Below are 66,010 nucleotides of genomic sequence, written 5' to 3'. Positions count from 1 at the left end.
CAAGTGGTATCAAAAAGGGAAATTTTTCAGCATCTACATGATGCTTATTGATGATATTTTATGGGACAGCACTATAGAACTTGAGAAATTTTGACATCTTTAAGAATCCCTCCATCATAAGATCAGAAACGGGGGTATTCACCAATGATTGCACAATGTTCAATTCCATTTGAGACTCGTCAGATTCTGAAGCAACCTATGTTCAAATGTGACAGGGCCCAGAGAATATCCAGATTTTCCCTGACAAGTGACAAGTAACATTCACACCATGCAAATGACAAACAATGGACCACTGCCAACGAGAGACAAGCTAACCACCATGCCCTTATATTCAACTGTGTTACCATCACTGACTCCCTCACTATCACTATCCTGTGGATTACTGTTGACCAGAAACTGAAGTAAACTTGACATTATAAATAAAATGGCTACAAAAGCAGGTCAGTATCTTGGAAAATGGTGAGTAACTCACCTCCTGACTCCCCAGAACCTGTCCACCATCTACAAGCCACAAGTCAGGAGTGTGATGGAATACTCCCCATTTTCCTGGGTGAGTGCAGCCCAATAACACTCAAGAAGCTTGGCACCATCCAGGACAAACCAGCCTACTTGACTGGCACCACTGCTCAGTAGCAGCAGTGTGTACTATCTATAAGAGGCACTGCAGAAATTCACCAAATACCATCAGACAGCACCTTCCAAACCCACATCCAGTTCCAGCTAGAAGGACAAGGGGAGCAGATACACAAGAACACCATAACCCGCAAGTTCCCCTCCAAGCCACTCACCATCCTGACTTGGAACTGTATCTCCATTCCTTCACTGTCGCTGGGTCAAAATCCTGGAAATCCCCTCCCCATGGGATATTGTGGGTTAAGCTAGAGCCAGGGGCTACAGAGGTTCAAGAAGTCAGCTCAGCACCACATTTTCAAGGGTAACTAGGGATGAACAATAAATACTGACCCAGCTAGTAATGCCTATGTCTCATAAGTGAATAATAAAAATGATTTTGTTTCAACATTAAGCAGAATTTAGTTGAGAATCACCGTATTGTAGAATAATCTTCTCAACATTTACACTGTTAAGCCCTATCACAATCTTGTATGTTTCATAAGCTCACTCACCCCCAATCTTCTAAACACCAACAAATAAAGACAAAGCTATTTTGCTGTTCTTGATAATCAACCTTTTCATTCCAGAAATCAGCCTAGTGAATCTCTTTTAAATTGCCTCCTATGCCAGTATATCCTTGTTTAAATACAAAGACTGAAACAGTATACAGCCTCCAGGAATAGCCTCACTAACACCCTGTACAGTTGTAACAAGACTTCGCTGTTTTTAAACTCCAACCTTCCAGCAATAAATTACAAAATTCAATTTGCCCTCTCAATTACTTGCTGCACCCACATTATAACTTTTCGTGTTTCCTGCACAAGAACATCTAGATCCCGCTGTGCTACAGATTTTTGGAGTTCCTCTCCATTTTACTAATAGTCAGCCTTTTGATTCTTCTAATCAAAGTCCATAACCTCACACTTTCTGACCCAAAACTCTGTTTCCTGGACTTTTGCCCAATCACACCCTATCTACATCCTCTTGCAGTTTTCTTATGTCCTCAGCACAACAAGCAAGCCCACCAATTTTTGTATCCTCAGCAAATGTGGAAATATTACACTCTGTCCCCAACTCCAAGTCATTAATATAGTTGGCAAATAATTGAGGCACTAGACTGATTCTAAAAAAGAACTGAAGATTGTAAAACAAAAATTGCTAGGGAAATTCAGCAGGTTGGGCAGCATCTGTAGAGAGAGCAGAGTCAGCATTTCAGGTCCAATGACTCTTCATGTGGCAGTCTACTAGTTATATCTTTCCAAAATGAAAAAGACCAATTAAATCCTGACTTTATCTTCTCCAATCCTTAATCCATGCTAATACGTTTCGCCTAGTACAGCAGGCTCCAAATCTATGCAATAACCTTTAAATGGCACTTTTCGAATGCTTTTTGAACATCTGAATACACCTCAAGAGCGATTTCCTTTTGTCAACTCTGTTGGTTATATCCTCAAAGAACTCTAGAAAATCTGTCAAACATGCTTTCCCTTTCACAAAGCCTGCTGATTTTCTTTGATTGTATTAAGAATTTCCAAATGCCCTGCTAATTCGTCCTTAATTATAGACTCTAGCATTTCCCAACAACAGATGTTAGGCTAGCTGGCTGATAGTTTCTTGTTTACTAATTTTGTCCCTTTTGAATGTTTTAGCAGTATTCCAATCCATTGGACTTGCCCTGGAATCCAGTGACTTCTTGAATATTTTGACCAAACCCTCCAATACCTCTGCAGCCATTTCCTTTAAAAATTCCTATGTGCATGCTCCTTCCAGTTGCTTTACAGCAATGCTGATTTACTGCATACTCCTCCAATCCTATATTGGAGTGGACATATAGGTAGCAGATGAACCTCAAAGGGAGAAGCATGAGCTGATACAAGGAACAGCATAAAATAAAGGGTAAAATTCAAAATAGTGTACAGGAGCAGAAAAACCTGGATTTCTACGTGCATATGTCATGAAAGCTTTAAGGACAGTTAGAGAGAGAGTTTAAAGAAAACACACAGTATTCTAGGCATCATTAATAGAGACATAGAGTACAAAAGCAAAGAGATAAAAGCAAAGTACTGCAAACACTGGAGATCTCAAATAAGACCAGAAAGTACTGCAGAAACTCAGGAGTCTTGGTAGCATCTGTGGATAAAGAAATAGAGTTAACATTTCCAATCTGATATGACTTCTTCAGAACTGTTTGGAGGAAGTCATATTGAACTCAAAATGTTGATTCTGTTTCTCTCTGCACAGGTGCTGCTAGACCTACTTGGCTTCTCTAAGGTTTTGGAGTAGATTTGTAGCTCGGGTCATGGGTATTGTGGTTGGTTGGCTCACCGAGATGGTTTGTTGTTCCGCAGACGTTTCATTCCCCTGTTGGGTAACATCATCACAGCAGCCTCCGATGAAGCTTTTCTAACACTTCATATGTTTTATTACAAGAGTAAAAATTTATGGTATGAGATATCAGTTAGACCTCAATTGAAGTATTGTACATAGTTAGGAAGAATGTGAATGACTTGAGAGAGTACAGAAGAGGTTTATGAGAATGTTAAGGGCTGTTAAGAAGGCATACAGTGTTTTAGCTTTTATTAATAGAGGGATCAAGTTGCGGAACCAAGAGGTTATGCTGCAGCTGTACAAAACTCTGATGCGGCCGCACTTGGAGTATTGCGTACAGTTCTGGTCACCACATTATAAGAAGGATGTGGAAGCTTTGGAAAGGGTGCAGAGGAGATTTACTAGGATGTTGCCTGGTATGGAGGGAAGGTCTTACGAGGAAAGGCTAAGAGACTTGAAGCTGTTTTCATTAGAGAGAAAGTTGAGAGGTGACTTAATTGAGACATATAAAATAATCGGAGGATTAGATAGGTTGGATAGGGAGAGCCTTTTTCCTAGGATGGTGACAGCGAGCACGAGGGGGCATAGCTTTAAATTGAGGAGTGAAAGATATAGGACAGATGTCAGAGGTAGTTTCTTTACTCAGAGAGTAGTAAGGGAATGGAGCGCTTTGCCTGCAACGGTAGTAGATTCGCCAACTTTAGGTACATTTAAGTCGTCATTGGACAAGCATATGGACGTACATGGAATAGTGTAGGTTAGATGGGCTTGAGATCGGTATGACAGGTCGGCACAACATCGAGGGCCGAAGGGCCTGTACTGTGCTGTAATGTTCTATGTTCTATGTTTTCAGGGATGAGAAACTTCAGTTATGAAGACAGATTGAAGATACTGGGTCTGTTTCATTGGACAGAAGAAGGCTAAGCAGAGATTTGACAGAAGCTCTAAAAATCATAATAGGTCTTGACAAGATAGATTGAGAGAAATGGCTTACAAAAGGGTCAAGAAAGAGATGACATAGATTAAACTGTTTTGCTAAAGAAGCACGCATACACAGGTGACTTGGTTGTGGTACAAAAACGATTCAGTGTTGTGCTAAAGAGTAGAGTAAATATTTTTCCGAAGCAGGGTCCCCACCCAAAATGTCAACTTTCCTGTTTCTCTGATGCTGCCTGACCTGCTGTGTTCCTCCATCTCCACACTGTGTTATCTTTGACTCCAGCATCTGCAGAGATGAGTAAAACCATTTCTGATAGAAAAAAAAAGGAATGTGAGGTCAGAAACAATTTTTTCATATAGGGTGTATTTAGGGGGATGCAATGCCCTAAGTGTGATGAAGGCAGATTCATTGAGGCATTCAAGAGGGTATTAGATGGTTGTTTCTATTTAAATAATGTGCACGGTCAGGGGGAAATGGCAGGAGATTGGCACTAAATCAAAATGCTCGGAGTGCCATTGCACATACACTGGGCCAAATGGCCTTCTTCTTAACTGTACAAATTCTGTGATTCATCAATGAGAAAGCAATTTAGGCAATTTTATAACACCGTTTATGACATACATAGACTAAATGCTACAGTACATAATATTTAGAGATGTAGTAGGTTCTAATGGCATGGCACCATGGCAGATGGTAAAATTTTAATCCAAATCAAAACCTAGAGTGACAAGGTGGCTCAGTGGTTAGCACTAATGCCTCAGAGCGCCAGGGACCTGGCTGTGATTTCACCCTTGGGTGACTGTCTGTGTGGAGTTTACATGTTCTCCTTGTGTCTGCATGTGTTTCCTCCACAATCCAGGTTAAGTGGATTGGCCATGCTAAATTGCCTATGATGCACAGGCTCCATAGATTAACTATGGGAAATGCAGGGTTACAGGGATGGGGTAGGGGGCTGGTTCTGGGTGGGATGCTGTTTGGAGGGTCAGTGTGGACTTGATGGGCCAGATGGCTTATGACTTATTTGTAACCATATGAGAACAGTGGATTGTTGCAAAAGTCTGGGTCATTAATGTCCTTGAGGATAGGAAATCTGCTGTCCAGACCTAAACTGGCCCATATGTGACTCCAGGCCAATAGCAATGAGGTTGACTCTTTGCTTTCTGAGCATTTACTGCTGGCCTAGCCATTAATGCCCACTCCCACAAATGAAATCTTACACTGTCATGTTATTGAAAGATTATTCCATAAACAGTTGCCTAAAACCAATTATTCACCTGTGCTTATTTCTCTCTCCTTCTCCAATCTGACTCCACCCACACTACGTGATAGTAAGAACTGCAGTTGCTGGAGTCAGAGATAACACAGTGTGGAGCTGGAGGGACACAGCAGGCCAGGCAGCATGAGAGGAGCAGGTAAGTTGACATTTTAGGTCGGAACCCCTCTTCAGAAACTTCAACTGTCCTGTTCGTCTGATGCTGCTTGGCCTGCCGCGTTCCTCCAGCTCCACACTGTTATCTCCACCCACACTGTTCTATTTATGCCACATTGAGGTGTAGCAGTTGCTCCAGGGTCCTTAGAAACAATGATGCGGTCCAATTATTTTCAACTCCACACAGGCGGCCCTAGGAAACGCCTCGTTCCAAAGTTAGTCCATACTTGCAGCAACACACACTCTTGCTCCTTTCGCTGTTGGGTGCTTCAGTGGGAAGCCGGTTGCACGTGTCCAAATGTCAAGTAGCTTGCAGCGGGGAGAAAGGCGGGGTCGTGGCGGAGCGCATGCGCAGAAAAGGCGGCCGGAGCTCAGACGCTAAGAGCAGCTATCAGAGGGGAGAGTACCGGACGGTGAGGCAGCTTTGATCGCAGAGGTATCGAGTGCATGGTCTTGCAGTAGCTGTAACGGTTTTTGAGGAGGGTGTGTTTGCGGTGTCTTTCGTTCAGGGTCAGCCCTAAAAGGGAACGAACCGTTAAGCTGAAGAGAGCGGCTCTCTGCTGTTTTGGGGGAGGGAGAAGCTCATCGTGATTTTTTTTGCCCGCGGTGCCCTCTGGGAGTTGTAGTCCCCCCAACCCCGGCTTGAGCCCTCACTTTCTGTAGGCTCTGCAGGGCCGCTTGGACCACAAGCCCCAGAGGGCCCTGCGGCCCCGGCCTCTTCCCTCGACCCTCCTGCCGACCCTGCTGTGTGTTTTCTTCCCTAGACCGAGGGGAGGGGAGCAAAGCAGCGTTTTTCGGAGCAGGAGGTAAATAATACCCGTTGTCCCGTGTCTTCAACCGGGTTTCCTTTATCGGGAGCAGTGTAGTTGTATTTAATGGCGCAAGAGCCCTGCTGATCAATCGATTTTGTTTTTCTTGCTGGAGGAACGGTGAAAATTTTAAGAGGTGAATCTGGAGTCGAAAAGCTGCTTTGGACGAATTCTCTCCAGCTGGAACAGCTAGATGTCACAATTATAATATGGTGTGAGGTCAATACTAGAGCAACGCAAAACTGGTCATTTGGAGACGTTACTTAGAAATCAGTCTGCCCAGTACTTTTTCAAGAGGGCAGTGTCCCTTTAACTTCATACAGTTCTTCTTCCTTTATTTTTCTGGCTCTGAATTTGTTTGAGTGCAGTAGTTTGGAGTATTGTCTGGTTCTGGTCGCCCAGCTATAGGAAGGATGTTGTTATGCAGGAGATGGTTCAAAAGACACTTACCAGTATGTTGCCGGGTATAGAAGGTTTGAGTTGTAAATGAAAAGGCTGGAGGGGACTTGTTTCACTGGAGCGTAGGAGGTTGAGAGGTGACCTAATAGAAGTTTATAAAATCATGAGGGGTACAGATCAGGTTAGTAGTAGTTGTCTTTTCACTAGGATGGGGAAATTTCAAGATTGGAGTGCACTTTAAGGTGGGAGACAATCCTTTTTTTTAAAAAAAGAATTTTTTTTACATGGGTGGTGTGTGTCTGAAGTGAACTTCCTGAGTAAGTGGATGTGGGCGTAAGTAGAACGTTTAAAAGATGTTTTTGATAAGTACATGAACAAGTGATGTTTGGAGGGATATGGACCAAGTGCAGGCAGGATTATCTTAATTTTGGATTATGTTTGGCATGGGCTAGTTGGACTGAAGGGTCTGTTTCTGTGCTATAGGACTGTATATCTTTTTATAAAATTTTGGAATCTTAAATATTTAAAAGAGAAAAATCCTTACAATCATGTGATGAGGTCAGTCACATCCTCACCAAATTTGGAGGAGTATGCTGAATTGCAACATGTAAAATGTTTTTTTGTGAATATTGCAATTGAATTTGAAAGTTTTTTTGTTCTGTTTTAAAGTAGCTGCATTTTGTGGGACTCTTTAATTAATACCTAATTTGAATAATTGCTGCTTTTCTCTACCACTAAAATGTTTGTTTCAGTCATTTAAGATTGTTAAAGATCTGTGGCATAAACAATGGCCTATTTGATTCATAAAATTGTTTTACACATTGGGTACTAGTAATTTGCTACTCTTTAAATATCTCTCTCTCTCTCTCTCTCTCTCTCTCTCTCTCTCTCTCTCTCTCTCTCTCTCTCTCTCTCTCTCTCTCTCTCTCTCTCTCTCTCTCTCTCTCTCTCTCTCTCTCTCTCTCTCTCTCTCTCTCTAGCCACCTTGCCCACAACCCACCATGAGCAATTGTGCATTCTTTTTGACAATGTTAATTGTTCAATGAATAGTGCTTGTGTTTTACTTCACTGAAAATCTCTGCCCCTCTTTTCTCCCTTCTAAAGACACTTAGAACCTATGACTAGGATCTGCTTTGTATGCGTTGGTGGCTGATTTTGTTTGATAAAAGTACATCTTTCTAAAAAGATTTGATACCATGTTGAGAGGGCTATCTAAGTGGATTTTAATGTTGAACTTTTTAAAAAGTGCATTTATCTAATGCTTTTTTGAGCTTGGGATGTTTCAAAATGCTTTACAACCAATTTCAGCTTTTCCATGTTTAATATTTCCTATTGTGAACTTGCACTTCAAAAGTACTTAATTAGTTTCAAAATTCTTTGGGACACTTCCAAGATTCTCATCAGTGATTAGTTAAAAGCAGCACTTTTCTGTGTTCCCTTTAATGTATATTCCAAAATCACAATTACTTAGTGACTGCTAATCAAAAGTACTTAACATGTAGGTAAATGCAGCAACCAACTTGTTCAGTGTAGCTAAAATAAATGAGTGAATAAAGTATTCGTCTATGTCTGAGAAAAATTTGCTATGCAAGTCTCTTAAAACCTTCTCCTACTATCTGAAGTGCAAGACAGGGCGTAGCAGAATAGGGATGCTGTTGCCCTAGACAGAATCCATTTGATAGTGTTGAAAAGCAAAAAAGGAACAATTGTACACTTGGGCATGCTACAGATCTCCAAAACAAGAGGGTCAGTTGGCTGGACAGCTGCTTTGCAACAGTGATGCCAACGGCATAGTTTATTCCTTGCACTGGCTGAGGTTACCATGAAGGATTCTCTTTCTGAACCTCTCCTATTGCTAGAGGCATGGGGACCCTCTGGTTAAACAACCACCAGTCATGTCTGCGCCTAATGACCCCTGTAATCTGGTAGGATATTTTATATTGAGAAGGATAAATGAGCAAACTTGCAGGGAAATCAAAAAGGTGCAAGAACAAGAGTAGTGATGATCCAGCCACCTGAGTTAGTGCTGACATGAGGATAGTCAAGCTAGGGTTACCTGTATGCAGATGTGCTTAAATATAATAACACACTCCTGTTAGACGATGCCTAGTATTGGTGGGGGAGGAAACTGTTTAGTGACTTGAGAGTTGTCTTTGCCTTGCTGCTGGTAAGGACAGTAATAAGAACATGAGCCTGGTGCTCATTGAGCTTTGTAGCCTAGGTTAATTTGCTGCTGGTCCACAACATTGTCTTGACACCTGTAGTCTTGGTAATTCTGGTGCTGATTTCAGCTTCAGGGGACAGGTTGCTGCTAATTGTTGATCCAAGATATGTGAAGCTGAAGTGGCCTCCACGGTGAGATTGTTGATGGACTTTCTACATTCCAATCCAAAATTTTAGACTTCCTGATGCTATTTTTCATTACACACTATTCAGCTTGAGGATCAATCTACAAATAGCTGCAAGTGAACTTCTTTGCAGCATTTTGGTGTAGCTAGGATGTCACATGTTTGGCCTTGACACCCCTTTTGCTAAGAACTAGGAGCAGTGTTAGGCCATTTGGCCCATTGAGTCTGCTCTGTCAATCAATCATAGATGATGTTTCTCAACCTCATTTTTCTGCTACCATTGTCAGGCTTTTTCATGATCCTCCAAGAATTGTAACAGATTTGTCAGGTATGACCTCCCCGTAATGAAGTTGTGCTGACTCAGCCCTATTTTATTATGCATTTCCCAGTACTCCAGTCTCATCCTTAATGGACTCTTTAAAATCTTATCAGTGATCACAGTCATGCTAACTGTCCTGTAATTTCCTTCTTTTGCCTCCCTTAAACAGGGGTCTTACATTATCAGGCTGAATAGCTTGTCATCACCTCTGATATATAGGTAGATGCTCTCATTTGAGTTGTTGGACATTAACAGTAGCAGCATCACAAATAATATGCCCAAGATAATGTGCTGGGGCTGTAGCGATTCAAGTAGGTACTTTACGACAGCTTTCTTGAGCATCTAGGGATGGGGAATAAATATTTGCCCAATCTGTGAGGCCCAAAACCCATGAATTAATTGAAATAAAAGATACTGCTGATCTTAAACATAAGTTGCTCCATCATAACTGGTCCATCTGGAATTATGAATGTTTGCATGCAAGGAAGCCGTGGTGTCTAGGAGGCTAATTATTTTTCTGTACCAGACAGAAGTGCCTGATTCTATTAATAGGTCAGAGGCCTTGGTGTTTCCTGCTTTATTGATGGCAGTTTGACACTGGCAAAGTGACAAAATCAGATTTGCAGTTGCTGTACCAGCTTTGAAATCACAGTGACACTGTGTGATACCAGGGTCTGCTAACTTTTAGGCACTAATTAAGTATTTTGGTAAGGTATTTGCAAAGAGATGCTTGGTATTGTTAGTGTTGGCAATTCTGCCCCCACAGAATCCATCTGTAGAATCCCTACAGTGTGGAAACGGGCCCCCACTTGGTCCATCAAGTCCACATTTGCTCACCAAAGAGCATTCCACTCATGTGATATGGGGCCACATATGTGGGAATGTCAAATTTTAAAAACCTTTGGTTAGCCAGCAAAACAGTATTGCACCCTTTTCCAGCTTAACACTTTAGAGAGGATATGATTCCAGTCGTGGAAAGATAGCTGCAAGACTAGAATGGTGAAGCTAGGATTATTCTTAACAAGGAAAATAGATTTGATAGAAGTGTACAAAATTATGACACTTAGATAATGTAAACAAAGGAAACTTTGTATTAGCTGCTGTTGCAAGGACTACATTCTCATTTTTGAGATTGCGTACAAGATATGCATGGAGATTGAGGAAGAGACTTCTTAAGCAGCCAGTAGAAATGAACTGAAAGCATTGCCCACAAGGGCAGTGGAAGTTGAAGAAAAAGTTTGGGGAAAAAAAAAACTGCCAGTGGTTTGAAAGGAAATTAGACAGTTGTTCAAAAGAAATAGTTTCAGGTCAAGGTCAGAGAGAGCAGCAGTACTGGATTAACTGGGTTGCCTAAAGCAAGCCACGAATGGCTTCCTACTATGTAAATCACGCTATGCCTCTCTTTGCTAGGATATGGGCAATTATAGCAACACTTAGTCTTGATGTCAGTCAGAACAAGGTGTTCTTGGTATCCATTCCACCAGATTACTCATTAATTGGGAGAATGCAGCCATTTCCCAGTGTAATTTTTGGAAAATGTGTATCATTGTGCTGTAGGAAGTATACATTGTAAAAAAGGCTTCAAATCACCGTTCAAAATCTAGATGTTGGAACTAAATTGGTAAAATTGGTATTTTGTGCTGCTGGAGTTGATCTCCTGATGCAGTGATAGTTTGAAAATATATTCAACAAACAAATTTTATTAAATGTGTCTATAATACCTGCATGTTTTAATCATCTTTGGCAATGTAAATTAGTTTGGATTTTGCTTCTAATATTAATGTGTTTTAGTTGTGGAAGTCATGCTATAAATAGATCTGCGTTATTTGCAACTTTTTAAATAACCAAATGTACTGGGAGGAAAAACTAAAATGTAAAAACAGCTTACTGTATGAGGTAATGACACATGCATGGTTATAGAAAACAAATATATTGTTACATGCTAATTAACTAACTGAACCCTGTTAAATGGACAGTTAGAAGCATCCCTGTGGCCTAATGTTGCAAGTCTTAATCTGTGGGATCTTGTGCCGTCAGTGTTCCTACCTGCAGGCCACAAAGTCCAACTTCAAGTCTTGCTTACCCCGGAGGTGTATGAGCAAATTGTTTGTTTTTTTTAAAATGATAACCAGGAGTTTTACTGAGCTGCATTGTTAAAAGGGGCCAAGCATAACCAGTCTCAATTGTTACAATTCACTTCAACTGTAGAAATATAAGTGCTTTTTCATAATGTGGAGCCAAAAGCTTTAAACACAATTTAAATTTCTCTGTGGGACAGCAAAGTGGCTCAGTGCTTAGCCCTGCTGCGCCTCAGCGCTGGGAACCCAAGTTTAATTCTAGCTGTGAGCGTGTGTGGAGTTTGCACATTCTCCCCACGTCTGCATGGGGTTTTCTCCAAGTTCTCTCCCGACAGTCTGAAGATTACGTGGATTGGCCATGCTAAATTGCATATTGTGTCCAGGGATGTGCACGCTAGGTGGATTAACCATGTGAAATGCAGAGTACAGCGTGGAATACTCTTCAGAGGTCTTGATGGCCTGCTTCCACACTGTAGGGATTCTATGAATAGCAGATTTAACTAACTAAATTTTAATGTATGAGATCTGATATAAGATTTATTCCTTTCACTAAGGATGGTTAAATATAGGCTGCCAGATATTCATATAGGAACTTGGGGGATTAAAGGAACACTTGTCACAACTTTTAGAATGAAAAAAAGTCCTGATTAAAAGTCCTGTTTTGAAGAGATTTTTAATGGGCAGATTTAGGAATAAATGAGAGTATGATTGGAAAAGGTGTGCACATTTAACCATAGTTAAAGGAGCAGAAGTTGCTAGCTGGTACATAGATTTTGTTAATGATTTGTGTAGCAAGATGTTATGGAATTTAACTGAGCCAAAGGTTCTGAAATCAAAGTACTGTGGGGCAGGAAAGCGGTACAAGTATTCAAACTTAAAGATGGCTTGTTGATAAGGACAAGAAAGATAAAAGCCCCTCACTTGTTGACTGTTCACATGGCGTTCTGGAGAAGTTTTTTTAGAAAGTAGAAATTCTCAAAGCAGCTGATAGATGAGTTTGCAAGGAAATTTACTTGGTTGTTTGAATTGGGATGGGCTGGAGGGCTTCCCTCTCATGTATGTCTATGTTGTGATTTTCATTACATTAGAACAGACAATGCTCTCGCGCTCCTTTTCCCCCCCCCCCCCCCTCCACCCCCACCCTTCCTCAACATATCCTCTTAAATGAATAGATTGAAAACATAGGGAAAAGACTGTCGATCCTCTGTAAGCTAATACTTCCCCATTCAAATTCCTTCAAACCATTTTCTTGTAGCCACCAATCTAATCTTGAATGTTGACAATAGTTTCAACCTCGACCACTGACCTTGGAAATAAATTCCACAAGAGTGAGAAACAATGTTTCCACCCACTCTGTCCCATACCTATTTAAATCCAATGAGGCTTTAGTAAATGACATTGATTTTATGTGAGCTAACGAGCTTTTCTGCATTAATAGCATGACCAGAAAGAAAGTCTGTGTGCTCCATGTGCTGACAAGTAGATCGACTAATGGGAACTTCAATCTATTCCTCAGTTGAGGTGATTCTCAGCATGGAATGTGTAGTAACTACAGAAAATGTTCCTCTTTAAGCACTTCAACGGGCAATGACTGAGGTTCAAAAAAGTTATCAGTTTTGGAGGTTGCTGTGTTGTCTTGGTCACGTAGTGCTTTACACTCCTTGATAGCATTGTTGTGTCATAGGTACAGGTCCTCACTATACATTTTATGCTTATTATTTAGTAATTCCTATGTGGTTTCAGACTACACCTTCATTTCAGGTATTTTTGTTAGGTTATTGTTTCACAAATGAGTTTTTCCCAATTTTTGTTTTGGCAGCTAACAGCAATATTACATTTTCTAAGGTCTATTCCCATATTTGAACAATATTATTCAAGTCATATCGATCGTCTCTATTACAAATGTCTGTGTCCATCTGTGGAAAGAAGCTATAATGATACCAAATAAAAACAGTGCTGAAATTAACTCTTAAATTTAGATCTGTGCTGTCGTACTGATGAAGAGGTCACCCTCTGTACTAGAGCTTCTCAAATTGGGTGTCATAATCCCAAGTGTGGTCGCAAGCTGCAGTTTGAGGTTATGAAGTCCACAGCAGCGATGACTAACTGACTGACTGACTGACTAATTTCTGTCAGTTCTGCTCCTAACTCCTCTCTACCTGAGCCCCCAATCCAAGGTCATCAAGGAGTCACAACTTTCAAGCCTTGCAATGGGGTCATAGTGGCAAGGACATTGGGAAGCACTGTATGTAAATGCTGCCTGACCTGAAATCTTCTCCATTATTTTCCCACTTCTGTTCACAGCATCCATGGTATTTTGCTGTTTGATTAGCGTGATTAATGTCATCCTTTTTCCCATTCATAATAGAGAATGATAAGAGATTACTTATGTCTATGCTTGTAGACAAAATTTATATGGGGAAAATACTGGGGAGTCTAAATCATTGTAATCTTTTGCAACAGTGCAGCCAAGTGGTCGATAGCAGATGAGTACAGTACAGGAAGCTGATGTTTCAGACCTAGACCCCCCAGAAGAAGGGTCTAGGCCCGAAAAGTCAGCTTTCCTGCTTCTGTGATGCAGCTTGGCCTGCTGTGTTCATCCAGCTCTAAACCTTGTTATCTGAGATTCTCCAGCATCTACAGGTCCTACTGAGTACAGTACAGTCAGGTTGGACAATGACAAGCAAGAGACCAGGTAGGGTGAAATCCCCTTTTTTAGGCTAAGGGGAGGAAAGAGTCTGAATGGAGGAGAAGCAGGAAATTGTGGATTTGACTTGAATACATAATTTAAATTCATATTTCAAAGTACCAAGAGATTACTCTCTAATCTGAGGTGTATTGGGTTAAGATGTCTACTGTCATCAGCAATGGAACAAAAGGAATGAGGAGGTGACAGCGTGGAGAACGTTGTTGAGACAGCTGGCAAGCAAGAGACACTGAAAAATTTGAGCCCAAGAATGAGAACTTTAACACTATCACCATAAGAGCAAAAGTAGGCTGTTCAGCTCATCGTGTCTGCTCCACCATTCAGTCAAATTTGTTCAACCTCAACTCCATTTTCCTGCCTTTTCTCAGTAACTCCTCATTCCCTTTCTGATTTAGAAGTTTATCTGTCTCATCCATGAATATTCATAGCCCAGCCTTTATAGTACATTCTGAGAAGGAATTCCCCTTCATTTCTATGTTAAATCTGAAACCCCTTAGTTTCTATATCTACCCTGTCAAGTCCCGTTTAAAAACCTTGCATGTTTAAATAAGGTTGCCTGCCATTCCTCTGAATTCCAGTAAGCACAGGCCCCACATAGTCAACCTCACCTGACACAACAGTCCCTGTACATGTCACATCAGCCGAATGAACCTTCTTTGGACTGTTTCCAATGCCACTATGTCTTTCCTGAGTTAAGGTGCCCAACCTGGTTTACAATATTCCTGCTTTGGTCTTAGAAGTGCCTTGTATAGTTTTAGCACAACCTTGCTGCTTCTATACTCCATTTCTTCTGTAATAAAGTCCAGCATTCAATTTGCTTTTCTTATTACCTGTTGAACGTGGCTGCTAGCTTTGATTCAGGGATTAAAAAATCCCAAATCCCTCTGTTCTGTAGCTTTTAAAAAAATAATATTCAGCTCCCCTATTCTTGCTGCCAAAATGCATAACCTCACATCTTCCTATAATAAAACACAACCGCAGATGTGGGAAATCTGTAACAAGCACCGAGTGCTGGAGCAACTCAGGTCAGGCAACATCTGGAGAGAGAACAATAGTTAAGATTTCAAATTTGGGACCCTCTGTCAGAACACTGACACCTGAAGAGACTGGAGAAGCTGTCATTGTTGTTGTTAGAGCAGAAATATTGTGGGGAGATTTAACAGGAGTGACCATAATGGAAGGATTTTGGTAGTAAAAGCCTTGTTTACTTATATAGGTTTGAGCAACCTTGTTAATCGAGTTTATAAGACTTTGGTTTCTTTGACGTTTTTATTTTTTTAAATCAATAGTGGTGAACAATGTCAGAAGAACCACCACCTCCATATCCTGGGGGGCCTTCTGCTCCATTACTTGAAGAGAAACCAGGACAGCCACCATCAACAGGTACAAACAATATATTTGGCTAAAAAAAATTTCATGGAATACTTGAAATTACAAGTATATAGTCTAAAATCAGGTTGTCTGAAACCTAAATTTAAAGAATTAAGAGCATAGATGAAATGTCTTGACAGTTTCAGTTGAGTCGTGTACTTCATTCACCATTGTGATGGCAAATCAAAAAGTAGCAATAAGTCCAAGACACAATTGTTGTGGAGGATAGGGTGATGTTTTATGTCAAATGCAAAAAGAAGTATTCTTTTTAAAAAACAAAGTTCTTTTCTTTTGTGCAAATGAAGTAAATCAGTGTGACTCTGAAAGTGCATGATTAAAATCCAGGAAGACCCAGATTCAACCTGCTTTCTGACCTAAAGACGCTGGATTTTGGGCTTCGTACCTGTAAATAACTGAGGAAAGAATCTACTGCCTTCATGCTGAGCACCATTTATGGAAAATATTTGAATCAAAATTTTTAAGACTTAAGCTCTTTGATCTGAATTACTGTGAACATTGCTTACTGTTTTAAAATTTCTTCTATATTGAAAAGGAACAGAAGTTGAGACCATGTTTTATAGATTAGATTTTACAGTGCAATTTGAAATACATCAAATTATTTTGATATGGCAACTTGCTACAGCTTGCAAACAAATATTTAATATATTTAAGAGTTTTGAGGTATGTTGAATAGTGATCCATCTATAAATTTGATATTAAACATTTTGCATCTAGGATATCCTTGTTTATCAGCATGTTGAGCTGTAACGTGTAGCAATACAATGTAAAACAATGGCAAATCAGTAAAGGCCAAAAAAGTAAGAATTAAAATAACAAGAAAGCTTCCACTTTAAAAAAAATCTGATACTAGAAATATATCAATTCTGAGACACATTTACACAGGGTCATTAAATAATTTGACAAATTAAGGAAAATATTTATTTATGATTAATGAAGAAACTTGCAAATTGATTTTTAGATTTTTGGTCCTTTTTAAAAATTAGACTTAAAGCTATTTGATTTTGGCCAATTTAAATTTATTGTCGTCTTAATATCTTGATTTTCATCAGTTTCACCAGAACAATGAATGCTAACCTGCACATTTTACTTTGTATGCTGTTGTGTACCTCAAGTTTAATCCTGTGTTTTTTTTGAGGCCAGAAACAACCTTTCAAAGGTGTAGGCAGTTGAACATCATTCACAAATACAACAGTTTCTGGATGTTTTATTAACTAAGTTAGACTTCTCAGCAGGAATAAACTCTTGTATGTACAGGTGTTACATTAAAGTCATAATTCACACTGTCGTTTGAGCCGGTTGTACTTCTATTACAATGTGGAAAATATTTCTGTCTGTCTGTCTCTTCAGTGCATATGCCACCTACTACTCAAACCCATGGATATTCCATCCCACCAGATGGTGGACCACCACCTTATGAGCCAATGGCACAACCAGGATTTGTACCCCTCCACACACCAGCAGAAGGTGGTATGCCCACGCCACCGCATGGTAACTAAACATCAAAAACTTTTGCATGATAGACTGTTGATGCAATTACCCTACAAAAATATGAAACATTACTGGGTGTTAAATAATTGTTTGGAGTTAATGTGTGAAAGATTCAGCTTTGCATTTCAATGGAAGTTTTATCAGAAATATTTCTATATAATGATTTCAACTAATTTGGGGGAATCCAAAGTTGGGTTGATGAGAAATAGAACTAGCGAAGAGCAAAACATTACAAATGCTGGATATTTAAAATAAAAACAGAGAATGCTGGAAATAGTCAGCTGGCCTAGCAGTATCAGTGGCAACGGAGCCAGAATTTTGATGAAGGATCACCAGCGTGAAATGCTAACACTATTTCTGGACAGAGCCTGCCAGTCTTGCTCATACAGCAGTTTTTGCTCATAAGGTTTTAAAAAAAATTGGTTTCAAGAAGTACCTCATTCCCATGTCTTTTTTTAAAAATTTATGGCAGTAATTACAGTGCCAGTTCAAATCTAGCCTTCTGTGGTCAATTAATAGTCACATATAACTTTTACATTTCTTCTTCATGAAGTGGACAGTATTGGTTCTGGTGTTTTGACCATAAGAAATAGGAGTGGAAGTAGGCCGTTCAGCCGTTTGGGTCTGCTCCTCCATTCAATGAGGTAAAAGTTGATCTGATAACTTACAACTCCACTTTCCTGCCTCTTCCCCAGAACCCTTGATTCACTTCCTGATTCGAAGCTGAGACAGATTTTCAATATACTTGATTACCCAACCATTACAGCCCTCTGGAATTCCACAGATTCACTACTGTTGGACATGTAATTTCTCTTCATCTGTCTTAAATTTGTGATATCTTATTCTGAGGTTATGCCCTCTGGTCCAAGGCTCTTCCAAAAGGGGAAACAACCTTTCTGCATCTACCTTGTCAAGTTTTGTTAAGATTGTTAAGTTTTAATAAGGGAACCTCTCATTCTTCTAAATTCCAACAAGTACAGGCGCAACCTATTCAACCTATCAGAAGATAGCCCCTCTGTACCTGCTATCCACTGAATGAATCTTCTCTAGACTGCCTCCAACATGAGTAATCTTAGATAAGGGGCTCAAAACAGTTCATGTTATTTCAGCTGTGATTGTGATAGAATTGTACCTAAACCAATGGAATGTAACTTGTAGAGTTCCATGTAAACTGAATCCAAAAAATCTCAAGCCAGTTCTATCTGGTGACTAATCAGTAGAACTGAATTAGTGTTAAGGACATCTTGATACTAAATATTCCAGTTTGCTCCAAGATGAGCTGTTATATACTCCTTACAGGATTGTACAATGCAGCCATTTATCACTGAAGTTGCACCAGAAAAGTATTCCTGTTTGTCTCACTCCTCATTCATGTTTTTTCCTGCTGCAAATTTTTTTCTGCAAATACTTATGACTTTTAAAAAGTCTAGTATGGAATTGATATCTAAGACCCTAATGGTGATTTTTATTTTAAAAACCCAAGCGGTGTGTTTGGTAATTTTTCTTGCTCATACTGTCTGTGTTTCTTCACAGATTTAATGTCCGTCAGTTCCAACTTTTAAGCTGCTGGATGTAATTTCTCCTTATTTCATCTAACTAAACCCTTCTTCATTTTTAATTACCTGTGATGCATCCACACTTCTCTCCTTGAAGGAAATTCCAAGTACTTTCATCTTCCATCCCTGGAACTGTTCTAGTAAATCTCTTCCATACTGTTTTCCAAGATATCTCAACCTTCCTAAAGTTTGGTGACCAAAATAATTTTAAAAATTTAGGTGGAATTGCAGTTGAGAATTTTGTTCCTTCGTACTTTTTGCTGAATAAAGCTGCTGTTCTGTGCTGTGCAATCTGTGTTCTGGGTTCCCATCATAAATTTAGAACCAGATGTAAACCAAGCATCCTAGCAAAAAAGCTACACAATTCCTCAGAATTGTGGAAAAATTTAATTCAGATAGGCAATAGACTATCCATATGTGTTGTCATTATAAGCAGTAGTGTATGAGTGAAACAGCATAAGAATGACTAGTGCTCTCTGAAAACTATTGAATATCAAACTTAAACAAAATATGAATTTTAATGTTTTGTCCACTGTTCTATATAGTAATTTAAAAGACTATTGTGGTGTATGCATGTTTAAACTACCATTTGTTATCTACATACTAAGTATGAATGTGATGTGGAATTGTGACACATGGGTTTCAAAGATTTATATGAGCTTATGCGAAACTCCTTAAGCTTTAATTCAGCAAAGTACAAGGAAAGATGATAAAAATTGAACAGTCTTTTAACACATTGATAATGTTATGGTATTGATTGGGGTTTTTTTTTGGACAGGTTTCTACCCAACAGCTGGACATTACCCACCGCCAGGCCATTATGTACCCCCAGGTCACTATCCTCCCCCTCCTGGACACTATGTTCCTCAAAGTGGACAAACAGCAACTGTTATAGTCCCCCCAGGTGCTGCAACAACAGTGACGGTGCTGCAAGGGGAGATGTTTCAAGCTGCACCAGTGCAGACCATGTGCCCTCACTGTCAGCAGACTATCACAACTAAGATCACTTATGAAGTCGGCTTACTGAATACCTTGTTCTGCCTCTTCTGCTGTTTTGTGGGGTAAGTACCTACCATAGAAAGATGTTAGAAATGAAAGCTGATGGAAATGCCTTGAGGTTTATTTGGTTACAAAGAACTACACACAAATTAGAACTCTGCAATGAAACAAGTTGAGTTTTGCAAGCAAACCTGTGACCTATTCTTCTTCTGAACTATCAATGTGTATCCTTTGGTCCTCCAATTTTATTTACTAATCCACCTACTTCTATATTACCTGAAAACCTGGAAAGTATATCTCCATCCTAATTATTGATGGATGCAGTGACCAGAATTGATCACTGAACAATATGTTGTGGAGTGCAACTAGTCACTTCCAGAGAGCATCTACTGCTTCTTCCCATTAAACTAATTTTTGGCCTTTTGGCTTCCTACTAATTCTGTACCAGTTAATGACCACCAGTGGTTCCTGTCAGATTTAATAACTAAATTTAAAGTTGCATCAGCAGTCATGGAGTCTCCAGATTACAAGTCTAGCTGAACTACAATCTTTCTCCCTTTTTGGCTGCGTTACTCAATAGCATTGGAATGTTAACCAAACAACTAATGGGAATTAGGCTGCACAAATATCCCCAGCATTATTGATGGGGAGCCCAGAAAATCATTACAAAAGACAGGGCTGAGGCATTTGCATCCAGTACTGAAGACTTCAGCTCCAAAACGAGTCTTTCCCCTAGCCAAACTGTTCCAATTCAGGCGATTAACCAACAATGTAGAAAATTGCAAGGGTATGTCCTGTATGCGCACAGCAAGGCAAATCCATACCAGCTATTCTTCTCTTTCTCTTCCCCCCCCCCCCCCCCCCCCCAACCCTATAACTCTTTCACTGATTGACCAAGTGATGGAAATGGTCATCAACTGTACTTTCAATGGCACATATTCAGCAGCATCCACTCAGTGGGTCACTCAGCTTCTGACCCCATTACAGCGTTGTTACAAATGTGGCTGAAAGAACTTTTCTCCAAAGGTGAGAGCAATCAATTACCCTTGACTTGCAGCATTTTGATGGAGTGTGCCACATTGTAGCTCGAGTAAAACTAGTGAGTGGGAATTGAGGGCAAAATTCTCCCTCCACCTGTTAGTCATGCTGAGTACAAAGGAATGAGTTGTGATTGTTGCAGGTCAATCATCTCCTCAGTCCTAGGTCATCTCTGCAGGGCTTCCTCAGTGTAGTGTTTTTGGGGTCTGCCATGTTCAACCTTTTGGTCAACTTAACAATGACCTCCTTCGTCAGGAAAGTCCTGAAATGGGGATGCTTGATTGTTCAATGTGCAGTACTATTTTGCTATTCTTCCATACTGAGGTAGTCTAAGCATATAAAGCAAGAGCTGACAACATCCAGGCTTGGACTGACAGGTAGCAAGTGCCATGCTGGAGCTCAGGCCCTATTTTCCCAGCCTATCCCTATCCTGCTGCAGTCTCAGTAATGTACCTTGCCTGTATCTAATCTGTACTACCCTTTAAATTCAGTATGTTGTTCAGTTAGTTTTTACACTTTTTGATCCCTTCATTACCTCTGAAATTTGAGTATTTTTACTCTGCATCAAATTCAAATAATTAACATTTCCTGGAGTGCTGTCTTTCCTCTACTGTTTTCCCTGAATTGTCTGCAGATATACTGCTCTGTTTTCTTCCTTCAATTTGGAAAGCATTAATGCTTTGTAAATGATAACATCTCATTTGTACCTGGACTGTGGAGTGTTACTGGCTAAGTCAGCACTTGTTGCAGATCCCTTATTTCCCTTGAGAAGATGGTGGTGACCTCTCTGTCTGTATGAAATAGTTTCACCCACAGCTGTTTGGAAGAGCATTCCTGGATTTTGATGCAATGACAATGAAGGAACAGAGATATATTTCCAAGTCAGGATGGTGAGTGGCCCAGAAGAAAACTTGCAGGTGGTGGTGTTTCCCATATCTGCATCTTTGCCCTTGAGGTCACTGTTGGGAAGGGCTACTGCAGGTCTGTTGGTGCACTTGATGCTTCAGTAAACTGGTGATGAAGTGAGTGAATACTGGAACTGGTGAATGGAGTTAATATTGAAAATAGCCGAAGGTGTTGGGCAAGACAAGAGCATCTGGAATTGAGGTTGTTGGCTCGCTGAGCTGGTTTGTTGTTCTGCAGATGTTTCATTACCATACGTGGTAACATCTGGGATATTTGATCTAGATTTTGAAATAGTGTTGCGTCCTCTGAATTGAATCTTCCAATGTCACTTTCTTTTAATGGAATTGATAATTATAATCATCTGATGTATGTTAGTGTTATTTTAATTCATTTGATGGGCCTGCCTAGAACTGTCTTCCTTCCCATACAAAGCCAGTGCTGCAAATAGGACAATGAGGATAATTTACGCTTGAACATTCCTGTTTATTCTTCCACTCCATTATGGTCACCACAGCTTTCTCCAAAAGTGCATCAACTCTGGGATGACTGCCCACAAACTGTTGCTTTTTGAGGATGGAGTTGGTCGTTTAGTATTACCGTCACTAGAGTAGCAATCCAGAATCTCAGACTAATGTTCAAGTCCCATCATCATGGCAAGTGGTGAAATGTGGAATCTTTTTTAAAAGAAACACAATCTGGAATTAAGAGATTTGCTCGGTGGTGACCACGTAACCACAGTTAGTTGTCATTTAAAACCATCTAGTTCACTTGTGTCCATTAGGGAAAGAAAGCTCTCATCCTTACTTTGGTTTGGCCCATACATAACTCCAGACCCACAATGTGGTTGAATCTTAATTTCCCTCCAGGCAGTTTTAGAAATGAGTGATAAATGCTGGCCTAGCCAGTGACATCCACATCCCGTGAACGAATAATCTAACTTTGGCACTTGATGTTGGATTATCTCCAGTCTACGTCAAGGTATGAGTTCTTGCAGTTATGATCAATTGGAGATATTTCCAACTGATAACTTTGACAAGTGCTGCTGGTCGATTATTTTCTCATTCTGCAGGAGCCATGTGGGTGCTGATTTCCTATGCTGCCATCTGTACTGTCACCAATAGCTAAGTTCTTTCGTTTGACTCCCTGCTCCCCTTGCTGGTGCAGTCCTGACCCCCACCTCCATCTATATTTGTACTCTAATTAGATCCTCATTTTTTCATTTGGTTGTGATCCCATCAGTTAGCAAGGTATAACTCAAACAAAAATAACTGGACCTCATGATAGCTCACTGCAGATTTCAACAAAGAACAGGTACGGCACATGAACAGGCCCTTTGGCCCTACAAGCCTGTGCCACCACATTCTGCCCTTCCATACTAAAACTGTCTTCACTTACACTATCCTGCTATTCCCTTCCTATGCATATATTCATCCAGGTGTTTCTTGAATGCTGCTATTGTGATAACAACAGCTAGGCTTGCTAGACGACTACAGCTTCAGCATAGAGTTCAATCCCCATTCCAGACCAGGTCTATTTCCATGCCCTACCCATTTTTAAAAAGGGGGGAAAAGGAAGCACCCTAAAAATTTACAATGCATTATTTATAATCACCGTGGACCTGCAGAAAACTGGGGTGGGGGAGGAGAGAGAGAAATCATTCTTATGACAGTTTGGCTTGTGTGCTTGTTCATAGCCATCAGAGATGGCTATAGGTCAACTGTATAAGTAGGCAGAAAATTAGTTTTGTATTGAATACAAAACTATGCAACAAAATAGAAAGGAGTATTGTTTCATTTTGCATAAAATTAATCTTAACATTTTTTAAAGTGTAATGTTTAAGCTGAAAGTACTAGAGAAATTTGGCAGGTCGGACAGCATTTATAGAGGCGGGCAGAGGGGAAAACATCCAGTCACATTTTGACAAAGGATTGCTGCACTCACTGGCCTCAACATCTTAACTCTGTCTCTCTGCAGATGCTGCTAGACCTGAGTTTCTCCAACATTTCAGATCTCCTGCATCTTTGTTTAATTTTAAATCAATTACTTGACTGGCTTACAGATTTAAGCAGAGGGGCAAGTAAAGATTATCACGTATCAGGATCACTTAAGTTGTAACCACTTTTGGAGACAAAGTACAGCAAACTGTTTTAGTTGGCACCCTATTGAATGATACAAATTATATACCTGAAATACAGTGAAGTCCCAGTTATGTGCTGTAAATAAAGTGTAACGGTCATATTACACTTCTGTTGCTTACTGTGTACTTTTTTTAGGTGTTTTGATGTTTTTTGCACCTTTTTTTTGGAGAGATGTTGATGTCTTGAATCTTTGCTTGGTCAAGGCTTGCTGCGGTTGCGCATACCTCTTGATTATCAGAATATTTGATTAACTGGTGCCATAGGTGTCGGTTAATTTAAAAAGTCTGCTGTATTTGAAACTGACTCCAAAGAATACATTTGTTTTTAACAAAGTACAAGAACAAATGAATAAGCTTAAGAGAATTAGGAAAATACAGATTAGGTGAATAAACTTAAAATATTATTTTAAAAGTCAAGCTGACCCATGGGTCCAAAGGATGCAGGTTCTTTTCTCATTTTTGCAAGAAGAATTTGAGTTTATTTTTATCTGGAAGGTTGACAACAGAGAATGATTTTCTGGAGAATTTAGTCGAGGAAGGATCTTTCAGGAAATAAATGCTTGAATGGAGGAAATACCATTCTGGGTGGATGAGTTTGCACTTGTCACTTTTTAAAATATAATTCCTGCACTGATCGGAACAGTATTTCTAATGCTAGAGCAGTTTAGGATTAAAATGTTGTGACCTTGCAAGCAGGCTCTGATTCTGTAGTCACTGCTAATGCACTGATTCTTTGGTTGTCATCCAAAAGCTTGCTGATAAATGTTCATGGTATTGCATAAAAACAGTTTAGTTCAGATTCTCATATCTCAGTGTAATGGAGAAGTACCCAGGTATTAGTTTTGTAGAAGGAAAATGGCTGGGTGTTGCTTAAATTTAAGATGTTTTCCTCAATGTTTACTTTCCTCACTGCTGTAATGTGTGTAAAAATATATATTTTCATCTTTTTAAGTAAAACAACTTAAAGAAATATAACTGAAATTTTAATATCAATTTTATCAAATGTTTTATGGCTTGGATGAATAGTTTTGTTGTGTTATTGAATAAATTTGCCTTAACTTCAAGTACCACAGCAGACTCATGAATTGAACTGCATTTACCAACAATGATTCTGTAATTTAGATGCTAATCAACCAGTATTTTTTGGTTTTTTTTTTAGATTTAGCATCCAGTACCCAGAATCTGGAACATATGGTTATTGTGAAATGGAGGCCAAACTTCACACCCTGCCTCCTCCTCCTCCTCCTCCCCCCCCCCCCCCCGTCCCCAACAAAAACTGAAACATCCAAAGAGCAATACCTTGCTCGATAGTTTGTAAAAGGAGTTAAAAAGCAGGTTACGTGACTTTTCATACTTGTGGCTATATAAAATAAATCCCTGACACTCCTTGAAATCAATAAGTAACAATTTATTTATCTAACTTCTATCCATGAACAAATTAATTAAACTATTAACAAACCAGATAAATCCCTTTGTAACTACTAACTGTTCCTGATTAAAGCAAGATTCTAATGGTATGCTGTTCGAATAAATAAAGTCCACTTTGTGTGGAGAAAATTTGTCTCAATTGCAGGTAATGTCTCTTCTAAAACATTGTGTCTTCTCCGTCAACTTCTACCAGTATTAACTAGTTGTGCCATTAGTATTTAGGTGGTGTTTTCTGCAAGGCATAGAGGCTGAGAGCCAACAATTCTCTCCTGAGAGCTGAGGATGGTGAGCTTTGTTGGATAGTGACTAGCTCTGTGGCTTTATCCAACTGCCCCTTTCTTTTACACCCTTGATGACGTGTCAATTTTCTAATAATGGATTGTCCTAGATTATCAAAACCGTCACATTTAAACTTAATTGGTGTTTGGTATGTAAGTACCTGGCTCAAATTGAGAGCTAAATTCAAAAGCCTTTTGTCTTGGTTTAAAAACTGCTACTTGGCCTGCTAACTGTATGGCGTCTTGATACAATTGTTTCTATTTTGGGTGCTCAATGTGTACTTGCAAACTTTCAAGCTGCTACTCACGGACATCCATTTTAAATCTCTAGGCACAGAAAAACATCTTTTAAAGAGACCATGCAAAGCCTCCCCTCCCTAGCATTTTACAGACACCAGATTCTAACTTCCTGTTTCCCAATCCACAAGTACTCTACTCTATCCAACTTTGCAACACTACCTTCAGAATAAAGCACTTGGTGACTACCAGGCTAACATCTCTCTTGGGCTTGCTGCAGCCCTCCAGTGAAGCTCAGCAGAAGCTGGAGAAACAGCACCTCACTTTCCACTTGGGGACCTTTGCAGCCTTCAGGACTTTATCAACATTGATAATATTGAAGGCCTGAGCACCTTCTCCCAACCCAGCACACCAGGGCTGCTACTATAACCAGCTCAGTCAGTCAGTGACTGTCCCCATTTGGACCAATTAATTTTCCCAGGCTGACAATTATGCATTCCTTTGTCTGCCCAGTTGTTATTTCCCCTCCATGCCCATCTCCACCTATTGTTGACTTCCTCCCATTCCCACCACCCCATCTTTAGCATTTATATCATCCCTTTCCTAGTTACAATCTCTTCTGAAGAAGGCCCACTGGACCTAAAATGTTAACTCTGCTTTCTGTCTACAGATGTTGCCAGACCTGCTGAGTTTTCCCAGCAACTTACTTTTGGTTGACACTGATTTTTACTTGGTAATTAAACTGTACAAAAGGAAATGGATTTGTTTTTGAATTCGGGCATTTTGGTCTACAGTTCTAACAAGTGTGGGAGCTTTATTAGTGCACCAGATAAAATGTCTTTGCTACATTTTCCAATCTGTCTTTTTTTTTTGAAGGTACTCTTATTTGATCTGAGATAGTAGGAACTGCTGATGCTGGAGAATCTGAGATAACAAGGTGTAGAGCTGGATGAACACAGGACAAGCAGCATCAGAGGAACAGAAAAACTGATGTTTTGGGCCTGGACCCTTTTTCAGAAGGCTTCTCTGCTGCTTGGCCTGCTCTCTTCATCCAGCTGTACACCTTGTTATCTCTTATTTGATCCATAACTGGTTAAGTTGTAGAAGTGTGGTTACAAAGTTTTTGTTAACAGATTCTTTTGTTTTAATCTAGGTGTGATTTGGGCTGCTGCTTAATCCCCTGCTTGATAGATGATCTGAAGGATGTGATTCACACTTGTCCAAATTGTAAAGCTTACATATACACATATAAGCGGGTATGCTAACAAACATCCTGATCCTGTCTGAGAAGCCTTGGAATAAGTTTAAAATGGCCAACTCAAATTGTTCACTCTTTAGTTCAATTTAAATGTTACAATCTAAATGATTGTGATATTACAGCACATACTGTGCTGTATTTACAAGCAAACTGTGAATGCCTTACTTGCAGAACATATTATTTTGAAAAATTTTACGTATGTATAATTTTGTGTAAACAGTATAAATGTCACACCCAACTTAAAATATCTTTCCAACTTTTGAAGTTCTCTATACAGCAAAACCTGTGCATAGTTATCTTTAAGATGGTGATTGGTTTTGAATCATTAGTATTTTATATATGCATATTTGGTCAATTGTGCTGATGGTGTTAAGAACTAGGGGAAAATAACTAACTGGTTCCATCCCAAAATGTTGCACCAATGATATTTTTGTGATGCATTGTTTATTTTTCAATATGCAATTTGATAAATCATTAATATGTTGTGTAGAAATTATCACAGGCTTATGGCTGTATACTTGAAACCCCAGGGAAAATATAACTTTATCTTGTTCCTAAAGCCTCTTGATGGCATCATATGCATGAACCTGTTTCGTAATATTATTTGCATTTGCATCCTAATGAAAATTTTAGTTTTATTTAGAAACCCATCCTGGTACAGATCTCTTAAAAACAACACTTTGAAGTTGGTATGTAGATTATTGAGAAGGGTACCGTAGGAACAATGAAGGTGTGATTTAGAAGGCAGTATTTAATTTTGAAGTAAAATATTTTGCTAAAATGTGAATTTAATACTTGTCAGTTGATAACTTGCAATCTGGCAACTATGAACTATTGTTTAAGAGTCTAAACTGTGACAAGTGACTTTGACTGTAATGTTGCAAAGATAGTCGTCATTTTTAGCCCAAATGGTGGCGCTTGTACAGCAGCCTTTCTAAAAATTGTTTGAAAGACTAATTATGCAGATTTTGTGGATCAATAAAGACTTTGAGGTTTTGTCTGTTACAGTACAGAACTGTACCAGGATTTCATGTTATTTATAGTAACATTTTGAATCATTGTACAGTGCAGAAATCTTGGCTATATATTCAGAATGTAAATGTAATATTATACTGCTTGTGTAATTTTTGGCAGCTTGCAAATGCCTTTGCTGAGAACTTAAATGCAGCATATGTGAATCTCCCACTTTGCTCCAGTATAATTGCAGAGAATTGTTACAAAATGTATTCTGCTTTTGAAAGCACATGAAGGCAATGCAAGAATTTAATAGAAAATGTATTTATCTTTAAATAGTAGTTATTAGAGCCCATGTGTGGCCAGTCTTTCTTCCAGTACTTTGTTTTAATGTGCCTGTTATTTATCCATAACCTTAGCATTAAAGGTAATCAGTATTATGTGGCTCTTTTTGACAGTTAAAGAAACAAATTATTTTAGATATCAGCAATGTTTCAACCAGTCCTGGTGTCTCAATTTAGATTACTAACACACACACTCACTCACACTCTCTCTCCCTCTCTCTCTCTTCCTCCTTAGAAGGTTGGACATTTTAAGAAACCTTATTACCTTTATAATGACCAGTGGCAATGACTAGATATGTAAACCTTACCTTTTTTTTCCAAGTCATCAAATGAAACTTCATGTAGTTGTTCTCCAATTCTGTTTGGTCAATTGAAGTGCATCACTCTGAAAGGATGCCATACAGGTTATCTACTAGAGGTGGGGAAGCAGTACTTTTTTGTTAGGCCACTTTTCATTTGTGAATGCACTTATGAAATCTTTTGGTTGTGATGAGACAAAACATCTGTCTATTTAACCCAAATGTTAGTCCTCCTGATATCACTGATTTGTTGGAGACTACACAGATTTTAATTAATTATCCATACTGTATTATATTTTAAATCTTTCACAAAGATGCTGCCTAGATAACTAAAACATTCCTTAAAGGTTAATTTAATCATGTATCTTATTTTTTGTTTTGAGTTTAAGAATTCCACTTAACTATTACTTTCCTTTTGCATTTAAAATACACCTAGTAATACAATTAAATCCACAAACACATGGTAATTTGCCTTGCACGAATTCCTGTCTTTTTAAAGACATTCAAAGCTAATGTGAATAATTTACTTGCCTTCATTGCCTTTCACATAGCACAAGCTGGGAAAAATGATTGGTTATATAATAAATTACCTGATTGGAGTTGAAATCTTAAACCTCTTTTTGTATCTGATCTCCTTTTTAGTGTTTTAAGTGATTATATGGACATGTTTGCAAATCTGTTCCAGAGGCATTCTTTGTGAAATTGCCACTTTTTTCAATTAAAACAAAGTTCTTGCTGGAAATATCTTGATGGCTATTTTCTGTAACTCTAACCACTATTGGTTGAGACAGCTTGTGTGCAACCTGATTAAACATTCCTACAATGTACATGCATTATCTTGTGTCAAAATGGCTATATACAAGTTGGAGATTAATAAATGCTAATGGCACATTTTTGATGTGAAGCTCTGATCTTTATCTTGGCTAAAGGGGATCAAAGGCTATGAATAGCATAGGAAGCTTGCTGAGTTGAATGCTTTACTCTTGCTCCATGTTGTGGTTATTCAAATAACTATCCAATTCCATAGGAATGTCAAAACAAATTACAGACCAAGCTACACAAGGACATCTATTTATTCCCACAGATGTCTGTGTAATCAAATAGCTGAAAAGAAAACAGGTGGTATGGTGGCACAGTAGTTAGCACTGCAGCCTCACAGCACCAAGGACCTAAGTTTTTGATTCCAGCCTTGGGTAACTGTCTGGGGGAATTTGCTCTGGGTGCTCCAGTTTCCTCCCACAGGCCAAAGATGTGCAGGCTAGGTCAGCTATTCTAAATTGCCTGTAGTGTTCAGGGGTGTGTGAGTTTATAGAGGGATGGGTTAAAGGGCCTGTTTCCACACTGTGTAGAGAATCTAATCTTTTTTTAAAAAAACCTTGAAGCTAAGTTCTCTTTGTCAAACTTAACATTATTTTCCATTACTCTCCTACCTTGGCATCAATGTCCACTTTTAACATCTTCAATCAGGCATTTTGCCAAAAGGCAATATTGGGCAAGCAACCAATAGTCACCTTAAATATGCAGTAACTTACAGCCGATCATTGACTGACTTGTTCTGATTTTTTTTATAGCAATATCTCAACTTTGCTAAGGGACTAGATGCATGACAGCAAATGGTTTCAGTGCACTTCAAGCCTAGATAGATTTCACTTGTCTCAATTTCACTTTTAAAATGTCATTCTAGACAGAGTTAATTTTCCTATCCCTCAATTTTTATCCCCTTTAATTGTAAAATCCCACTAATTCTTTTCTGCACCCCTTGCAAACGCTGTTGTCCAACATGCAGTTCTGAAATCTATTGTCTCCCCAACTTAAAACTGACTGCTTCTGTGGTATTGTTAGAAATTAATTTTAATATACAAAATATCAAGAATTAGTACTAATCTCCTACAATTAGTTGACAAATCTCACGGTAACTGAATTAAAACTTCACTAGTGAGAAAAGCAAATGAAATACAGCTTTTAATGACAATTACAAATCTAGCAATCTCATGTACAATATACATCATTTCTTTAGGTCACAGATTCAGCGTATAAACTTAGTCCCTCCAGCGATGCCCACAGTCTGGATTGCAGCACTTGTAAAATGTAGTCATGGGTTCATCTGCAGATCTGGTTTGTATTTGCATGAAATATGCTCGAGGATGTTCACACTTGGGACAGGCTTCTGCATAAATAAGAAAGTGGATACTGTAAGAGCTGAGGGCAATACTATCCTCTTGTTACAGATACATTGCACATCATTTATGTGCAAGAATTAGTGTACAGTGAAAACTTCTTGATCTTGGGATTCACGGGGTGAAAGATTAACAACTTGCATTCATGTAGCACTTACAGATGTATTATGGTACAAACGAAAGACCTGGCCATATACTATAGGACAGATGAATACAAGCATCCTACAGGATGTTGATTAGGTAACAGGTGAGGTCGTGCATAAGCTGGCTGGAGAATAACAACCTTGTAACCAATGTTATTTGATCAGTTGCTGGAGATAGTCATGGAGTTTAGGAATAGGAGTGAGACCACAGTTTGTCTTCCCAGTGTTTTAATAGGAAATTTCTGCTTATCCATTACAGAATATTGGCTATAAGTAGTCTGAAATGAGATGGTAGAACTGGGCATCAGCACATGTGAAAGACTGCTGTGCCAACGTGGATGTTGGGGACAGGACTGAATGTACCATTGGGTGTCACTCAACTGACAACCAAAATATCATTTGCAATGGCTTGTTTTCTTGCTGTGACTGGACAGGAGTAATGAAACTAGGCAGTTGGACAGAGGTAAGGCTTCAGACGATGGTGTCATTGAGCTTCAATCTCAACCTTAAACTTACTCAGATGGCTTTCTCGTACAGAATTCCAAAGGTTCACAACTCTTGAAAATAAGGCAGATACCATTTAGACCTAAATTGTGTCCCTGGCTCTAAACTCTGCATCTACCCTATCTATCCCTTTTAGTATTTTGTAAGTTTTTCAAGTGAGATCGTCTCATTCTTTGCAACTCTCTCCAGTTGACAGTCCTGCCGTCCAGGAACAAGTCTTGTGAACCTCTGCTGCAGTCTATGCCAATATTATTCCTGAGCTAAAGACTGCAAAACTATGCAGTTCTCCAAATGCAGTCTAACCAAGCTCCTATACATCCAAGACAGACTTTACTGGATGTAAGTTTGCTTGCTGAGCTGGAAGGTTCGTTTTTCAGCTGTTTTGTCACCATTTTAGGTAACATCATCAGTGAGCCTCCCGGTGAAGTGCTTGTTATATCCCACTTTCTATCTGTTTAGGTTTCCTTGGGTTGGTGATGTCATTTCCTGTTCTTCACCATAGAAATGTTACCCTGACTAGTCACTGCCTGCCACTACTACAAAGACTCATTTATCCCTATTAGTCAAGCAATTAAGTTATGCCAGCACACTACCTCCTATTTCTCACGTTTTAACTTCTCTAACCAGTCTCTTGTGGGGTACTGTTGTACTACCCATTAGCAACAATGCTTCCTTCCAATTTGTGTTAACCCCTCAAGTTCCCATCCCCTGACAAGCTTGTTTAAACCCATCCTGCAATAGCACGAGCAAACCTTGATGGCAATCTTAGTCCATTAAGGAGCAAAACATTCGGATTGTACAGGTGCTGGCTGCCACAGAACTGAGCTCAATTTATCAGAAATCTAATGTTTCCCCCACCCAGTCACGCACACACATCATGTATTCAATCCTCCTGTCCTTACATGTGCTACTACACGGCATTGAGGTTATTTCAAGATTATGCTCAAAGTTCTGTCTTAAATTTAGTCATTCCTTGAAATCTGCTTTCAGGATCTCATTCGTTTTCCTACCTATTACTGTTGGTGCAATGTAGACCATCATGTCTGGCTGATCCACCAATGTCAGAAGGATGACCTGAGCGGGACTATGCCACCCACTGTAACTGGTAACAGGCAAGCATCACACCATGCTGGAGTCATGTTCCATGCCACAGAAATGCCTGTGTGCTTCTCCATGACAATGGAATTCCCTATTATTATTGATCTTCCATTCTTATTCCTCTTCCCCCATATAGCTAAGTCACTTAGGGTCCCTTGGGCTTGGTAGTCTGCACTTCCTCTAGGAACCATGTCCCTACCAGTTTTCAGAATGGAATACCAATTAACAAGCAGAACAGATTCAGGGGACATCTGCACTTACTGCCTAGTTTTCTTAGACTGTGGGATGGTGATTGACCATTCCATCTCTGCCAGTACGCTTCTAAAATCTGTGTGCCCCCTGTGCGTGGTATCCTCATAATCCTCTTTTTCACAAACGCACAAGTGACTCCAGCCACTGCTCAAGTTCCAAAACCCGGAGTACAAACTCGTACAGCAGATGCTTTCTGCAGTATTTTTGTCTGGGACACATGGTATATCTCTGGCTTCATAGCTACAGCAGAATGCATACTCCACTTGGACCTTCTAACCTGTCATCTCATAACTCAAAGCTATTTGTCACCTTTAGAATAAGTACAGATGGACTACAAAAAATTGACAAGCTTTGTCTCTAAGACAGAAATAAGAAGCCTAGACACTTAAACACAAACTAAACACCAGACCTTCACTTTAAAAAGATTGGAAATATTGACCAAACCTACTCACCAATCAACTGCACTCTCAATAGCTTGGTCTGGAGACTATTTCTCTGAGCAAACCTTAATTAAAGCACCTCTTCTCTTCCTCTGGTCTGAAATCCCACTTTGAATCAAGTTCCCAGTTACTTCCCTATCTCTGTCTCACTCTGGTGAAGGCTCCCTAACTTCTACCATATGCTCTGAATAAATCCTTCTTAACGCAGAGCACAGTGTCTAGTTTCTCTTAATTTCTTACTCCAGTAATCAACACGTGGTGGCCAGTGGGTGATTTTTTATTCCGTACTTTTATTCAAATTTTATAATCAGCCATGGTAGGTCTCAGACCCACTCACTGGGGTGCTGGATTACTAATCCAGGCTGCACTAATTGTAACCTCAAGTCCACCTAACTGCAATAACCTATCACCCCATCTTACCTACAAAAATCTATCCCTTTTCAGGAACACTTTCAAAGACTCATGACCCTCTGTGAATACACAGTACTCAAATGCAGTTCCACTACCAGTGCATTGTATAACCGAAGCAGAAACCCCCTCCTTTTGTATTACATTCCCCCTTATAATAAATGATAACCTACTATTAGTTTGTCTTTGAGCTAAGACCAAAAAGACATAGGCACAGAATTATGCCATTTGGCCAAGTTGTCTCCAGTAGTCAATCATGGCTGATATGTTTCTCAACCCCATTCTCCTGCCTTCTTTCTCCCTTGATTCCATTACTAATCAAGAACCCATCTCTCTCCGTCTGGAATACACTCAATGACTTGGCCTCTACAGCAATGAGTTCCACAAATTCACCAATTTCTGGCTGAAGACGTTCCTCCTCATCTTAATTCGAAACAGTCATCTCTTCACTTTGGGGCTGAGCCATCGGGACTTAGTCTCTTCTACGAATGGAAACATCTCCATATTCTACAAGTTTCAATGAGAACAGCCCTCATCCTGCTAAACTCCATCATGTACAAACCCAGCGCACTCAACCACTCCTCATATGACAAGCCTTTCAACCCCAGGATCATTCTTGTAAACTTCCAGCAGACCCCCCTCCAAGGCTAGCACAGCCTTCCTTAGATACAATGCCAAAAAATATCCACGCTCTTCCAAAAGTGATCTGACCAGAGCCTTATACAGCCTCAGCAGTACATCACTGCTGTTGGATTCTAGCCGTCTTGAAATGAATGCTAAAAATGCACTTGCCTTCCTAACTGCTGACTGAACCTGCATGCTAACCTTCTGAGAATCCTGATTCAGGACTCCCAAGTCTCTTGGGCTTTATATTTCTGAAAATGTTCTCCATTTAGAAAATAGTCTACACTTCTATTCTTTCTACCATAGTGCATACCCTTGCACTTTCCCACATTGTATTCTATTTATCATTTCTTTGCCTACTCTCCAGTCCTTCTGTACACTCCTACAACGTCAGCACTACCTGTCCCTCCACCTATCTTTGTGTTACCTGCAAACTGAGCAACAATGACCTCTTTCTTTATCCAGATCATTAATGTGAATAGTTATGGTCCCAACACTGATGCCTGTGGAACTCCACTAGTCGCCATCATGTAAAAGACCCCTGTATACCCATTCTCCACCTTCTGCCAGTCAGCCAAACCTCTATCCATGTGTATGCCTTGTCCTTAGCACCATGGGATCTTATCTAATTGAGCACCCTTCTGTGCAACTCCTTGGCAAAAGCCTTTCGGAAATCCAAGAGATCACATCACACAATAACAGGTCCAGCATTGCCTCCCTGTTCTGAAACCAACCAGAGATGTTCAAACAGTCTATCCTGAAAATACGCTACGAATCCCTCATCTACACTACCTTGCTCATCTGTCCTTTCCATGCTCTATGTAGATTTAAATCTTCCATGACTATCACAATGATTTTCTGACAAGTTCCCATTATTCCTTCTTTGATGCTCCACTTCATCATAACTGTTAGGGGTCTGTGTGCCATTCACAAAAACAGCCTCTTCTTACTTTTATTAGTTTTCATCTCTACCCAATCATTTCCATCTGCTACCTTCCTGAACTTAGGTCATCTCTCTGTTGTGTTGATGCAGGAGTCAGAGATAACTGTGGAGCTGGAGGAACACAGAAGGCCAGGCAGTACCTTCCCCAGCCCGATTACTCCTCTCTCTATTTATTTTAGAGCTCCCTTCTCCCTCGCCCATTTCTGAAGAAGGGCCCTGAAATGAAACATCAGCTTTCCGGCTCCTATAATGCTGCCTGGCCTGCTGTGTTCCTCTAGCTCCACTGTGTTATCAACTTTACTTTTCTGCCTCTTTCCCCCCCCCGACCCCCTAACAATATCCCTCAATTCCCTTGCTGATTAAAATATTCTCAAACTTCAGTATACTTAACGATACAACCTTCTGCAGAAAAGAATTCCATAGACTTCAGAAAAATATCCTCACTTGTCTTAATTGTGTGACCCCTCATTTCAAGATGATGCCCTCTGGTCCCAGGCTTTCCCCACAGGGGGAAACAATGTTTCCGCATCTACCTTAACAAGCCCCCTAAGAATCTTACATGTTTCAATAAGGTCACCACTCATTCCTCCAAATTCAAATAAGCACAGGCCTAACCTATTCAACCTGTCCCAGGCAACGTGGTCTCAGAAGGAGAGATTGAATTATCTAAATGTGATGAATTTTGAAACACAGTCTGTCAAGAGTAGCTTTGAGAGCGATTCAGAGTTATTTCTCTCTGCAGAGAGCAAAATTTTAAATGAGATTTTGTGCCCACAGTGTCACGAACATCTGGCTGGGCTGCTGGGAAATCCTTGGGATCTCTCGACCTGCTTGATCTGATATTGGATATGCTCTATGTGATGTTCAACCAATATTTGGCTGTAAACCTAAATATACTTCACATTAATTATGGCTGTCAAAGCTGCATGCACGTTATAGACTGTATTACTTTCCTAACCTTGTAAAGTCAAGTTTATTTTATTTGTTTAAAAACAGAATCCTACAGCATTAATCTTAGTGAGTTCTTGCAACTTTAAACTTCATGTACTTAGTGTTTAAAGTTACTGGTCCCTAACCTGGTAACATAAATTTGACAGTCTTGCCAAGGATCTATGACAGCTCTTAAGATAACTTAGAGAAGGAAGCTGCTATAGCGAGATCCGCACTTGTGTCTTTAGGTTAAAGTTGCCCCCTGCTACAAATATGAGTTTGGCGATAGCAAGAACTGCAGATGCCGGAGTCAGAGTCATCTGGAGGAACACAGCGGTTTGATCAAGGGTGTGAACCCGAAATGTCGACTTTCCTGCTCCACAGATGATATCTGACCTGGTGTGTTCCTCCAGCTCCACACTGTATTGACTACAAATATGAGTTTGTTTTGTTTAGGACTGTGTCTTTAATGCAAGGTAGAACAAAGCTGTTCTGACATCTCGATCCAAGATTGAGGGAGCAGCTAGTAAGCAAAAAGTCTGAAAGTGCTGGAACCATACTGGAATCATGCTTGGATGGAAAAGATCAAACTCACAGGGAGACAACATGAGGCTGGGGAACCACTTAGGGCTACAGAAAGCGTGTCTCCAGAAAAATTTAAAAAAAATTATTTCTCAGGGCTAAGAATAGAAACAAAATGTTGAAGAAATTCAAGTCTGACAGCCTCTGTGGGGAGCAAAATGGGAATATTTCAACTCTGTGAGACTTCTCTTCAGAAGTAGGCTGGAAAAAATGATTCAGAGATAGTAGATGCTGTAGAATCTGAGATAACAAGGTGTAGAGCTGGATGAACACAGCAGGCCAAGCAGCAGAGGAAAGGGAAGGCTGACGTTTCAGACCTAGACCCTTCAGAAAAAAAATGAAGACGGGTCTCGGCCCAAAACGTCAGCCTTCCTGCTCCTCTGCTGCTGCTTGGTCTGCTGTGTTCATCCAGCTCTACACCTTGTTATGTCTGGAAAAAATGATAGTTGTTATGTTGTTGGAAATGGAACAGGAAGAGCAAGCTGGGAATGCACACCAGAATAAAAGATGAAGAGAATGTGCATGGAGGGAGAGAAATGATACAGATGAAGTGTAGGTGTTATTGGTAATGGTAAGATGATCCAGGTATTTCCAACAATGTTTTTAGTTCAGCTCTCCAGCATCTGCAGTACTTTGCATTAACCCTGGTATCCCAGTATCACTTTGGATTGATCCTGGGAATATTTAATGCCTACATGAAGGAAAGTGTAAAGAATATGTTTGAACTGTGTTCTCTTCTTCAGTTTTGCTCAGAATAAGGGCTTTATGGGTTATGGTACATGTTGTCTTTCAAGAAAATGTATTAGTTAAGTGTCTTCACTCATTTGTTACAATATGTCTTAAAATGTGAAATCTCAGTGCATCATTCTCTGAGCAATGAACCGGAATTTTGAATTATCTTTTAAAATGGTGGCTCAGCGGTTAGCACTGCAGCCTCACAGCACCAGGGATCCAGGTTCGATTCCAGCCTCGGGCGACTGCCTGTGCGGAGTTTGCACATTCTCCCCGTGTCCGCGTGGGTTTCCTCCGGGTGTTCCGGTTTCCTCCCACAGTCCAAAGATGTGCAGGCTAGGTGGATTGGCTATGCTAAATTGCCTGTAGTGTTCAGATGTGCGTGGGTTACAGGGGGATGGATCTGGGTGGGATGCTGCAAGGGGCGGTGTGGACTTGTTGGGCCGAAGCGCGTGTTTCCACATCATAGAGAATCTAAGTAAAAGCTAAGGATCTCTGTAGGGAATGTTACACAAAACAACTGTGTAGAATAATGCAAGCTATCACGTGACCCATATTACCCAACCTCATCTTTCACGTGACAAGTTGTTTTAATTACCATACCTGCTGTAGAGTCAACATTTTTCCAAGCAGCAGCTCCACCTAACACATCATCGACTTCCTTAAGCTTGGGATATTTTCTGCTTGTTACCTTCAATACAAAGGAAAAATATCACTTGTTATTTTGCACACAAGCAAGTCAATAAAGTGAGTTCAAAGGAAAGTGCCCTGAACACAGTCATTATTGATTTCCAATTTACATTAGTCTCTAAAGTATCACATATTTCAGCCATTTCCCATTCATCCAGGTATAAACATTTTCAACAAGGTACAATCAGCTTAATAAATACGTTTGTGTATGAATAAAATATCCTCCACCACTCAATCTCCTTCCTCATCGATACCCCACCCCATTCCCTACATCCCACTCTCCCCTCCCCCTCTGCTCTCCATCCCCCCCCTTCTTTCTCTGATGAAGGGTCTAGGCCCGAAACGTCAGCTTTTGTGCTCCTGAGATGCTGTTTGGCCTGCTGTGTTCATCCAGCCTCACACCTTGTTATCCTAACCTTCTCCCATCCTGCTTTCCTTCATTTCCGACCCCCTTCTCCGGCCCCGGCCCCTAAGTCTCGTCCCCCACCTTCCGGGTGACGTTGTGAACGTACGGACAGGTGTTACACGCGAAACGATAACATTTCTGTCCCTCCTCCACAATCAGGACGTTCCCGCAGGTCGGGCAAAAGAGCAGCATCGCCGGAACCGGAAACAGAAACACTGCCCAGAGCCTTCTCACCGTGCGCCCGGATTTTGGTTCCGGGGGTGGGGGAAGGGCTGGTGCGGACCACGAGGCCTCGGAGAGAGGGAGGAACAGAGACAGTGCGTGCTCGTGTCAGGATCAGGGTCTGGAGTCCGTTTGAACAAACTCTGTCCGGCTGGGGTCGAGGGGAGGGTGTGCAGGCACAAGGAGGGACAGAGATAGAGACAGAAACAGCACAGACAAAAACACAGAGAGACAGAAACAGAGAGGGGGAGAGAGAGAGAGAGACAGAAACAGACAGCAACACAGAGAGAGAGACAGAAACAGAGAGGGGGAGAGAGAGACAGAAACAGAGAGGGGGAGAGAGAGAGAGACAGAAACAGAGAGGGGGGGGAGAGAGAGAGAGAGACAGAAACAGAGAGGGGGGGGGGAGAGAGAGAGACAGAAACAGAGAGGGGGAGAGAGAGAGAGAGAGAGACAGAAACAGAGAGGGGGAGAGAGAGAGAGACAGAAACAGAGAGGGGGAGAGAGAGAGAGAGACAGAAACAGAGAGGGGGAGAGAGAGAGAGAGAGACAGAAACAGAGAGGGGGAGAGAGAGAGAGAGAGACAGAAACAGAGAGGGGGAGAGAGAGAGAGAGAGACAGAAACAGAGAGGGGGAGAGAGAGAGAGAGAGACAGAAACAGAGAGGGGGAGAGAGAGAGAGAGAGACAGAAACAGAGAGGGGGAGAGAGAGAGAGAGACAGAAACAGAGAGGGGGAGAGAGAGAGAGAGACAGAAACAGAGAGGGGGAGAGAGAGACAGAAACAGACACAGACAGCAACACAGAGAGAGAGACAGAAACAGAGAGGGGGAGAGAGAGAGAGAGACAGAAACAGAGAGGGGGAGAGAGAGAGACAGAAACAGAGAGGGGGAGAGAGAGACAGAAACAGAGAGGGGGAGAGAGAGACAGAAACAGAGAGGGGGAGAGAGAGACAGAAACAGAGACAGACAGCAACACAGAGAGAGACAGAAACACAGAGAGGGAGAGAGAGACAGAAACATACAGACAGAAACAGAGAGGGGGAGAGAGAGAGAGAGAGACAGAAACAGAAACACAGAGAGGGAGAGAGACAGAAACAGAGAGGGGGAGAGAGAGACAGAAACAGAGAGGGGGAGAGAGAGAGAGAGAGAGACAGAAACAGAGAGGGGGGGGGAGAGAGAGAGAGACAGAAACAGAGAGGGGGGGGGAGAGAGAGAGAGACAGAAACAGAGAGGGGGGGGAGAGAGAGAGAGACAGAAACAGAGAGGGGGAGAGAGAGAGAGAGACAGAAACAGAGAGGGGGAGAGAGAGAGAGACAGAAACAGAGAGGGGGAGAGAGAGAGAGACAGAAACAGAGAGGGGGAGAGAGAGAGAGAGACAGAAACAGAGGGGGAGAGAGAGAGAGAGACAGAAACAGAGAGGGGGAGAGAGAGAGAGAGACAGAAACAGAGAGGGGGAGAGAGAGAGAGAGACAGAAACAGAGAGGGGGAGAGAGAGACAGAAACAGACACAGACAGCAACACAGAGAGAGAGACAGAAACAGAGAGGGGGAGAGAGAGAGAGAGACAGAAACAGAGAGGGGGAGAGAGAGACAGAAACAGACACAGACAGCAACACAGAGAGAGACAGAAACACAGAGAGGGAGAGAGACAGAAACATACAGACAGAAACAGAGAGGGGGAGAGAGAGACAGAAACAGAAACACAGAGAGGGAGAGAGACAGAAACAGAGAGGGGGAGAGAGAGAGAGAGACAGAAACAGAGAGGGGGAGAGAGAGAGAGAAACAGACACAGACAGAAACACAGAGAGGGAGAGAGAGACAGAAACACAGAGAGAGAGAGACAGAAACAGACAGACAAACAGAGAGGGGGGAGAGAGAGACAGACACAGACCGTAACACAGAGAGAGAGAGAGAGACAGAAACAGACAGACACAGACAGCAACACAGAGAGAGAGAGACAGAAACAGACACAGACAGCAACACACAGAGAGAGAAACAGACACAGACAGAAACAGAGAGGGGGAGAGAGAGAGAGAAACAGAAACAGACAGCAACACAGAGAGGGAGAGAGAGACAGAAACAGCTCAGACAAAAACACAGAGGGAGAGAGAGACAGAAACAGACAGACAAACACAGAGAGGGGGGAGAGAGAGACAGAAACAGCTCAGACAAAAACACAGAGACAGAGACAGACAGCAACAGAGAGAGAGAGAATCAGAGAGAGAGAGAGTCAGAGATTAGGACAGAGAGCCAGACAGTGGGATGGATGGGGACAGACAGAAAGAGAAAAACAAGGATTGAAAGGGAGAGAAACAACAGCCACAGCAATTAACGTGGGAGAGACTATAGGAATGTGGTGTCATGGATTTCAGAGATTAAAAGAACAGACAGTAAATAAATCAACTCATCACAGCAGGAAGTGAGAAACAGGGAGAATTCAGGTCCTACTGTACACCGTGGATCAGTTTACAGTCAGAATGAAGGAGACTGCAGAATGACTAAGTTCAAAACCACAAATTAGAGCAAGTATTTTGGAAGAAACTACCTGTTTTCCAAGTGAGGCAGTTCCCGATCATTAAGTACTAAGGAATCATCTTATCCAAAACTCTTGACTGGATAGATCATCAGTTTCGCAGAATAGTTTATTTCCCAAGTTTTCCTCCATAGCCCTAAATACATTCTGCCATGGTGGTGGTGGATGCAAATACAATAGGGGCATTTAAGGGGATTTTAGATAAGCACGTATGTAAGAAAGGAATGGATGGATGTGGACCATGGGCAGATGGAAGGGATTAGCTTAACTTGGTGTCATGGCCGGCACAACATTGTGAGCTAAAGGGGCCGTTCCTATGCTGTACTGTTTTATGTTCTATATCTCCCGTTCCTCCCCCATCCCACACACACTACCTCTTTTCCCCCTCCATGCCCTATCATATCTCCTGTGTCCACTCCACTGTGATTCAGTACTGAGCTAGTTAGCAATTGGCAAGATTGACAAGTGTTTTAAATGCTAATGAGGCTAATATAATAAGCATGGAGGCTTTGAATATCTATTGTGAAAAAGAACTGAACTCACAGAATGGTTACAGCACAGAGGGTGGCCATGTTTGTATTGGCTCTCCAAAGTTGCAGTTTTCCCAGTGCTATTCCCTTACCTTCTCTCCATAACTCTGCACGTTCTTTTCCAGATAATAATCCAATTCTCATTTAAATTCCACTGAAAGATTCACTGAGGATGACTGAAGACATTAAGAAGGAACCACTTTCCACCAACATTAAGCAGGAAGAAAATTTTGCCGTAGTCAATCAAGAAAAAGCTGTAGAAGAGGAGGAAGAGTTATCGCATGCAGAAATCCTGGACCTATTTCAGGAAGGTCTGGCCATGATTGTCCAGGATCCATTGCTGTGTGATCTTCCAGTTCAGGTTTGTGGTTTATTTTAATCATAAGCTTTACACATTCACAATAATTACATTTTTATCAGTGATGATGTTTGATATCAAGAATGCGAATACTGTTTGATCAATGGAAATCTTTTTCTGGTCTTTTAATTGTACACAGAATGTGGCATTGCTGACTAGACCCAACATTTATTTCCCATCCCTAATTGCCGAGTGGGCAGTTGACAGTCAGCCACATCACTGTGAATCTCATGTAGGCCGGACCACATAGCATAGAGTCGTAGAGATGTGCAGCATGGAAACAGACCCTTCGGCCTGACTTCTGTATGCCAACCATATATCCTAAATTAATCTAGTCCCATTTGCCAGCATTTGGCCCATATCCCTCTAAACCCTTCTTATTCATGTACCCATCGAGATCCCACTTCAATATTGTAATTGAACCAGCCTCCACCACTTCCTCTGGCAGCTCGTTCCATACATTCTGTATGACAAAGTTTCCCTTCAAGTCTTTTTTAAATCTTTCACCTCTCACCTTAAACCTCTAGTTTTGGATTCCTGTACCCTGGGAAAAAGACCTTGGCTAATCACTCTATCTATGCCCCTCATGAATTTATAAACCCCTACAAGGTCACCTCTTAGCCTCCGATGCTCTAGGGAAAATAGCCCAGCCTATTCAGTCTGTCCGTGTGGCACAAAACGTCCAAGCCTGGCCACATCCTTGTAAATCTTTTCTGCACCCTCTCAAGTTTAACAACACCCTTTCCATAGCAGGGAGATCACAATTGAATGCCCAGATTTGCTTACCCAGAGGATTTTAGTTAATCAGATTGGATTTTACAATTGACAGTGTTACAACATTTTCAGTAGGCCAGCTTTTTATTCCAGATTTTCTGTTTAATTGAGATTTCATAATTTGACATGGTGGGATTTGTATCCATGTCTAGCAGTTCTGGATTACTAGCCTAATGATATTACCTGTGCACCACCACCTCCCCAAACATTAAGAATTGCAATACAGTGTCTTTGTGCCTGTAGGCTTTGTTAAGAATATAAACTCCTGGGTACGATCTGGCCAGAATAGTTTTCGCTAGGTCTAATTTCATTGTCCTTCAATAGGACAAGTAATTGTGTTAGATTTTAAAAAAAGTATGCGGGCAGAGACCCTAATATAATTTGTATACGATTCGTAAAAGACAAATTTGACATGAATTAAGATGTTTTTCTTTATAAATACAACCAAGTAAAATAGTACTCCAAATCCCTGCAGTGTGGAAGTAGGACATTCGGCCCATCGAGTCTATGCTGATCCTTCAAAGAGCATACCACCCAAATCCACCCCTCTCCCCTTCCTTTGTAACCCTGCATTTCCCATGGCCAATCCACCTAACCTGCACATCTTTGGACTGTGGGAGGAAAGTGGAGCATCCAGAGAAAACCCACGCAGATATGGGAAGAATGTGCAAACTCAGACAAATAGGTGCCTGAGACTGGAATCAAACTTGGGTCCCTGCCACAGTGTGGGCCCTATAAATTGATGACTAGAACATAGTAAATATGAGGTAATGAAGGCAAAAGTATTGGTGCTATTCAAAAGAACAACTTTTAAGTTTTATAAATATGTTGATACGCTGACTCATTGTATTAATTAGTGGTGCATTGTTAACATTATTAAGTTATCGATGTTCAAACTCTATACTCACTTTAAATCTGCGTTCGGCTGAGACATAGAGATGTGCAGTATGGAAACAGATACTTTGGTCCAACCCCTCCATGCTGCCCAGGTAAACTAAATTAATCTAGTCCCATTTGCCAACATTTGGACCATTTCCATCTAACCTCTCCTATTAATGTAACTAACCTGATACCTTTTAATTGTTGTTCTTGTACCAGCCATCACCACAACTTCTGGCTGCTCATTCCACAGATGCATCATGCTCTGCATGAAAAAAATTGCCCCTTAGGTCCCTTTTAAATCTTCCCCCACACCTTACACCTATGCCCCTACCCCCAGTTCTGGACCCCCTACCCTTTGAAAAAGACCTTGGCTGTGCACCCTATCCAAATCCTTCATGATTTTATGACCCTTTATAAGGTCACCCCTCAGCCTCCGATGTTCCAAGGAACATAACCCCAGCATATTCAGCCTCTCCCCGTCGTGCAAACCCTCCAACCCTGGCAATGTCCTCTGCATCCCCTCAAGTTTAACAATGCCATTCCTATATCAGGGAGACCAGAACTGAACGCAGCTCTCCAAAAGTGGTGTAACCAATGTACTGTACAGCCACAACATGACCTCCCAACTCCTATACTCAGTGCACTGACCAATAAAAGCAAACTGACCAAACGCCTTCTTCAGTACCCTGTCTACCTGTGACGCCACTTTGGAGGTACATTGATCCTGTGCTCCAAGGTCTCTTTGTTCGGCAACACTCTCCAGGGCCCTACCGTTAAGTGTATAAACCCTACCCTGGTTTGCCTTACCAAATTGCAGCACTCCACATTTATCTCTATTAAACTCCATCTGCCACTCTTTGGTACCATTGATCAAGGTCCTGTTGTACTCGGGTAACCTTCTTGCCCGTCCACTACACCAATAATTTGTGTCATCTGCAAACTTACCAACCATATATCCTATGTTCACATCCAAATCATTTATATAACTGTGAAAATCAGTGGACCCAGCACTGATCCCTGAGGCTCACCATCGATCACAGATCTCCAGTCTGAAAAACAACCCTCCACCACCACGCTCTGTCTCCTACCTTCCAAGCCAGTTCTGTATCAAATGGCTAGTTCTCCTTGTATTCCATGTGATCTAACCTTGCTAACAAGTCCACCATGAGGAACCTTGTTGAACGCCGATATAAAAATGAATTTTAAGTTTCTTGAAGAAGTAACAGAAAGGATACATAGTACGCAGTACATAGACTTTCAGAAGCTTTTGATTATAGTGCCATTCATCAGACTTGTGAGAAAGATTATAGCTCATGGAGTAAAGGGGCCAGTAGCAACATGGGCGTAGAATTGGCTGGAGTGGTGGGAAGCAGTAACAGCTGATGATTATTTTTTGGGTTGGAGGAAGGTTTCTAGTGAGCCCTCCAGGGGTCGATATAGTGAAGTTGCTTTTCCTGATATATATTAACAATCTGGATCTTGGCGTGCAGGGGATTATTTCAAAGTTTGCAGATAACGTAAAACTTGGCAGAAATGTGAACCAGGAGCTCCACATACAACTCCAAAAGAATAAAGACAAGTTGGTGAAGTGGGTGAATAAATAGCAGATGAGTTTCAATGCAGAGAAGTGTGAGGTGATGCACTTTGGTTTGAAGAACATTGAAGATAATACAAAACAGGAGGTACAGTTCTGAAGGGGGTGCGTGAGCAGAGGGACCTTGCTGTGTAGGTGCACAAACCACTGAAGGAGGCGGGACAGCGGAGGAAGCTGTTAATAAAGCAAACCATGTCCTTGGCTATTCTTAACGGAATAGAATGCAGGAGCAAGGAGATCGTGTTAAACTTGTATAAAAGACTTGTTAGACCTAAGCAGAAGTACTGTGTACGGTTCTGGGTGCCACATTGTAGGAGAGACATGAATGCAGTGGAGACAGTGCTGAAACAATATATAAGATTGGGTCCAGGGGTAAGAAAGTTTAGCTATGAAGGTATATTGGAGAGGTTGGAACTGTCCTGCTGGGAGAGAAGAAAACAGAGAGGATTTCATAGACACACAAGCGAACAGACTCAGGCTCACCTTGTTCTCTTGCTCTGCTTGGAAGTATGGTTAGAGGCAAGGTCAGTTGGGGCATTTAAGGGGCCACTGCTGATTGTTTAAATATAAAAGCAATGTGAAATGGTGAAAAGGCAGACGAACATACTAAATCAAGATGTTCATTTGGAGAACTGGTGCAAACACCGTGGGCTCCATGGCCTCCTTCTGTGCCATAAGTATTCTGTCATGAATATCATACGACTTGTTTAATTTGATTTACTTTTTTAGACGTTTTCAATTTGAACAGTAAAGCATGTCCCCATATTACTGTTTTCTGACTTAATTTATATTGCATAATTTCTTATTTATTCTGGTATTTCTGTCCTGAAAAATATCTTGGCAACTGTGTTTTAAAAATGTCATTGCGTTCACAGCATTTTGGAAGCCTCTACCTGCCTGTCTATATCCTAGCAACTCTTTTTATTACACACAGACTTCAGGTGTAAGGAGAAAGAAAAGCTTTCTAATGAATTGGGTGTGAAATGTCAGCGAGGCAGCGGACCTAATTGTTTCACATTCTGTGACGAACACCACCAATGCTGTCATTTTTGTATCTCAATTTATGATCTTCCCCATTCATTTTTCTGAATGAGGTGTGCTTTTAAAAGACTGGTATGAAAGGCACCTTTGCTCCAAAATCCTTTCTATTGACCAACAGTTCAAAAAAATGCCAGACTTCAACAGTGCTAGTTTAAGTGGACGGATATCAGTGCTGCTGACTTTGATTTTTATTTTATCACTTAGGTTACTTTGGAAGAGATAAATTCTCAGATCGCTTTGGAATATGGTCAAGCAATGACTGTCAAAGTAAAGAAAGGAGATGGTGAAATAATGCGTGAGTGCAATTTTTCAGCGGTTTTATCATTTCAGCTGAAGTTGTTGTGCTCCTGCTGAATATATTGCAACCTCGTTACAAAACATAAGACCATTACTCTCATTCAGCATGGCTGCCTGCTTAAATTATGAACATTAAATCTCTCGTGTTCTGGCCATTTGAAAATAGAGACTGGACTTTTGCACGTTCCGGAGATCCTTGAAACCAAGGCGGGTAAAACCAGTACAGAGAAGTCCGTTACAAATTTCCAGCCAGCACCATTTTTGTCAAGTGGGGAAAAGGGGAGGAGACAGGGTCGTTTTGAAAATATGCTAAATTTCAGCAGACCCAATTCTTGCTGGACAAGGGCTGCTGCTGCAGAGTGAAAATGTAAGTGCTGTTGATGGTCACGTGAGGTCTCTAAGTGTCATGATATGTAGTTACTTAAATCCTCAGGCCTTTGTTTACAAAAAAAAGCAAAAAGTTCAGGCTGCTGCTCTTAAGTAAAGTTTTAAAAAAACACGAGCTGCTAGACTTCTTTGATAACAGACAGTCTGGTGAAATGTATAAAATGTATCATTACCTTGTGTTGTGTAGTTTCAGTAGCGTTCATTGCTAAAATTACACTAAGCTACTGTCGGAGTTATGCCCAGTATGAATGTTTGGCTGAGTATAAGAAGATCCAAAAACTCTGAGTTCACTGGGGAGAGGTGTGTTCACATCTGTGGACAGTTTTACGAGTAAATTAAATTATTAACTGTCTTTTGATATTGTTACTGAGTAGAAATTTTCTTGTTTTTATACCAATTTGATTGCTTGAAGGGATTGGAGATAATTGAATTCATTTCATCAATGAGTTTTTTCTGTCTGAAATTTTCTCAAGTAAGAGCTTTATTAGGTTGTTAGAAGCTTTTTTAATCATCATATGGATCCTGATAGCTGAGATATAATGAAATGGTATGGTGTAGGTTTGAGACTGAGGGAGTATGTGGCATGTAATGAGTGGATGGGTGAGGGCTACAAGTCCTCAGACAGCTTCTAAAATAATGGGATGAACTCCCAGAGAGCAGAGGTGGGCCGTCTAACCAGCCTGCCTCAATCCTTGACTGCTTTCGAGATCGATTTAAGGCAATGCTTCCTACCATTCCTCTCTCTGTGGCCCCTTTTCAAGGCTTGTAAGTTATCATGGCCCGTCTGAGAATTGTGAGAGTGAGTGGGGTTTGTAGGAAGACCTATGAAAGCAGGGGATATCGCTGCTTGGTGGACATTGCTGCCTGTGAGTTTACTTGGGCCCCTGAATCCCACATATGGGAAGCCCTGGCTTAAGGACTTGGCAGGCCCAAGCCCAATTCCAGTCCCGCCTCCCCAAACTGAAAACTGCATGGGACAAGGACATTTGTGTTGAGGCAGATTGTGTTGTGTTGAGTTCCCCAAAATCCAGCCCTATGATCCTGGACATGAATAAAACTCTGGGACCTCGCTAAGATGTCAGAGGAGAGAAAGTTCATTCCACAGTGTTGACTATGGAATTACCTGATTATTTTGTTTTTAAACACCTAACCAGTTTCCTCACGTTCGTTTGGAGAAGAAAACTTACCAACCTTACAAATGTATTTATTCTCTTTTATACCCAGCAGTGTTCTTCCACACAACCAAACAATTTTTCTTTCGGCGCCCTTGCCAAATCACCCGTGATAATTTGCATCTATTGAGTACCACCAGTAAATCACTTGTGTCCTGCACAGAACAATGTACATGCAAAGCCTGTTATGGGCAATGCAGATCCTCAAGGGCAAAGGAATGTAGGAACGGTGGCTAAATTAAAGCGGAATTGGAGCGGGGCGGAAGATAAAACTATCATCCCCCTGCAGTGCCCACCTCTCTGTAAAGGTGTTGGTACTGTTGGTGGATGTCATATACTTCCTCTGCTGGAACACCGATGAAACTGTGGAAAAAGGAGCCTTAACAATGCCTGTGTGTTGGTATTTATATATTCATTGCATCGAATTATATGTTGGTGTTGGGCATTAACTTGTGATTGTCTTGAATTCTTATAAATTGATACAGATCAAAACTGGCTGTAGGGTTGGAATGCACTAAAATAACTATTTAAACAGAATTCAAATCCACTTTATTTTAGATAGTCACACCCATGAAACTCTCCCTCCGTAGATTACAAGCTCCACGTTTTTATATAACTGCTTAAAATCTAAAGAATCTTCTTTAATATATCCATCACCTGTTTCCTCATTCCATTAGGTCTTCCTTCAGGCCATATTAGATTCATGTTTATAATGTGTGTCTCTAAATAAATATATACATGAGCGTATAAATGTGCATTAGGAGCAGGAGATAGTAAGAACTGCAGATGCTAGAATCAGAGATAACAGTGTGGAGGTGGAGAAATACGACAGGCCAGGCAGCATAAGAGGAGCAGGAAACTTGACATTTCGGGTTGGGACCCTTCTTTTTCTGAAGGAGGGTCCCAACCCAAAACTTCAACTTTCCTGCTCCTGTGATGCTGCCTGGCCTGTCGTGTTCCTCCAGCACCACACTGTGTTATTAGGAGCAGGAATTGCCTTTAGCATTTTGGTCCAATTGCTTTTAGCCACTCGAGCCTGTTTTGCCATTCACTGATCTGTTATCCCATTTTCTTTCTAACCCCCCCCCCTCCCCCATAACCTGTCAACCCCTTGCTTATCAAGATCCTATCTGCTTCTGTCTTAACGAATAGTCAGAGATGCTATTGCCATCACGTTTTGAAGAAGAGACCTCCAAAAAGTCTCAATCCTCTGAGAAAATCTCTGTCTTAAATAGATAGCCCTTTATTTTGAAACAGTGGAAATGTGTAAAAATTGATTCCAGCTCTATTCTTCACCAACCAACCCTCTGGAGTATAGAAATCAAAATTTAACCTTCTCTCCCCACATCTCTCCAGCAAAAAGGAGCACAGTTTGAGCTGAATGGCCATATAGACTCACAGCAATGCAGTTTGACTCTGAACTGTCCTCTGAAACAGCATATCACAGCATAAGATAGCATAAGACACCAAAGAGTTGGGAAAATAAACAAATGAAACAAAAAAGGATGATTTCTGTTTGCTGATTTATCCTCAACTCCAGTAGTACCTCTGCACAAAAGGGGGAGAGCTGGAAGGAGATAGTTGCTGTAAACTGAATGTCATACTGAAGCCTTGTCATTAGCTATATCTAGCATCAGTGTAACAGAGAGGAGCATATGAGAGCTTGTCATCACCTTGCTTTGTAAAACTACTGCCTGGATGTAATCGTAGCACCATGGACAAGTACAAACTTGAGTGAGTTTTGTAGTCATTGAGTTTTGTAGCAGTAATCTGTGCTCTTATACAGGTCCATAATTCATGCTATCTCTCCCCAGCTGTTGTTGTGATTCAAAATGACACAGTCCTGGATCTGAAAAAAGCCATCCAGAGATATGTACAACTGAAACAAGAGCGTGAAGGAGGAACACAGTATATAAGTTGGTAAATTGTGTTTGATATTCATTCTGTCAATTTATTAAGGTAACATATCTGTACAGATCATGGAGGACAGATTGACCTGAAAGTAATGATCTGATAATTCTTTGAGGCTAATACTTTCAGTGTTTGATCTTTAATTATTGCCGTGCTTATTTGCCCAGAATTGACAGATGCAAAATATATCACGTCATTAAATTATATCAAAAGAAAAAGTGCTAAATTGTGGTACTATTTCATGGTTCTGTCTTGTGTGTCTGAAGGGATACAGTTTTTATTATGGTACAATTCATGATCTGGATACAAGTTATAATTGAAATTGCACTCATTTTGAATTTATTTCTCTCTCAAATTTCCACTTGGATATTACCAATTGCCTAAATTAATGCTGGGTTTTTCCAGCAATTTTTGTTTATGTTCTACAAATTTCAGCATCTCCAGCTCTTTGGCCTTTTTTTTGCCAAATTTAATGTCTACTATGAACCAGAACAACCTGGCGACGTGTTAAAGCAAATAACCCAAGATATATTTAAACGTGATTATTTGGTACAGTTTGATTTAAACAGTACATGTAGGCTTATCATGAAAAATAAGTTTATAAGTCTTAGTCTACCACCAGTAAGTAACCCTGCAGTAATTGAAAATTACTTATAAAAAAACCATTTGTTGGTTATAATGATGTATGTTATCATCAATTTGTTAGTAAATTAAAATAAAGCAAAAGATTTACAAGGATGTTGCGAGGTTTGGAGCTATAGGGAAAGGCTGAATAAGCTGGGGGTATTTTCCCTGGAGCGTTGGAGGCTGAGGGTTGACCGTACGGATGTTTATGAAATGATGAGGGGAATGAATAGGGTGAATAGCCAAGGTCTTTTCCCCAGCACAGGAGTGTCCACAACTAGAGGGCACAGGTTTATGGAAAGACAGGAAAGATTTGAAAAGGACCTGAGGAGCAATGTTTTCACACAGAGGGTGGTGCGTGTATGGAATGAGTTGCCAGAGGAGGTGGTGGAGGCTGCCACATTTACAACATTTAAAAGACATCTGGAGGAAGGGTTTAGAGAGAAATGGGCTAAATGCTGGCAAATGGGACTAGATTAATTTAGGAAATCTGATCGGCATGAACGAATTGGACCGAAGGATCTGTTTCCATGCTGTGCATTCTCTATGACACTATCCAGAAGCTTCCAAACTATGACTATTTAGCATACTTTAGTTTAGTAAGTTATTGTGTCTGCACAAAGAATTGAAAATGCCCGTAATTAGCAGAAAGGTGGGGATGGTGAAAGGTGATCCTTTAGAATGTAGAGTCTGGTGAAGTGAATGGTGAGGATGAGTAAACCCTGATTGTGGTTGGAGGAGAAAGGTGACAGAAGAACCATGGGAATAAGCATGTACTCAATCACAGGCACTGTCATTTGCATTGTGGTGGGGGTATGGCATCTTCTGTTGTTGCTGGAAGAAAATCTTGAGAGAACCACTGGTAAGGAAGGTGGTGATTTAAAATATAGTTTCTAGATATCTTGTGCAATGATTGCAGTTAGATTCCTAAAGTAATACGTGAGATTTTCTGGAAGAACTGCTTTTCCAGAATTTATGTTTATGCATTAATATTGATCCAAATAATCACAAGAAATGGCATGTCAGCATTTTGACTGAAGAGGTATCCTTTCAATTCAGCAGACTTTGGAGATAAAACAAGGTTTGTGGGTCTGGACTGTGTCCTTGCATGCAAAGGGAGGATTGAGATCGATGAATGGATAGCATAATAATTAGGTTGCTTATATTTTTCCTTATTTGGAAAAGAAACAATATAAAATTGGGTACAGTGGCAACATTTTACTTATATGCTGCTTTGTCATTTATTTTGTTCTGTATACACACAGGGGCAATTCTACATTTGTAGAAATGGGGGAAAGTGGTTTTACCTGACAATTGCTATTATTACAGGAAGTAAATTTGTTGCTTCATCAAATTTATATGAACAAGGATACTGCATGTGTTTGCCAATGATGTGAAATAATAAATAAGCATTGCAGCTCTGCACAAATATGTGCTGCCATTGCAATTTACATTGAAGTTACCATGCCTAAAGCTGGTTTATTTCATCACGTAGTGCAGCTCTATTTGTATAGAAAACAGTGCAACTGCATTGCACCTACCAGTTTTACCATGGTAGGATTCTGAGACTTGTAAGGATGTAATTTATTATATCATCCTGGCTTCATTATTACCATATAAGCATCCTTTTTAGTTGCTTCACCTTGCTCTTTAACTCTTTGCCATCTGGGTAACTGTGGTTTTGTTCGTTCTGCTTTTCCACGTTTTGGGACCGGACCTGAACAGTCTGCTGTTTTATTGTGTTATTACATTAGTACCTTTGATTCTAATTTCCCAGGGCCAGATCTCTTCTCAACCTATTGGAATTAGCTCTTTCCTAATAGTTACTTTTTGTTAAACTCTCGATTGCTCTTTGTCCTTTTCCGTATCAAATATAAATGCCTATGGTACAATGAATGGTGGATAAATGTAAGGTTGTCCACTTCTGTACAAAAAACAGGAACCAAGATTATTAGCTGAATGGTGATAGATTGGGAAAGGGGGAGGTAGAATGAACTCTCAGTATTTTTGTACAACAATCGCTGAAGGTAAGCATGCAGGTGCAGCTGGAGGTGAAGGATGAAAATGGTATGTTGCCCTTCATTGTGAGAGGATTCAAGTACAGGAACGGGGATGTCTTGCTGCAGTTGCATAACACCTTGGTGAGACCGCACCTGGAGTAGTGTGTGTGGTTTTGGCTTCCTTATTTGAGGAAGGATGCTCTAGCTATAGTGTCAGTACTGCAAAGGTTGAACAGTCTGGCAGGACTGGGTAGGATGCTCTTTGGAGGGTCACTGCAGATTTGATGGGCCAAACCTGAGGGGGTTACCATTGACCAGAATCTCAACTGGACTCACCACATTAACAGAGTGGCTACAAGAGCAGGTCAGAAGCTAGGAATAATGTGGGGCGTAACTTGCCTCCTGACTCCTTAAAGCCTGACGGCCATCTACAAGGCAGAAGTCAGGAGTGTGTTGAAATACTCCCCATTTGCCTGGATGGGTGCAGCCCCAACAACACTCAAGAAGCTTGACACCATCCAGGACAAAGCAGCCCGCTTGATTGGCACCGCATCCACAAACATCCACTCCCTCCACCACCAACTCTCAGTAGCAGCAGTGTGTGTTATCTACAAGGTGCACTGCAGAAATTCACCAGAGATCTTCAGACAGCACCTTACAAACACATGACCGCTTTCATCTAGAAGGACAAGGGCATCAGACATATGGGAACACCACCACCTTCAAGTTCCCCTCCAAGCCACTCACCATCCTGACTTGGAAATATTGCTGTTCCTTCACTGCAGGGTCACAATCCTGGAATTTCCTCCCTAATAGCATCGTGGGTCAACCCACAGCATGAGGACTTCAGCGATTCAAGAAGGCAGCTCACCACCACCTTCTCAAGGGCAGCCAGGGATGGGCAAGCAATGCTGGCCGCCAGCAACACCCACGTTCCCACAAATGAGTAGAAAAAAAACATGGCGTCTGTCTGAGCTGTAGGGATTTTGTGATTCTATAAATTCAAAACTCTCAGTCACAATCTGAGGATACAAAGTAGGCCGTTTAGAAATGAGCTGAGGAGAAATATCTTGGGAGTGCGTCTATGGAATTCTCAGCCACAGAAAACAGTTGAGGCAAAAACATTGAATGTTTTCCAGAAGAGATTAATATAATTCTTTGAACTTAATGGGATTAAAGGATACAGGACAAAACAGGAATAGGGTACCCAGTAGGATGATCACCCAAAATCTTACTGAATGGTATAGCAGGCTCCAAGGGCTGAATGGCCTCCTCCTGCTCCTATTTTCAGTGTTTGAATGTTTTGCGAGTGTGATCAGCTCCCAGCAACGTTTTTCTATTTCTAATGATTTTGTTCCATCAGGTATTTATCAACCTCTGACATTTCTGTTTCTGTTTTTAAAGAATCGAATGGGATCAGTTCTGTGTGATTAGCATAGTGTGAAATGCAAGGGTTTCTGCTTTGTCCGTAGGAAATATATTTGGAGGACCTACCACCTGACATTTAATGGAGAGAAACTGACAGATGACAAGATGAAACTGAAAGAGTGAGTATGAAAAAGTTTATGGTGTAAGCTTTTACTTTGTAAGGCTTCCCATTTCCCAATAAGTGAGCATATATTGGTGTTTTGAGTACATTTTAAAAATGCATATACCTTCTTAAGGGTCATTTGATAAAGAATAGTAAATATATGTCCGGGAGATGATGAAAGTGTCCGAGATGGCAAGAAATGAAAGAAACTTACTACAGGTGCAGGCAAATTTTAAAAAAAAACAAAACGTGTTGGAAATGTCTCTATTATATTCCAACTTTCTCTCAATGCTCCCAAGAGATAGCGATTAGAGGAGGAGGATGATAGGAGGTTTCTTGATAGACTGGGTGAAAGTCAATGAAAAAAGAGACTATATAAAGCAAGCAAAAATGTCAGTTCTGATGGAGAGTTATCTAGACTCAAGATGTTCGCTTGTTCTCTCTCCATGGATGCTGTCTGACCCACTGTGATCTCCAGCATTTTTTGTTTTCAGTACAGATTTCAGCATCTGCAGTAATTTGCTTCTATGAATATCTGAGGTGTGCGAATGCATCGCCCTGCATAGAACGATCAGACATAGCAACTTAGATTTGGGTCAGCAAGAATCTCAAGAAACCCCTGTACGCATACGGTTTCTGCTACAGTTTAACAAGCTGAAACTTCAGTTTTTCTGATCAGAGTATGAGTGTCCTACCTTCTGGTGCATTAGTTTATCTGGAAGCAAGTAAGCAGCCCACAATGACAAATCTGTCACAAGCCAAGAAGAAAATCATCAGTTATGTATGGTATGCTGCATATCTGCCTGGACTTTGGAGACTGTTGTTGACTATTCTATTCCTCAGTTCTCAAACACGTTATCTTCAAATCAACTGAACACAAAAGGGAACAGAAAACACTGGAGGTACAAGTTTTGCAAGATCTGTGGAGGGAGAAACAGAAAAACATTTCTTGTCCAGTGAGATTTCTTCAGAGTCAAATTTGGCTTGAAGCAAGACCCTGTCTCTGTTTTGGGCTGCCAGACTTGCTGAGTTTGTCCAGTAGTTTCTTTAATTTCAGATCTCCTCCAGTAAATTTCTCTGCACATTTTGCTTTTATTAAATCCTTAACAGAACATGCTTAGAACTTGCCTTCCCAATTCTTTCCTATTGTGAGCACAGCTCAAAACATTGTTGTTCAATTTTAATAGACAACCAACAGGGGGCCCTTGAATAAAACTAGCCGATATGTAGCAAAACTTAAAATTGTCTCATAAGCAGATGTTTCCTTGTTAATGAAATGTGAGGCTGGATGAACACAGCAGGCCCAGCAGCATCTCAGGAGCACAAAAGCTGATGTTTCGGGCCTAGACCCTTCATCAGAGAGGGGGATGGGGTGAGGGTTCTGGAATAAATAGGGAGAGAGGGGGAGGCGGACCGAAGATGGAGAGAAAAGAAGATAGGTAGAGAGGAGAGTATAGGTGGGGAGGTAGGGAGGGGATAGGTCAGTCCAGGGAAGACGGACAGGTCAAGGAGGTGGGATGAGGTTAGTAGTTAGGAGATGGAGGTGCGGCTTGGGGTGGGAGGAAGGGATGGGTGAGAGGAAGAACAGGTTAGGGAGGCAGAGACAGGTTGGACTGATTTTGGGATGCAGTGGGTGGAGGGGAAGAGCTGGGCTGGTTGTGTGGTGCAGTGGGGGGAGGGGACGAACTGGGCTGGTTTAGGGATGCGGTGGGGGAAGGGGAGATTTTGAAGCTAGTGAAGTCCACATTGATACCATTGGGCTGCAGGGTTCCCAAGCAGAATATGAGTTGCTGTTCCTGCAACCTTCGGGTGGCATCATTGTGGCACTGCAGGAGGCCCATGATGGACATGTCATCTAAAGAATGGGAGGGGGAGTGGAAATGGTTTGCGACTGGGAGGTGAAGTTGTTTATTGCGAACCGAGCGGAGGTGTTCTGCAAAGCGGTCCCCAAGCCTCCGCTTGGTTTCCCCAATGTAGAGGAAGCCACACCGGGTACAGTGAATGTAGTATACCACGTTGGCAGATGTGCAGCTGAACCTCTGCTTAATGTGGAATGTCAAATACAGGAGGTTTAACGTCAGATTGCATGTCTTGTTGACTGTGTCATGTGGCTGCTAATCCCGACACTGCTGTAAACACTGATAAGAAGGTACAATTTGTGCTGTGGTATCTGTGGCTGACGTTCTGTTGACTAATGCATAAATTGTGTATTAACCAGCATTGGGAGGCAGAACTTGCTGAGCAGGAAATTATTATGTGATTCTCAAGTTTAAACTTTTTTTATTTGCAGTTACGGTATAAGGAATCGAGATGAAGTTACCTTCATAAAAAAACTTCGAAAAAAATAAAAGTTAGTACTCTGCTTAATAGTTTTGTGCTTAATTTTTCACTTTTAATGCAGATAGTAAACTCTTCACGTACAATGCCTGTGCCCTAACCATGCAACTTATCAAAAGTACTTTCTTGTTCCTAACTGAATATTCCATAAGCATGTCACATCCCAAATAATTCGGGCCCTGTAAGATATGTTCAGCTAGTGTTCATTGTGTCTTCATTTAAAAATCCCAGGCTAAATTGTATCATCATAATGTTAGATAATTATATTTCAAACTGGCTGAATGCCCCTCATGTTTGATTGATTGAATGAAAACACTCAAGTACGACCTCAGGTGCCCAGTGACTGTATCGAGAGCCTGGCTGAAACACACAGGCTAGAAATTCCCAGGTTTATAGAATCCCTACAGTGTGGAAACAGGCCCTTTGGCCCAACAAGCCCACACCGAACCTCGGAGCATCCCACCCAGACCCATCCCCCTATAATCCACCTAATCTACACCTCCCTGAGCACTGTGGGCAATTTGGCGTGGCCAACCCACCTACCCTGCACATCCTTGGACTGTGGAAGGAAACCGGAGCACCCGGGGAGAATGTGCAAACTCCACACAGACAGTCACCCGAGGCTGGAATCGATCCCAGGGTCCCTGGCACTGCGAGGCAGCAGTGCTAACCACTGTGCCACCGTGCTGCCCCAATGCATGAGATCTCAAGCAAGTTGCCGCTAGGGTTCCAACAGTTGGTTGGTGACTTGGTGGTTAGCACTGCTGCCTTACGGCGTGAGGAATCTGGGTTCGAGTCCACCTTTGGACTGTGTGGAGTTTGCACTGTCTGCATCAGTTTCTTCCTACAGTCCAAACATATATGGTTTAGGTGGATTGGTGAATCTTAAACTCTGGACACATGTACAGAGTAATATCTGTGGGATATGAAGAAGTTTCTTAAGTGACACTATGGCCCAGCGGTTAGTACTGCTGCCTCATGGTGCCAGAGATCCAGGTTCAATTCCAGCCTCGGGTGACTGTGTGAAGTTCGCGCGTTCTCGCTGGTTCTGTGTAGGTTTCCTCCCAAAGATGTGTAGGTTAGGTGGATTGGCCATGGGAAATACAGGGTTACAGAGATGGGTCTAGGTGGGACGCTCTTCGGAGGGTCAGTGTGGAGTAGATGGGCCAAATGGCCTACTTCCAGACCGTCGGGATTCTAAGATTTATTGAGAATTATCGTACTTGATTGCTCATTGTCACTTGCTGCCTTTTTAAACACCGTCCAACTTAAATTTAACATGAATGGGATGGCAAAACAGTATTCGCCCTTCTGCAAGTTGCGGTTCAGTTCAGTGATAGAGAAATCAGATTCACGTTGTTTAGCAACATTTGTGTCTGTTTTGTTGGTGTCAAAAATACTTGATAGTTATGTTTGTAAACCTTGAGTGTAAATGTGACCTGGATGTCTCTGATTTTCCTGTGATGTTGATAATTTGAAAATGAGGTATGCTTCAATATACAGGAACTAAAACAGAGTCACAATTTTAATTTTGTCTTCATGTATTGCTCCTAGCTCTCACAGAAATATCTATTAAAATTGCTTGAGGCCCAGCTATGAATTCATTGAAAATACTGAAAGGAAGACAAGTCTTGCCATATTCCACCTCTTGACTTCAGATGGAAATTGTAAGCCTTCTGTAGGCAATGGTTCTGAAGTCAGTTCAAAATATTTAGAATGATTCAATTCATAGGATCTCAATATTCAGATTGTAATGCTGTCATTAAGCTCACTAACTTTAGCGAGAAAAGTTTAATGAGAAAATTACGTTAAAAATCAAGTTAAAGTGTACTATTTTAGACAAAATAGGAGCACTGGAAAGAAATGCAGAAGTATTTGTAAGGATGGTGCATAGTTTAGGGAATTTTCTTTGGGAAGAAATCTTCTGCTATCAGATGGAATCACTATTTCCATCCCAAATCAGACAACAGACTCACCTACCTTTCTGTGATTTTTCTGGCTGGTCTGTGAAGCAGCATCTAACATAAAGCATGTCGTTCAATAAACCTTACGGGCAGCATCAGAGGGGGTCATCACAAAAATCCACATTGGCACTGACTGAGAGAATGTGGCTATGAGAGTAGGGTGCCAGCTGGACAAGGGAGTGGGTACAGGGAGGTGGATGAGCAGGGGGAGATCTGTCAGCTTGGGCTTGGTGTGCAGAGATGTAGGTCAGTCAAGTGCCCGCTATGAGGAGGGAGACCTTGTGTTTGTAAGTGGAGAGAGTTGTTGGGTGCTAAAGGAATGTGTGTCAGTTGGGTGTCCAGGATTTAGATGTGTTGGTTGTTTGAGTGCTAGTTGGGGTGTAGGGTGTAACTTGTCATATACCTGTAGGGAGGATAGTCATAGAGTCACACAGCACAGAAACAGATCTTTTGGTCCAACTTGGCCTTGCCAACCATAATCCCAAACTAAACTAGTCCCATTTTCCAGCATTGGTTCATATCCCTCTAAACCCTTACTATTCTTGTACCCATCCAGATGCCTTTTAAATGTTGCAATTGTACCAGCCTCCACCACTTCTATCGGCAGCTCATTCCAATCACACACCACCCTCTTTGTGAAAAAGTTGCTTCTCATGTGCCTTTTAAAACTTTCCCCTCTCACTTTAAACCTATTCCATCTAGTTTTGGACTCCCCTACCCCGAGGAAAAGAAATTGGCTATTCGTCTTATCCATGCCCGTCATGATATTCTAAATCTCTATAACGTCACCCCTCAGCCTCTGATGCTCCAGGGAATAAATCCCCAGCCTGTTCAGCCTTTCTTTATAACTCAAACCCTTCAATCCGGGCAACATCTTTATAATTTTCTTCTGCACCCTTTCAAGTTTAAGCATATCCTCCCACTGGCAGGGCAACCACAATGGAACACAGTATTCCAAAAGTGGCCTTACCAATGTCTTTTACAACCAGTCAGCAGGGACATTGGTGAGCCTGTGGGTGGAGGGCTTGTGTTTGTGACTGTTCATGTGTGTTTCAGTCTAGTCCTTTGACTTTATCTGGTTAACTGCCCAGGTACCTGAGCTGAAACTCTGTGAATCCCCAACCTTAACTCAAATTTGGACCTTTCCAGACGGTTCTAGGTGCAGGTAATTGCCATCAGAAGGTTCAACATTTTGGCCAGTTACCTTGCCATTAGGGACTCGTGAGAGGTTCTGAGGCACACCTTTCAGGCTGTGACTGCTCTTCAATTTCCCGAGATATCTGGGTTACACGGCATATGTTTTGTTTATTGAACGAGCATGGCCTGGCACCAAGCTGCCAGAAGATGAAAGTAGGTAACCCACAATTACAGTGTGGCATAGTACATTTGGTGCTATGGTTTTAGCAAGGGATTAAGAATTATCTGCACTTTAAGGGTGAATTTCATAGATCATAGAATCCCTAATGTGGAAACAGGCCCTTCAGCCCAACAAGTCCACACCGACCCTCGGAGCGTCCCACCCGGACCCGTCCCACTAATCTACATATCCCTGAACACTGCAGGTAATTTCCCATGGCCAGTCCACCTAGCCTGCACAGTTTTGGATTTTGGGAAGAAACCGGAGCTCCCAGAGGAAACATGCATGCACATGGAGAATGTGCAAACTCCACACGTTTCAGTCAAACCCAGGTCCTTGGCACTGAGGCAGCAGTGCTAACTCTGACCACCGTGCCACCCATTTCCTGGTGGTTCCTCTCACACCTCCGCTATAAATTCAGTAGAAACTCTCCATATCTTCAGATTCTGTAGCATTCAGGGTTAGCTAAGTCATATTTTCATGTTGCCAGATCTTTCAAACAATCATGATTTTATCACTCTCATTATTTCTGTATTACTTATACTAATGTAGAAAAAAATGAACTGTTTTCAGATAGCTGTTTTTCTGCTTTTTGTTTCTTCCAGATTTGTATAACTCTTAATATGTGTCCAAAAGACACATTTATCTTGTCGAGAGATGTCAGTTCCTGCCTCTCTGCTCTTGACAAAACTCTTTATCACACCAGAGGACAGAAGAAAAGCAACACAGGAGCTATATTGTTCATTCAAACTTTAGTGATAAAGGAACAAGTCAATTTCTGAATTGTTACTATTTGCAATTCTGTGTTCAATATAATGTTGGTTGTATAAACTGTTTATTGAATGATTCAGTGTATTTAGAGATTAACTTTGTAATTTTTGCAATCCCGTTGATTATATCAAAATCCATATGTTGTAATAAGTGTAAGAATGTCATGCATCAGACTTGTACAAATGAAAATTATGATAGAATGTATCCAAGTATTGGAAGTGCATTATAAAAGTTTTTTTTAAATGCTACAGAGCTAAATGTCTACTTAAAACCAGATATTCTTTGGATTTTTATCTGTTAGTATTTACAAAGATATAGTTTTCACAAATAAGAAACCACCAGATGATTACTGACTAGTAAGGCCATTTGACGTAACTTGAATCAAGTATTAACCACTTATTGTATAAAAATGACTTCTAGGTCTCATTCCTACTTTTTAATCAACATTGTTTTTTTATTCAAGAGTGACACCACTCATGGGCTTTTCTCAGTATTGGTCACAACACAAGAGTAACTCACTTCTGTCCTGCCAAGCAATTGATTGTTCACAATATGTGCTGACCTAACTTCCTTAGAACTCTTCCTTAGGAAGCATGTCTCTTTCTAACTGGTGGTCTGGCAAGTGAAGTAAGGCAGGTTGTCTGAGACTCCGCACAGAAACTGACATTCTTCATTTCTGCGCCCGCCCCCCCGCCCCAGTCTGCTGGATTCAGGGTTCGCTAGATTTGCAAGCATTAGGGTACGATCCTAGAACTCGGTTTTAACTGGGAGACAAATTGACTTTTGAGACCACATCTGAGGATCCAAGGTAATCTGTAAGCCTGCAAGCTGTGGAATTCTGTGGACTGGGCAAAAAACCTGAACAAAGAGATCCTTCTGCCCATCGTAATTTTGGAATTTTCACCAGCTTCCTGCCAAATAAGTCTGGCTTTTGTGAATGAAATATTTCCACTATATATAACCAACGTATAGTTTGGATACTTCTCTTTAAAAAAAAACCTGTGCATTGAAGTTTTTTTTTCTTTGTACGCAATCTTCATTGTGGAAACACTTTGTGAGCAATTTTAAAACCAGGAAGCCATTCATTAATATTCAGTACTACAAATGCGAAGAAGTATTTTACTCCAACTATGACTGGGGATTTCCTGGGTAAACCAATCTAGCTTTAAAAGGTGAGCACTTCAGTCTAAAAGTACAAAGCATTTCCTTGTTGACAGTTTAGAAATGCCAGCTCACCACCTGATGTTTGGCTGGGTGCTAATCCAGGCTCTCCCACACCTTTGCCACACTCAGTGTTTCATCTAAGTGTTGTTCAATATGGAGTAGTACCGACTCATCAGGTGAGGGAGGATGGTGCGTGGCAATTAACAGAAGGTTTCTTGCCAATGTTGACTTGGAACCATTAGACTTTATGAGGTCTGGAGTCAATATTGAGGACTCCCAGAGCGACTCCCTCCCAACTGTATACCACTGTGCCGCTACCTCTGTTGGGTCTGTCCTGTTGGTGTTCTTGCCTCATTGAAGTCAGGTCTCCTTCAGTGAATTGATCTTACTCTGGATTGTCCGTTGTCTTTTTCTGCATTTGTCCTAAACCCTACAATCCAGTGATTACTGACCCCCACATGCACTTGAACTGCTTGATCCACCTTGTTGCCTACAAGGAGGTCTAGCCATGCCTCCTTTCTTCTTGGACTTGACATACACTGCTGTAGGAAATTCTCCTGAGCACAGCCTAAGAATACTTGTCCCTTGCTATGCTTCACACCTGTTCTTGTCCAGATTTCAGTTCCCCAGTATAACTATTCCATAATGTACGCACCTCTCTAACTTATTTGAAGATATGTTCCTGTACATCCTTCCTATAATTTGTCTGCACACCATACTGAGCAATGCAAGGGGATTCCTGCACCATCTCCCGAATGGTTCCCTTGGGCTACCTGGCGTCACTTCTTTCTTACTCAGAGAGTGGTGCATGTGGGTATGGAATGAGGTGCCAGAGGACATGTGGAGGCTGGTACAATTACAACATTTGTAGGAAGGGTTTATAGGGGTATGGGCCATATACTAGCAAATGGGGCTAGGTCAGATTGGGATGTCTGATTGACAAGGCTGAGTTGGACTGAAGGGTCTATTTCTGTGCTGCATGACTCTATCTACCTGCATTTAGTTCTGAAGGAAACTGTTTTTATGAAACATTTTAGACTCAGAAAGTTAACTGTTTATTTCTGTACAACTGCAGCTGGACTCATTGAGTTTCTCCATCACTTTCTGTTTTTATTTCAGATCTTCAGCCACAACAGACTTTTTCCTAGGTGAAACATTAACACATCATTAACATTTTGGAAGAGTTATAAATTACTCTTTCATATACTTTCCTTCTAATTTACTTCTACCTTTGCAGTGAAAGATATTAAGTTTGTATAGAAGCCATAAACACCCATTTTAAGTACTTTGTATAAGATTTTCAAAATAGAGAAAAAAATCCAGCCCTCTACCACCATGTCATACCATGTGTATTCATTACAAATATAATACAATGCACCTGCACAATTCCATGGTATGCATAATTACTATAGCAACAGTGACGTCTCCCAAATCATTGGTTCTCTATTTAACATAATCACATTACACAGGATTAGGCACATTCACTCCATCCTAGCTTACAGATCTTCAGAAGAAGTTGCCTAAATTTCCAGGATCTCTTGAGCTTACTTGACAAAGTCGGCAACTCGCTGCAGGAATTCCTGTCTTTCTGAACTGTAAGTTTGAACAGCTGAGATCGAAGCATCTATTTTGTTTGTGTTACTTGCAATTCTCATACTATTATCAAAACAAATCATGAAAATGAATGAAATAATTTAACAATATAAACTCTATCAGGAATATTAGAAATTCTTGTTTTTGCTTCTCATGTAATCTACTATGACTTTGTTTTGATCTGTGATGAAGGAATAAACTGGGATTATGGATATTCAGCATTCACGTCTTTGGTTTCTAAGATTTGAAAAACATTAGGATTCAATACATTTTAAAATAAAACAAACTAAGGAAAAATGTTAGCTCGGTCACTTGCCCTTTTCTGCTAGTTATTTGATTGGTGGCAATTTTGAAGAGTATTGAGAGTACATTGTAAGAGAAATGGTATTTTGTACATTCAGAGCAGTGGACTTCTTCAGGAAGTGTTATCATTAAGTTAACCTGCCAAAGCTGCAGCTACTTGGATTTCTGCACTCAACTGTTCAATTAAACTCAGCCGCATGAAAAATAAGGAATCTTTATAATTAGACATGGAAAGCAAGATTGGATTCAGAAAGAAACATGAGATACAAACAAAATGCAAGAAAAGTAAAGATGTGACGTATTTAAAATCTCAAAGTCTTTACTAAATGCAGAATTGCATTGTATTAATAATGACTGCCATTGAAAGGATACTTCCACTATTCTAGAAAGAGCAGGGACAAGGCATGAATTTAAACGAGTTAAGCAAAAAGTAAATTTGACAGTTGGATATGAGCTTTAGAAGCTGCAATCGAATAGAAGCTCGAGAAAGATTGTAGAGGAATTTTAAAATTCACTTTCTTCTGTAATAAGAACCTATGTTGGTGAACAAAGATCATTGAGAACTGATCCATAGAACTAAACCTTTCGCCATCACCCTGGAGTTTAAGAGAGGTGGAAAGTGGCGGAGTGAAAGGAAGCCAAGTAACCAGGGTAAGGAATGTATAACTGGGAGTTTTTTGTTTTCTCTCTTTTCATTTTTTGTGGAATGTGGGTGTGCTGGCTGGGACAGCATTTCTTGCCCATCACTAGCTGCCTTCTTGAAGCGCTACATTCCTCCTGCTGTGGGTTGACCCAAAATGCTATTAGGGAGGGAATTCCAGGATTTTGACTCAGCAACAGTGAAGGAACGGCAATATATTTCCAAGTCAGGATGGTGACTGACTAGGAGGGGAACTTACAAGGGGTGTTGTTCCCATATATCTGCTGCCCTTGTCCTTCTAGAGGGAAGTAGTCATGGGTTTGGAAGGTGCTGCCTGAGGATCTTTGGTGAATTTCTGCAGGGCATCTTGTAGATAGTACACACTACTGTTACTGAGCGTTGGTGGTGGAGGGAGTAGATGTTTGTGGATGTGGTGCCAATCAAGTGAGCTGCTTTGTCCTGGATGGTGTCAAGCTTCTTGAGCGTTGTTGGGGCTGCACCCATCCAGGCAAGTGGGGAGTATTCCATCACACTCCTGACTTGCACCATGTAGATGGTGGACAGGCTTTAAGGAGTCAGGAGGCGAGTTACACCCCACATTATTCCTAGCTTCTGACCTGCTCTTGTAGCCACTCTGTTAATGTGGTGAATCCAGTTGAGTTTCTGTTCAATGGCAACCCCCAGGAAGTTGATAGTGGGGGATTCAGTCATAGTAACACCATTGAATGTCAAGGGATGGTGGTTAGATTGTCTCTTATTGGTGATGGTCACAACCTGGCATTTGTCTGGTGCGAATGTCACTTGCCACTTGTCATCCCAAGTCTGGGTATTGTCCTCGTCTTGCTGCATTTGACTGCTTCAGTATCTGAGGAGTCACACATGGTGCTGAACATTGCGCAATCATTGGCGAACATCCCCACTTCTGACCTTATGATGGAGGGAAGGTCATTGATGAAGCAGCTGAAGATGTTTGGCCTAGGACACTACCCTGAGGAACTCCTGCAAAGAGCTGGGATGATTGACCTCCCACAACCATGACCATCTTCCTATGTGTCAGCTATGACTCCAACCACCGGAGCGTTTGCCCCCTGATACCCATTGATTCCAGTTTTGTTCAGGCTCCTTGATGCCACACTCAGTTGAATGCAGCCTTGATATCAAGGGCTGACACTCCCACCTCACCTCTGGAATTCAGCTCTTTTGCCCATGCTTGAACCAAGGCTGTAATGAGATCAGGAGCTGAGAGGCCCTGGCGGAAACCAAACTGGGCACCACTGACCAGGTTATTGCTGAGCAGGTGCTGCTTGACAGTGCTGTTAATGACACCTTCCATCACTTTACTGTTGATCAAGAGTATACTGATGGGGCGGCAGTTGTTGAGGTTGGATTTGCCCTGCTTTTTGTGTACAGGACATACTTGGGCAAACCGTTCTGGGTGCTCTGGTTTCTTCTGCAGGCCAAAGATGGGCAGGCTAGATGGATTGGCCATGCTAAATTGCCCATAGTGTTCGGGGATGTGTAGATTAGGTTTGCTACAGGGGGATGTGTCTGGGTGGGATGCTCTGAGGTTTGATGTGGACTTGTTGGGCCAAAGGGCCTGTCTCCACACTGTAGGGATTCTATGATTCTATCTTCCACATTGCCAGGTAGATGCCAGTGTTGTAACTGCACTGGAACAGCTTGGCTAAGGGAGCGGCAAGTTCTGGAGCACAAGTCTTCAGTACTATTGCCGGAATGTTGTCAAGGCCGGTAGCCTTTTCAGTATCCAGTGCCTCTAACCATTTCATGATATCACATGGAGTGAATCAAATTGGC

At 41.1% G+C, this 66,010-nt stretch overlaps 3 protein-coding genes across 12 annotated transcripts; 2 read left to right on the top strand and 1 right to left on the bottom strand.

Annotated features, from left to right (window-relative positions):
• Positions 1–5,646: 5,646 nt before the first annotated feature.
• cdip1 (cell death-inducing p53 target 1) lies at positions 5,647–29,167 on the top strand. 3 transcript variants are annotated; one of them, XM_048551994.2, is made up of 5 exons: positions 5,647–5,722; positions 15,259–15,352; positions 16,709–16,849; positions 19,184–19,466; positions 26,582–29,167. In XM_048551994.2, the coding sequence occupies exons 2-5, from the start codon at positions 15,268–15,270 to the stop codon at positions 26,691–26,693; spliced, it is 621 nt and encodes a 206-aa protein (XP_048407951.1). In that variant the 5' UTR covers positions 5,647–5,722; positions 15,259–15,267; the 3' UTR covers positions 26,694–29,167. The 3 variants fall into 3 exon arrangements, with proteins under 3 accessions (XP_048407951.1, XP_048407950.1, XP_048407949.1); XM_048551993.2 differs by having other exon boundaries at positions 5,666–5,745; XM_048551992.2 differs by lacking the exon at positions 5,647–5,722 and adding an exon at positions 5,983–6,115.
• A 1,056-nt stretch (positions 29,168–30,223) lies between these two features.
• polr3k (polymerase (RNA) III (DNA directed) polypeptide K) lies at positions 30,224–38,428 on the bottom strand. Its single transcript, XM_048552200.2, has 3 exons — positions 38,294–38,428; positions 37,720–37,807; positions 30,224–30,450 (listed from the first exon to the last, which is right to left on the bottom strand). Exons 1-3 carry the CDS (start codon positions 38,402–38,404, stop codon positions 30,323–30,325), a joined length of 327 nt encoding a protein of 108 aa, XP_048408157.1. The 5' UTR covers positions 38,405–38,428; the 3' UTR covers positions 30,224–30,322.
• Positions 38,366–60,771, top strand: snrnp25 (small nuclear ribonucleoprotein 25). 8 transcript variants are annotated; one of them, XM_048552194.2, is made up of 7 exons: positions 38,366–38,553; positions 41,657–41,856; positions 46,349–46,439; positions 49,815–49,920; positions 54,008–54,082; positions 56,357–56,416; positions 60,330–60,771. In XM_048552194.2, exons 2-6 carry the CDS (start codon positions 41,668–41,670, stop codon positions 56,412–56,414), a joined length of 519 nt encoding a protein of 172 aa, XP_048408151.1. In that variant the 5' UTR covers positions 38,366–38,553; positions 41,657–41,667; the 3' UTR covers positions 56,415–56,416; positions 60,330–60,771. The 8 variants fall into 8 exon arrangements, with proteins under 8 accessions (XP_048408151.1, XP_048408150.1, XP_048408153.1 ...); XM_048552193.2 differs by having other exon boundaries at positions 38,395–38,529; positions 41,621–41,856; XM_048552196.2 differs by having other exon boundaries at positions 38,396–38,529.
• The last annotated feature ends 5,239 nt before the right edge of the window (positions 60,772–66,010 follow it).

This window comes from Stegostoma tigrinum, chromosome 23, assembly GCF_030684315.1.
Source record: "Stegostoma tigrinum isolate sSteTig4 chromosome 23, sSteTig4.hap1, whole genome shotgun sequence".
Classification (NCBI taxonomy): Eukaryota; Metazoa; Chordata; class Chondrichthyes; order Orectolobiformes; family Stegostomatidae; genus Stegostoma; species Stegostoma tigrinum.
The sequence above is the reverse complement of the archived record's forward strand: the minus strand, read 5'-3'. Positions and strand labels throughout refer to the sequence as shown.

Bases quoted from the DNA above. Each gene is read 5' to 3' on its own strand.
- polr3k (XM_048552200.2), bottom strand. From the start codon at position 38,404: ATGCTGCTCTTTTGCCCGACCTGCGGGAACGTCCTGATTGTGGAGGAG. The intron at 37,808-38,293 runs GTGGGGGACGAG...TTTGTATTGAAG, and splicing joins TTCACAACGTCACCCGGAAG to GTAACAAGCAGAAAATATCC. The intron at 30,451-37,719 runs GTATGGTAATTA...TTATTTATGCAG, and splicing joins AAATGTTGACTCTACAGCAG to AAGCCTGTCCCAAGTGTGAA.
- snrnp25 (XM_048552194.2), top strand. From the start codon at position 41,668: ATGACTGAAGACATTAAGAAGGAACCACTTTCCACCAACATTAAGCAG. The intron at 41,857-46,348 runs GTTTGTGGTTTA...TTTATCACTTAG, and splicing joins TGTGTGATCTTCCAGTTCAG to GTTACTTTGGAAGAGATAAA. The intron at 46,440-49,814 runs GTGAGTGCAATT...ATCTCTCCCCAG, and splicing joins AGGAGATGGTGAAATAATGC to CTGTTGTTGTGATTCAAAAT.
- cdip1 (XM_048551994.2), top strand. From the start codon at position 15,268: ATGTCAGAAGAACCACCACCTCCATATCCTGGGGGGCCTTCTGCTCCA. The intron at 15,353-16,708 runs GTACAAACAATA...CTGTCTCTTCAG, and splicing joins AGGACAGCCACCATCAACAG to TGCATATGCCACCTACTACT. The intron at 16,850-19,183 runs GTAACTAAACAT...TTTTTTGGACAG, and splicing joins TATGCCCACGCCACCGCATG to GTTTCTACCCAACAGCTGGA.